Source organism: Budorcas taxicolor, chromosome X, assembly GCF_023091745.1.
Source record: "Budorcas taxicolor isolate Tak-1 chromosome X, Takin1.1, whole genome shotgun sequence".
NCBI classification, from domain to species: domain Eukaryota; kingdom Metazoa; phylum Chordata; class Mammalia; order Artiodactyla; family Bovidae; genus Budorcas; species Budorcas taxicolor.
This window is the reverse complement of record NC_068935.1, coordinates 109262711-109334799: the sequence shown is the minus strand read 5'-3', so window position 1 is coordinate 109334799 and position 72089 is coordinate 109262711. Positions and strand designations below refer to the sequence as shown.

The following is a 72089-nucleotide window of genomic DNA, read 5'->3' as shown; positions in this document are numbered from 1 at the left end:
TATATTCAACTTGTGCCTGAAAATATTTCATCTAGAAAAATGAAGCCTTTTTTCACATTAAATCCCTTAACCTGTGTCAGCTTCACTTATAATCTAGCCTGATGAAGACATATTACTTCCTTAAATACACCTCATGTTATCTACTCAAAGTTTACCCATTAAACATCATTTGATATAAGACTTGGGAAGTAAACACATAATAATGTGGTTAAGATGCACATTTCTATTTCTGAAACAGTAGTTTTTATAATGATGCAAAGAAAATAGTATCAAACAAAATATAAATCTTCAACAGAAGCCCCCCAGTTTCTAAGAATACACTCAAAATCAATAACTCTTTTTGAGAGGCACTAGATCAAGGATTTTAAGAATGTGAGTCAGACAGAAATGGGTAAAAAAAAATTGGTTCTACATTATATTTGCTGTATGACCTTTGATAAGTGTTTCCTCCATTTCACCATCTGTCTACATAACCTTATTTTTAAAATATTAAATGAGTTAATTTATATAAACTGCTTAGCAGTGCCTAGCATGCAGAATATATTTAATGAATAATAGCTAATATTGCTATCATCTTATTATTACTAATTACTAAATTCCTATAGCTCTTTACCTTTATTTTCATTTACCTTATTCTGAAATGCCTTTGATGACATTCACTTATAACACTTTTATCACAGACTATATGTGTGGGAATTTTTAATATTTCATCAGGCTGTGGTATTTTGCCTTTTTAAAAGGGTGTGTTGAGATATGTAGAAAAGACAAATGAGAACATTAAAAAGGTGCATTTTAAGTAGTTTGTTTCTTGACAATACATTCAAAGCACAGGAAAATCTATTCTTTCATATGCATTCTTTTGAAACTGCTTGCCCAGAGAGACTGCAGGATCATCCATCATTTCCTACTGTTTCTACATCCATCACATATTTTTCCTCTGCTTTCCATATGACCTCTTTAGCTTTTCTGATTGTAGCAGCAAGCAGAACTAATCATGAATAAATTCAGATTTGGGACAAAGGAGAAGCACAGTGGCCAGATTTGACCTTAGGTCTCTGCAGCTCATGGCCCTCAGGGTATTCTTATGTATCAAGAGAAAGAGCTTATTACATCCCAGCTGTGTACAGGCTAGGGTGAACATTAGAGAGAGCAAGTTAAATGGGCATGATCTGCTAGCTCTGACAGGCATCTTTAGGTATTGATTATGTAGCATTTATCAAATGTCTCCTTTGCTGTCTCTGTCAAAACAAACCAAGGGTTCTGCTTTGAAAAACCTTGTGTCTTAATAAGATCAAAAAGAAAATAGCCAGAGTAGATATATACAGGAGACACTGGGTGTATATATGTATATATATATATATATATATCCAGTATATATATCTATATACTGTTAGGAAAGTAAACAAATAGAACGTGATGCTCTTTCTCTGATGTAATACTATGGCACTGGTATCGCTGAGTTAAAATGTTGACAGTAGAGAGAAATTCATGATAATATGGTGGTAGAAACTATTGCAAAAACATCCCCATTTCACCTTTTATACAGAAGTCCCCTTTTTAGATTTCATTTTCTCTGCAAGTCAGAAAACGTGAATTAAACATATGTAATATTTCCAGAATTGTGCTCTTTGGGAGTGAGGTTCAAAATAAAGTAGAATTCCTCTTCAAAAATCTAGGAATTCTTCACCCTTAGGGACAGGAGACATATGTACTTAAAACAACCAGCAAACAGTCTTAATAAAATATTAAATTTTACATGTTATCAAACAGACAACAGGGGTAGAATGAGGCTGGAAAAGAAATTAGAGAAAACACAAATAGCTTTAAAATTATGGATTCAATTAAATTGTAACTGAAGTTTTAGTGTCAAATTTAAAACATTGTTTATATAGAGTTGTTATCTTTATTCTTAATTTTTTCTTTAAACTAAAGAATTATTAGATAATACTCAAGATTCGCAAATGTTATTTAAATCCAAAAAACAAAGTCCATTCCTTCATAAAGTAATGAAAAAGAAAAGAAAAAAGGGGGGATGGCTTTTGCATAGATTGATGCACTGTCTTATTCTAGGTGACAAAATTATAAAGGCAGTGATTTATTGGTGATCTCTGGAAAAACTCCAAATTTAAGGCTCAGACAGAGGAAGGGAATCCAGAAGACAAGCCAGAGACAGCGTGTTTGCAATGGTCAGAGGAGAGACAGGAATATCGAGGCCCAAGATACTAATTTTCTACTGCTTTTTTGGAAATGTTGTCATTGTTGTCGTTGTTGTAAGAGCACTTAACAGAAGATTTACCCTTTTGATAAAACTTTAAGCATTCAAATACTGTGTAACAAACTACAACAAATTCAGCAGCTTAAAACAACATCCATTTATCCCATCACAGTTATATTGGTCAGAAGTCCAGTCAGGGACAAGATCTCACAGCCAAAAATCAAAGTGTCAGCCAGCTTGATCTATTATCTGGAGACTCTGGGGAAGAATCTGTGTACAAGCCTATTCAAGTTGTTGGCAAAATTCAGTTCTCTATAACGGTAGGCCTGAGGTTCTCATCTTCTTGCTCACCATCATCCAGAGGCCAGCTTAAGGGTGACCACATTCTTTCACACATGCTCCCCAAATGTCCACAGATTAAGCTTTGGTGAGTTGATTCCTTCTCACACTTCGAATCTCTCTGACTTCCTTTTCTTCAACCAGATGGATAAAACTCTATTTTAAAGGGCCCACCTGAATAATTTACATATTTTAAGGTCAACTGATTGAGACTTTAATTATATATGTAAGATTCCTTCACAACAATTCCTAGATTGTTGTTTGATTGAAGAGTCAAAGGAGAGGAATCTAGGGGTGGAGACATCTTTAGAATTTTGCCTACCACATCAGTAAACAAAGAAAAAAGATTTTAAGCACAGATAGGGGTAGGGGATTAAGAGAAAAAAACTACTAGTTATAAAATAAGCTACAAGGATATATTGTACAACATGGGGAATATAGCCAATATTCATAAAAACTAGATGAATATAACATTGAAAAATTATGAATCACTATATTATACACCAGTAATTTATATAGTATTATACATTATACTTCAATTTTAAAAAAGAAAAAATAACAAATTGATAAACAAAGTATAAGTAGCTGTGGCAGGTTAAAGAAGGTCAAGTACTAAGAAAAAGACACTGCATTGTTAATCTGGTGGATCATGTTCACTTTTGAGTGAGCTAATCTGGCAGAGTGATGAGGTTGAATAGACTATCAGAAGAGTGATGAAATTATAAGGAAATGAAGATTGAATAGGTGGTTAAAAGCATAGACACTAAATATAGCATAGTAAAGAAGAAATACAAATTGATTCCTAGATACATTTAAAATAACATTGAAGAACCACAAAGATGAATAGAAAATTTTTTAAAGCACTTATAAAAGGCAGATTACCTGACAGAAATGAGAATTAAACTAACAAAAACAAAACAAATTAAAAACTCAATAGCAATAATGAAAGCTAGATAGAGGAATATTATTTTCAAATTGGTGAAGAAAAAAGCTATCAACCTTATAGTGTGTGCCTTGCAAAGTTGTCTTTCAACAAGGAAAACAAAAACATTTTAACATATATGAAAAGAGATTTTACCATAAATAAGCCTGCATTGAAGGAACTTCTAAAGGATCTGATGAAAATGCTTAACACTGAGGAAAATGAAAGATTAAAATGTAGGCATGTCTAACAAGTACTTTCCATATAAAATAAGAGTAATAACAAAATAGCAACAAAAAGTCTAATATGTGTAGCTCAAAAAAGGGCAGATACTTAACACAATAAGACATTGTCAAAACTGGGATGATAAAAGTTAAAGAGTTAAGGTTTTTGCATTGGTCAGTAGGTGTTTGAATCATTAACTTTAGACTGTGTTAAATATTCAGGACAAAATATCCACTATAATCAGTAAAAGAAAACTGCTGTAATATTCTTTCAAAACTAACAGAAGGAAAAACAGGTGAAAGAAACCAAACATAGCTCAATCAATCCCCACATAAACAAACCAAAAAAACAAGAAAGGAGAAAAAAAGCACCTCAGAGAAAATGAAACAAATACAAAAGGAAAAGTAAATTTATAGAAAGAAATCCAGGCAGTACCTGTATTTATTATCCTTGTTGTCATGTATAAATAAAATCTATACAGCTAAAAGCCCACGCACTGCACATGCTTGTAGTATTTATTGAGGAAACCCCATGGAAATAGAAGCAATAACACGTGTGCAAGTACTCTGTTGCCCACTGAATTCTTAGGCAATGAAGAATATTCACATTAGCCCACAGACTCTGGAAGAAGATCCTCAACATGTGAGCTATGCATTTTTAAAGCATCATTAATCCATGGGAAGCATTAGTCCCTCCCATGGTTAGATCAGCAACCAGGCTACAATAGCAATTTGACAAGGTAGAATCTTGACTTCAGCCCTGCCTTGCAATCTCAGCATTCATGGCAGGTGGGTAGCATTATCTGTCCCTTCTACTTCAAGCCGTGTGAGTACAGCCATGCAATATATCAATACAGCAGCAAGATTTGAAGTGTTCTCTTCATATGATCAGGAGATGAGTTTCAAACCTTATTATGTACCAGAAATGATCTTCTTAGTCAGCAGGCCGTAATTCTTCTCCACAGAGCTTTAAAGGAATATGTGAACTCAACTTTTGTTTCAGGGGAACAACCTGCAGGAGACCAGTCTGGGGAAAGCTAACCTTAACCTTTCAAGAACATATGAACTAAACTTATTAATTAAGATGTATATTTTCAGGTTAAACAAAAATATTAAATTTCAGCTATATTCTTTTTATAATATATGCACCTAAAACCCAAAGCTAAGTGAAGTCACTCAGTCGGGTCCAACTCTTTGTGACCCCATGGACTGTAGCCGTCCAGGCTCCTCCGTCCATGGGATTCTCCAGGCAAGAATACTGGAGTGGGTTGCCATTTCCTTCTCCAGGGGATCTTCCCGACCCAGGGATTGAACCCAGGTCTCCCACATTGCAGGCAGACGCTTTAACCTCTGAGCCACCAGGGAATACCTAAAGCTAAGTAAAGATTAAAATTAAAGTAGTTAATAAATATATATCAGTTAAACACTAATGAAATTACAGTTGAGACAGTTATACTAATATCAGAAAAAATAAACCTAAACAGTATGGATTTAGTGGTCCACTGGAGAAGGGAATGGCAAACCACTTCAGTATTCCTGCCTTGAGAACCCCATGAACAGTATGAAAAGGCAAAATGATACGATACTGAAAGAGGAACTCCTGGGTTGGTAGGTGCCCAATGTGCTACTGGAGATCAGTGGAGAATTAACTCCAGAAAGAATGAAGGGATGGAGTCAATGCAAAAACAATACCCAGTTATGGATGTCACTAGTGGCTAGACAAGGTCCGATGCTGTAAAGAGAAATATTGTATAGGACCCAAGAATGTCAGGTCCATGAATCAAGGCAAATTGGAAGTGGTCAATCAGGAGATGGCAAGAGTGAATGTCGACATTCTAGGAATCAGCGAACTAAAATGGACTGGAATGGGTGAATTTAACTCAGATGACCATTATATCTACTACTGCGGGCAGGAATCCCTTAGAAGAAATGGAGTAGCCATCATGGTCAACAAAGAGTCCGAAATGCAGTACTTGGATGCAATCTCAAAAATGACAGAATGATCTCTGTTCGTTTCCAAGGCAAACCATTCAATATCATGACAAACTAAACCTATGCCCTGACCAGTAATGCTGAAGAAGCTGAAGCTGAAGGGTTCTATGAAGACCTATAAGATCTTCTAGAATTAACACCCCAAAAAGATGTCCTTTTCACTACAGGGAACTGGAATGTAAAAGTAGGAAGTCAAGAAACACCTGGAATAACAGGCAGATTTAGCCTTGGGGAACAGAATGAAGCAGGGCGAAGGCTAATAGAGTTCTGCCAAGAGAATGCACTGGTCATAGCAAACACCGTCTTCCAACAACACAGGAGAAGACTCTACACATGGACATCACCAGATGGTCAACACCAAAATCAGATTGATTATACTCTTTGCAGCCACAGATGGAGGAGCTCTATACAATCAGCAAAAACAAGACCAGGAGCTGACCGTGGCTCAGATTATGAACTCCTTATTGCCAAATTCAGACTGAAATTAAAGAAAGTAGGGAATACCACTAGACCATTCAGGTATGACCAAAATCAAATCCCTAACAATTATACAGTGGAAGAGAGAAATAGATTTAAGGGACTAGATCTGATAGAGTGCCTGATGAACTATGGAGGGAGGTTCATGACATTGTACAGGAGACAGGGAGCAAGACCATCCCCATAAAGAAGAAATGCAAAAAAGCAAAATGGCTGTCTGAGGAGGCCTTACAAATAGCTGTGGAAAGAAGAGAAGCGAAAAGCAAAGGAGAAAAGGAAAGATATAAGCATCTGACTGCAGAGTTCCAACGAATAGCAAGAAGAGATAAGAAAGCCTTCCTCAGTGATCAGTGCAAACAAATAGAGGAAAACAACACAATGGAAAGGCTAGAGATCTCTTCAAGTAAATTAGAGATACCAAGGGAACATTTCATGCAAAGGTGGCACGATAAAGGACAGAAATGTTATGGACCTAACAGAAGCAGAAGATATTAAGAAGAGGTGGCAAGAATACACAGAAGAACTGTACAAAAAAGATCTTCACGACCAAGATAATCACGATGGTGTGATCACTCACCTAGAGCCAGACATGCTGGAATGTGAAGTGAAGTAGGCCTTAGAAAGCATCACACCGAACAAAGCTAGTGGAGGTGATGGAACTCCAGTGGAGCTATTTCAAATCCTGAAAGATGATGCTGTGAAGGTGCTACAGTCAATATGCCAGCAAATTTGGAAAACTCAGCAGTGGCCACAGGACTGGAAAAGGTCAGTTTTCATTCCAATCCCAAAGAAAGGCAATGCCAAAGAATGCTCAAACTACCACACAATTGCACTCATCTCACATGCTAGTAAAGTAATGCTCAAAATTCTCCAAACCAGGCTTCAGCAATATATGAACCATGAACATTCTGATGTTCAAGCTGGTTTTAGAAAAGGCAGAGGAACCAGAGATCAAATTGCCAACATCCGCTGGATCATGGAAAAAGCAAGAGAGTTCCAGAAAAACATCTATTTCTGCTTTATTGACTATGTCAAAGCCTTTGACTGTGTGGATCACAATAAACTGTGGCAAGAGATGGGACTACCACCAGACCACCTAACTGGCCTCTTGAGAAACCTATATGCAGATCAGGAAGCAACAGTTAGAACTGGACATGGAACAACAGACTGGTTCCAAATAGGAAAAGGAGTACGTCAAGGCTGTATATTGTTACCCTGCTTATTTAACTTATATGCAGAGTACACCAAGAGAAACGCTGGGCTGGAAGAAGCACAAGCTGGAATCAAGATTGCCAGGAGAAATATAAATAACCTCAGATATGCAGATGACACCACCCTTATGGCAGAAAGTGAAGAGGAACTAAAAAGCCTCTTGATGAAAGTGAAAGAGGAAAGTGAAAAAGTTGGCTTAAAGCTCAACATTCAGAAAACTAAGATCGTGGCTTCTGGTCCCATCACTTCATGGGAAATAGATGGGGAAACAGTGGAAACAGTGTCAGATTTTATTTTGGGGGGCTCCAAAATCACTGCAGATGGTGATTGCAACCATGAAATTAAAAGACGCTTACTCCTTGGAAGAAAAGTTATGACCAACCTAGATAGCATATTCAAAAGCAGAGACATTACTTTGTCCACAAAGGTCTGTCTAGTCAAGGTTATGGTTTTTCCAGTAGTCGTGTATGGATGTGAGAGTTGGACTATAAAGAAAGGTGAGCACCGAAGTATTGATGTTTTTGAACTATGGTGTTAGAGAAGACTCTTGAGAGTCCCTCGGACTGCAAGGAGATCCAACCAGTCCATCCTAAAGGAGATCAGCCCTGGGTGTTCACTGGAAGGACTGATGTTGAAGCTGAAACTCCAATATTTGGCTGCCTGATGTGAAGAGCTGACTCACTTGAAAAGACCCTGATGCTGGGAAAGATTGAGGGCAGGATGAGAAGGGGACGACAGAGGATGAGATGGCTGGATGGCATCACCGTCTCAATGGACATGGGTTTGGGTGGACTCCGGGAGTTGGTGATGGACAGGAAGGCCTGGCGTATTGCAGTTCATGGGGTCGCAAAGAATCGAACACGACTGAGCAACTGAACTGAACTGAAATACATATTTATATGAAGAAAAGCATCAGTTCTCTAAGAAGATGCTGGGCTCTGCTGTGCCTAGTCACTCAGTCATGTCCAACTATGTGTGACTCCATGGACTGTAGCCCACCAGGATCTTCTGTCCATGGGATTCTCCAGGCAAGAATACTGGAGTGGGTTGCCTTGCCCTCCTCCAGGGGAACATCCCACCCCAGGGGTCGATCTCAGGTCTCCCACATTGCAGGTGGATTCTTTACCAGTTGAGCTACCAGGGAAGCCCCCTCCAAGAAGATAGTTAAATGCTAATTCCTGTACATGGTAATACATTATTACAATATGTAAAGTAAAAGTGTCCAGAACTACAGGTTGAAGTGGACAAACTCAACAACATAGAAGATTTCAACATAACTCTGTTTCCGGCAAGTCAAACAGACAAAATAATAAGATACAGAAAATGTGAACTACAAAATGTGAACATACTTTACACAGTGGCCATAAGCAGAACTCTACGAGAAACAAATGGAGAATAACTTAGGCATATATTATACATTTAGAAAAATGGACACCTAATCCATAAAGCAAGGCCCAGAAAATACCAAAGAAGCAGTATGATCCAAACTACCTTAAGTAACTCATTGATCAAAGGAGAAATAGAAGAGTTTGTTTTTTTTTTTTAATTGGAACTAACCAATAATAAAGTTCTGTATATTAAACACACTGTAGACCATGAAAATTTTTTAAAATATCAGATATCTAAAGGCTAAAATAAAATTGTACAAGCATTAAAATATGATTGAATTCCTTTATTATCTATAAAATGATTTTTTAATGCCTTACTGTGATCCAAAATTTAGAAGCAATAAGGAAAATTCTTGATAAATGTTATGACATTAAAAATGTTGCTGTTGAGTTGTTAAGTCATCTCTGACTCTCTGTGACCCCATGAACTGTAGTCCAGCAGGCTCTTCTGTTCATGGGCTTCTCCAGGCAGAACACTGCAATGGATTGTCATTTCCTTCTCCTCCGAGGATTTTCCTTACCCAGGGATCGAACCCACGTCTCCTGCATTGCAGGCAAATTCTTTACCACTGAGCCTCCAGGGAAGCTCATTAAAAATGTGTATGGTATAAATAAAGAAGAAGGGGGAATTCCCTAGTAGTTCAGTGTTAGGACTCCATGTTTCCATTGCAAAGGGCATGGTGTCAATTCCTGGTGGAGGAACTAAGATCCTGAAAGTTGTGTGGCATGGCAAAAAAATAAAATACAAAGAAGGAAGAAAGGAAAGAAGGAAGTGACAGAGGGAGGGATAAGAACAAATGACAAAGCTGGCTGAAATATTTTCATCTTGTATCACATATAGAGGGCAAACATTGTTATTATATAAAGAATCTCTAAAAAAGAAAAAGTCCCAACACCTTAAAGAAGAAAAAAATAGGCAAGTGCTATGGGAAGCAGTCCACAGAAAAAGAACCAACAATAGCCCTTAATTATCTGAGGTGATCAGATGTATAATAGAAATACAACTTGTAACTGCACTGAGGTGTGATTTCTAACTTTGACAAAAACAGAAAACTTTGACAACATACTCCGTTGTTAAGGTTGTGAGAAACAATCACTTTTGTACATTGCTAGTGAAACTCCAGGAAAAAAAAGGGATGGAACCAAAGCAAAAACAATACCCAGCTGTGGATGTGACTGGTGATAGAAACGAAGTCCGATGCTGTAAAGAGCAATATTACATAGCAACCTGGAATGTCAGGTCCATGAATCAAGGCAAATTGGAAGTGGTCAAACAAGAGATGGCAAGAGTGAACATCGACGTTCTAGGAATCAGCGAACTAAAATGGACTGGAATGGGTGAATTTGACTCAGATGACCATTATATCTACTACTGTGGGCAGGAAGCCCTCAGAAGAAATGGAGTAGCCATCATGGTCAGCAAAAGAGTCTGAAATGCAGTACTTGGATGCAATCTCAAAAACGACAGAAGGATCTCTCTTCGTTTCCAAGGCAAACCATTCAATATCACTGTAATCCAATTCTATGCCCCAACCAGTAACGCTGAACAAGCTGAAGTTGAACGGTTCTATGAAGACCTATAAGACCTTGTAGAACTAACCCCCCAAAAAGATGTCCTTTTCATTACGGGGACTGGAATGCAAAAGTAGGAAGTCAAGAAACACCTGGAATAACAGGCAAATTTGGCCTTGGAATGCGGAATGAAGCAGGGCAAAGACTAATAGAGTTTTGCCAAGGAAATGCGCTGGTCATAGCAAACACCGTCTTCCAACAACACAAGAGAAGACTCTACACATGGACATCACCAGATGGTCAACACCAAAATCAGATTGATTATATTCTCTGCAGCCAAAGATGGAGAAGCTCTATACAGTCAGCAAAAACAAGACTGGGAGCTGACTGTGGCTCAGATCATGAACTCCTTATTGCCAAATTCAGACTTAAGTTGAAGAAAGTAGGGAAAACCGCTAGACCATTTAGGTATGCCCTAAATCAAATCCCTAACAATTATACAGTGGAAGAGAGAAATAGATTTAAGGGCCTAGATCTGATAGATAGAGTGCCTGATGAACTATGGAATGAGGTTCGTGACATTGTACAGGAGACAGGGATCAAGACCATCCCCATGGAAAAGAAATGCAAAAAACCAAAATGGCTGTCTGGGGAGGCCTTACAAATAGCTGTGAAAAGAAGAGAAGTGAAAAGCAAAGGAGAAAAGGAAAGATATAAGCATCTGAATGCAGAGTTCCAAAGAATAGCAAGAAGAGATAAGAAAGCCTTCTTCAGCAATCAATGCAAAGAAATAGAGGAAAAGAACGGAATGGGAAAGACTAGAGATCTCTTCAAGGAAATTAGAGATACCAAGGGAACATTTCATGCAAAGATGGGCTCGATAAAGGACAGAAATGATAGGGACCTAACAGAAGCAGAAGATATTAAGAAGAGGTGGCAAGAATACACAGAAGAACTGTACAAAAAAGATCTTCACAACCTGGATAATGACGATGTTGTGATCACTCATCTAGAGTCAGACATCCTGGAATGTGAAGTCAAGTGGGCCTTAGAAAGCATCACTCCGAACAAAGCTAGTGGAGGTGATGGAACTCCAGTGGAGCTATTTCAAATCCTGAAAGATGATGCTGTGAAGGTGCTACACTCAATATGCCAGCAAATTTGGAAAACTCAGCAGTGGCCACAGGGCTGGAAAAGGTCAGTTTTCATTCCAATCCCAAAGAAAAGCAATGCCAAAGAATGCTCAAACTACCACACAATTGCACTCATCTCACACGCTAGTAAAGTAATGCTCAAAATTCTCCAAGCCAGGCTTCAAGAATATGTGAACCGTGAACTTTCTGATGTTCAAGCTGGTTTTGGAAAAGGCAGAGGAACCAGAGATCAAATTGCCAATATCCACTGGATCATGGAAAATGCAAGAGAGTTCCAGAAAAACATCTACTTCTGCTTTATTGACTATGCCAAAGCCTTTGACTGTGTGGATCACAATAAACCGTGGAAAATTCTGAGAGAGATGGGAACACCAGACCACCTGACCTGCCTCTTTAGAAATCTGTATGCAGGTCAGGAAGCAACAGTTAGAACTGGACATGGAACAACAGACTGGTTCCAAATAGGAAAAGGAGTGTGTCAAGGCTGTATATTGTCACCCTGCTTATTTAACTTATATGAAGAGTACATCATGAGAAACATTGGACTGGAAGAAACACAAGCTGGAATCAAGATTGCCGGGAGAAATATCAATAACCTCAGATATGCAGATGACACCACCCTTATGGCAGAAAGTGAAGAGGAACTAAAAAGCCTCTTGATGAAAGTGAAAGAGGAGAGTGAAAAAGTTGGCTTAAAGCTCAACATTCAGCCAACGAAGATCATGGCATCCGGTCCCATCACTTCATGGGAAATAGATGGGGAAACAGTGGAAACAGTGGCAGACTTTTTTTGGGGGGGCTCCAAAATCACTGCAGATGCAGCCATGAAATTAAAAGACGCTTACTCCTTGGAAGAAAAGTTATGAGCAACCTAGATAGCATATTCAAAATCAGAGACATTACTTTGCCGACTAAGGTCTGTCTAGTCAAGGCTATGGTTTTTCTGATAGTCATGTATGGGTGTGAGAGTTGGACTGTGAAGAAAGCTGAGTGCTGAAGAACTGATGCTTTTGAACTGTGGTGTTGGAGAAGACTCTTGAGAGTCCCTTGGACTGCAAGGAGATCCAACCAGTCCATTCTGATGGAGATCAACCCTGGGATTTCTTTGGAAGGAATGATGCTAAAGCTGAAACTCTAGTACTTTGGCCACCTCATGCGAAGAGTTGACTCATTGAAAAAGACTCTGATGCTGGGAGGGATTGAGGGCAGGAGGAGAAGGGGACGACAGAGGATGAGATGGCTGGATGGCATCACTGATTCGATGGACGTGAATCTGAGTGAACTCCGGGAGTTGGTGATGGACAGGGAGCCCTGGCGTGCTGTGATTCATGGGGTCGCAAAGAGTCGGACACGACTGAGTGACAGAACTGAACTGAGTGAAAGTCGCTCAGTTCTGTCCAACTCTTTGCAACCCCATGAACCATACAGTACATGGAATTCTCCAGTCCAGAATACTAAAGTGAGTAGCTTTTCCTTCTCCAGAGGATCTTCCCAACCCAGGGATTGAACCCAGGTCTCCCACACTGCAGGTAGATTCTTTACCAACTGAGCTTCAGGGAAGCCCTCATACATTGCTAATGGAAAAGCAAAACCATACTGGCTCTAAGAATTTGAATTAGCAAAATTACACATGCATTTTCTCTGAGACCCAGAAATCCCACTTCTAGGATTCTGTTTCCAAGATACACTCAGAAACATGCATAAAGCTACTTCTCCACTTATTGCAAAAGCAAAACAGTTGCAAAAAAAAGAAAAAGAATGAAAGAAATATCTCACACTTTTTTGGGAACCTTTTGGGTAACAAGTGTGGGAATTTATATGCACACTCATACACATGAACATACATGGTTGCTAATATTTTCCAAAAGACAATAGAAGGATAAACCAAAATAGTAAATTTGGGAAAGAAGACAAAAGAGAGGTAGTGGGAAGAACAAAGATAAAAACTAGGTATTTTTCAATGTGATTTGTGTGATTCGACCTTAGCACAGTCTTCATCTTTTTATACATGTGAAAAATAACATTAAATAAAATAGATAAAAGTGAAGCAATCCCTAACATAAAAAATAAATTGAAACTCATTAATTTGCCAACAAAGGTCCGTCTAGTCAAAGCTATGGTTTTTCCAGTAGTCATGTATGGCTGTGAGAGTTGGACTATATAGAAAGCTGAGTGTTGAAGAACTGATACTTTGAACCGTGGTGTTGGAGAAGACTCTTGAGAGTCCCTTGAACAGCAAGGACATCCAACCAGTCCATCCTAAAGGAAATCAATCTTGAATATTTATTGGAAGGACTGAATGCTAAAGCTGAAACTCCAGTACTTTGGCCACCTGATGTGAAGAACTGACTCACTAGAAATGACCCTGATGCTGGGAGAGATTGAAGGTGGGAGGAGAAGGGGATGACAGAGGATGAGATGGCTGGATGGCATCACCAACTCGATGGACATGAGTTTGAGAAAGCTCTGGGAGTTGGTGATGGACAGGGAAGCCTGGCATGCCGCAGTCCATGGGGTCACAAAGAGTTGTACATGACTGAGCGACAGAACTGACTGACTGACTGATTATTACTTTATATCAAATTTGTGGCCTAATGGCAAAGATATTTACCTCAAACATTTAAAATAGAATGTTGACTTTATATACCTGCTGTTGCTAAGTCACTTCAGTCATGTCCGACTCTGTGTGATCCCATAGACGGCAGCCCACCAGGCTCCCCCGTCCCTGGGATTTATATACCTAAGTGTATAAAAATGAAAATCACAGAATCTTAGGTTGCGCTATTGGGATCATTCTAAAACTCTTGTAAAGATATATACAAACTCCACCATACACAGAGTAGAATAAACCATATATGCAATTACGCTTATATCACTAAGAACCAAGATCTTCAGCATAAAAGACAACATCAAGGTACAAATCAAACGTGAAACAGAATCCTATAATGTCCATTTTTTAAATATAAATTTACTGATTTTAATTGGAGGCTAATTACTTTACAGTATTGTATTGGTTTTGCCATACACCAAGATGAATCCACCACGGGTGTACATGTGTTCCCCTTCATGAACCCCCCTCCCACCTCCCTCCCCATACCATCCCTCTGGGTTATCCCAGTGCACCAGCCCTAAGCATCCTGTATCATGCATTGAACCTGGACTGGCGATTCATTTCATATATGATAGTATATGTGTTTCAATGCCATTTTCCCAAATCATCCCACCCTCTCCCTCTCCCAGAGTCCAAAAGACTGTTCTATACATCTGTGTCTCTTTTGCTGTCTTGCATACAGGGTTATCGTTACCATCATTCTAAATTCCATATATATGAGTTAAGATACTGTATTGGTGTTTTTCTTTCTGGCTTACTTCAGTCTGTATAACAGGCTCCAGTTTCATCACCTCATTAGGACTGATTCAAATGTATTCATTTTAATGGCTGAGTAATACTCCATCGTGTATATGTACCACAGCTTTCTTATCTATTCATCTGCTGATGGACATCTAGATTGCTGCCATGTCCTGGCTATTATAAACAGTGCTGCAATGAACATTGGGGTACACATGTCTCTTTCAATTCCGGTTTCCTCAGTGTGTATGCCCAGCAGTGGGATTGCTGGGTCATACGGCAGTTCTATTTCCAGTTTTTTAAGGAATCGCCACACTGTTCTCCATAGTGGCTGTACTAGTTTTCATTCCCACCAACAGTGTAAGAGGGTTCCCTTTTCTCCACACCTTCTCCAGCATTTATTGCTTATAGAATTTTGGATAGCAGACATTCTGACTGGCAAGGGGGGTGGTCCTCTACTATAATGTCCATTTAAATGTGGAGAATTAGTAATATGAAATTAGAATGTATAGATTTACTTACTTTTGTAGAAATGTTCTTTTCCATCAACTTTATATTTCCGTTTTCTGTTTAAGAGCTTGGGAGGGAGCAGCTTGAGACCAGTCAGTTATCATATTCAGCATGGAAATGCTGAATGGGCACAGAGGGCACTGCCTGCCCTCAGACTAATCTGCAACCTTGTCTTTAGTAGCAGTTAACTCTGGAACTCGATAGGTCCATTCACCCTGAAGTTCCTCCTCAGTCACACCCTTTCCAGCAGCAGCCCACTCTTTGTTTTCAATCTCGTTAGGATCTCTGTGGAAGTAGAGGTTAGGCGCAACCTCCTGTGAGTTCACGCGAGGAAACATGCTGTGCATGCGCAGAATCTCCGGGTCCAGCAGCATCTGCCCCAACTGAAGGTGCTCCCTTGTTGCTGAATGGGGCGGCAATGTCTATAGCCTAGAGGAGAATCTGTGTTACACAGAACAATAGTAGACAAGTTAACTCAAGACGCCTCTGGGAGAGGCAGGTGGTCAGTCCTCAGATCTGTAACCACGAGAAGTCGAGGCTCCTGGAATGCTGCCTGGATCTGGTTAGTGAAGTTTCCAGAACTGAAGTGGCCAGCAATAGAGGTGGCCTGAGTATTAGCTACAGATTTCAGTGCGTCCCACTGGCCAGTATTCCTGAAGGAGATGATGCCAATATCAGATGGATTTTCAGTGGCAACCATGGCGTGAGCTGCTGGCAGAAACTTCTCCCAGGGTCTCTTCATACTTACGATGTAGATGCCACCACTTTCCTTTTTGTAGATATAATGTTCCATTTGAAAGTCAAGGTTGGTGCCACCTGAGTAGGTTCCTGTGGCAAGGAATTTAGGTACAGTCTCATCCTTCTTATGCACTACCGCCAGGCAAGGACTTCAAACATTGTGAATGCTTGCCTTTCTGACAGAAACTGAAGATGATAACATTTGAGCTCCTCTTTGAATAGTGTGGAAAGGTAGAATTTATTTTTCTCCTTGTAAGATAAACAAAATACATGTGTTTTTAGCTCTTTACTGAAATGGCCTAAAAGCTGTGACAATCCAGTAGAAAATGCAAACCTACTACCCAGATATAGTTTCCAAATATTATTTTCCACTTACAAAAATTACCAGGGTTTCTTAAAATATATCTGTTATCAGAAAGACTTTTGGACTGTGTGGGAGAGGGAGAGGGTGGGATGATTTGGGAGAATGGCACTGAAACATGTATACTATCATGTAAGAAACAAATCGCCGGTCTAGGTTCAATACAGGATACAGGATGCTTGGGGCTGGTGCACTGGGATGACCCAGAGAGATGATATGGGGAGGGTTGGGGGGGCGGTTCAGGGTTGGGAACTCATGTACACCTGTGGTGGATCCATGTCAATGTATGGCAAAGCCAATATAGTATTGTAAAGTAAAAAAATAAAATTTAAATTAAAAAATCCCCCCCCCAAAAAAGAAATATTCAAGGTGAGCCTGATCATCTTGTCACTTCTGAAATCCTGTACCTAGACTTCCTCATAGACCATGAAAGGACACTTGAAGGGGCAACTTGAAGGGACTCTCATTAGCCAAACATAGGATCATTTGAGCTTCAAATAGAATGAATACTGAAATACAGCAAATCTAATGAGTTGGCCAAAAAATGTGTTCAGTCTTTTCCAAACGATGGTACGAGAAAACCCAAGTGAACTTTTTCGCCAACCCAACATTAAAATTGATAATTACACTTAATATCCTACTTATTCTTAATCCCTCGTCTGTTGAGATCCTACTTAGGCAACCAGCTCATTAGTCAAGGAAATTCATACATATGATAAAATAATCAATAGGAATTGCATAGCACTACTTATAAAATATTCACACTGAATCAATTGGACATCTAGATTAACTGTTATGTGAAATTTTGAAAAAGGGGTCATAAATGAAAATTTCAAAGTAAATATAAACAGAATAGTATATGAACAATAGGATAAACCAAATATAGAAGTTAGGAGATAATAAATGTAAGATCTGGAAATTTATGCAATTCAAAACAAATGCAAAATAAAGAGAATAAGCAAGACAAAAGTTGATTATTTTAACAAGATAACACAAAAATGTTGGCAAAATTAATCAAGAACAGCAGTACATATAAACAATATGAGGGAAGAAAAAGGAGAAAAGACATAAGTAGAGATAATACTCAGATTACCTAGAGAGAACAAGACAAACTTTATGATAAGAACCTTGAATATTTAAACAAAATGTTCAATTTCCTAGAAGCTGAGTTTTAATAATTGAGTCAAAAACATTGTCTTTTAACAAATACATTGAATCAGTATTTTAAAATGTAAAATAACAAATACCAGGCCTAAGGTTTTCAGGAAAATTCTGTCAATTACAAAGAGAAGATAAATATAATCTTGAAAGCACATTTCCAGAGAAGAGAAGGGAAAAAAATTAATTACTCCACAATTCACTTAATGATGCAAATATAACCTCAATAGTAAAATTTGACCATAGCAGGCTAACAAAAAGAAATTAGAGATGAAAGCACTTATTAACATAAAGATCTTAGATAAAATGTTAACAAATTTATCCCAGCAGTATGTAAGAAGCATAATCTCGGACTCTTTTGTTGACTATGATAGCTACTCCATTTCTTCTAAGGGATTCTTGCTCACAGTAGTAGATATAATGGTCATCTGAGTTAAATTCACCCATTTCAGTCCATTTTTTAGTTCGCTGATTCCTAAAATGTCGATGTTCACTCTTGCCGTCTCCTGTTAGACCACTTCCAATTTGCCCTGATTCATGGACCTAACATTCCAGTTTCCTATGCAATATTGCTCTTTACAGCATCGGACTTTACTTCCATCACCAGTCACATCCACAATTGGGTGTTATTTTTTCTTTGGCTCCATCTCTTCATTCTTTCTGGAATTACTTCTCCACTGATCTCCAGTAGCATATTGGGCACCTACCGACCTGGAGAGTTCATCTTTCAGTGTCCTATCTTTTTGCCTTTTCATACTGCTCATGGGATTCTCAAGACAAGAATACTGAAGTGGTTTGACATTCCTTTCTCCAGTGGACGACGTTTTGTCAAAACTCTCCACCATGTCCTGTCTGTCTTGGGTGGCCCTACACGGCATGGCTCATAGTTTCATTGAGTTAGACAAGGCTGTGGTCCAAGTGATCAGATTGGTTAGTTTTCTGTGATTATGGTTTTCATTCTGTCGTCCCTCTGATGGAGGAGGATAAAAGGCTTCCTGATGGGAGAGACTGACTGAAGGGGATATTGGGTCTTGTTCTGATGGGCAGGGCCATGCTCAGTAAATCTTCAATCCAATTTTCTGTTGATGGACTCATTTGAAAAGACCCTGATGCTGAGAAAGATTGAAGGAGGGAGGAGAAAGGGATGACAGAGGATGAGATTGTTGGCTAGAATCACTGACTCAAAGGACATGAGTTTGAGTAAACTCCGGGAGTTGGTGTTGGACAGCGAGGCCTGGCGTGCTACAGTCCATGGGGTCACAAACAGTCAGAAACAACTGAGCAACTGAACTGAACTAAATAAGCATAATACAATGTGACCAGTGGGCTGTTTAAAACTTTTCAAGATCGAGTTGTGTTTGCCTAACTGTACTCTTAACTGTCATGTTGAGAAGAGACTGACATGTGAGAAGAGGCAGAAGGTGGGAAATAGTTAGGAGCAGTGTTGCCAGATAAAATTTTGATTGACTAAATCTGGCAACTCTAGCTAAGAGGTTATTGAAGTAATTGAAATGAGATATGTTGTTGGCTTGTACCAGGATGGTGGCAAGGCAGATGGTGAGCAGTGATCAGATTCTGGAAAAATTTTAATGTCAAGTTCAATAGGCTTTGATAGTCTGGATATGGGTTATTTTCCATCTTTCTATCATCACTTGCCCAGCACTGTGCTAGGCCATTATCGTCCTTTACTGCTGTTCTGAAACAGCCTCCTAATTGCTCTGTTGCCCCAGTCCTGTCCTTCTACAGTTCCAATTTCAAATTTAAATACTATTTTGAAAAATAGAAATCTGATTATTCACTAAGTCCCTTCAATGACTAACTTTTGCCTTTTGGATAATGTCTGACTCCTAGAAATCAATAACTATCACTCCAAAAGGCTATCACTTCCACTATGCAACCTCTACCTTCTGTCTGGCTGAGTCCTATTCATTCTCCAGTTCTTAACCTAAATGCAGCATTCTCAAGAAGACCATCACTCAGACAGGTTTTATTCCATTGCCATTGGTTCCCATAGAATTCTGGTTTCTCCTACCTTCAGGATGAATGCTACCATTCATCAAACTACATTATAATCATTTATTTAACTGGATGTTTTATCAACTGTTTTGTAATTTGGAGAGGAGGGAATTATAAGTATTTTACTTATTATCATATCCCTAGAACTTGAAGAATGTTTGACACAGAGTACATAGTAAATAAATATTTCAAATGAATTGTTAATAAATTAGCTAATTAAGTATTTGCATTTCATATTTGCACAAGGATTATTAAGATCTCCAAGAAAATAAATGGTATGCTTCATAACAGCACACCAAATGGTGTTCACTACTATATTTTCTAAAAATAACTTCATATAATGAATTTTTCTTTAACTTAAAGCATAAATTTATATATATATATGTCTTGCTGTTGCTAAGTTGTGTTTGATTCCTTATGACCCCATATACCATAGTCCACCAAGTTCCTCTGTCCGTGGAATTTCCCAGGCAAGACCCATGTCTCCAGCATTGGCAGGCAGATTCTTTACCACTGAGCCACCAGAGAAGCCCAAATATATATATATACACACACACACATACATTTTATATATATACATATATATATATATACACACACATCAGTTCAGTTCAGTTCAGTCGCTCATTCATGTCCGACTCTTTGTGACCCCATGAATCACAGCACGCCAGGCCTCCCTGTCCATCACCAACTCCCGGAGTTCACTCAGACTCACGTCCATCGAGTCAGTGATGCCATCCAGCCATCTCATCCTCCATCGTCCCTTTCTCCTCCCGCCCCCAATCCCTCCCAGCATCAGAGTCTTTTCCAATGAGTCAACTCTTCTCATGAGGTGGCCAAAGTACTGGAGTTTCAGCTTTAGCATCTTTCCTTCCAAAGAACACCCAGGACTGATCTCCTTCAGAATGGACTGGTTGGATCTCCTTGCAGTCCAAGGGACTCTCAAGAGTCTTCTCCAACACCACAGTTCAAAAGCATCAATTCTTCAGCACTCAGCTTTCTTCACACTCCAACTCTCACATCCATACATGACCACTGGGAAAACCATAGCCTTGACTAGATGGGCCTTTGTTGGCAAAGTAATGTCTCTGCTTTTGAATATGCTATCTAGGTTGGTCATAACTTTTCTTCCAAAGAGTAAACGTCTTTTAATTTCATGGCTGCAGTCACCGTCTGCAGTGATTTTGGAGCCCAAGAAAATTAATTCTGTCACTGTTTCCATTGTTTCTCCATCTATTTGCCATGAAGTGATGGAACCGGATGCCATGATCTTAGTTTTCTGAATGTTGAGCTTTAAGCCAACTTTTTCACTCTCCTCTTTCACTTTCATCAAGAGGCTCTTTAGTTCATCTTCGCTTTCTGCCACAAGTGTGGTGTCATCTGCATATCTGAGGTTATTGATATTTCTCCCGGCAATCTTGATTCCAGCTTGTGTTTCTTCCAGTCCAGCGTTTCTCATGATGTAGTCTGCATATAAGTTAAATAAGCAGGGTGACAATAGACAGTCTTGACGTACTCCTTTCCTATTTGGAACCAGTCTGTTGTTCCATGTCCAGTTCTAACTGTTGCTTCCTGACCTGCATACAGATTTCTCAAGAGGCAGGTCAAGTGGTCTGGTATTCCCATCTCTTTCAGAATTTTCCTTAGTGTTTATTGTGATCCACACAGTCAAAGAATTTGGCATAGTCAATAAAGCAAAAGTAGATGTTTTTCTGGAACTCTCTTGCTTTTTCCATGATCCAGTGGATGTTGGCCATTTGATCTCTGGTTCCTCTGCCTTTTCTAAAACCAGCTTGAACATCTGGAAGTTCATGGTTCATGTACTGTTGAAGCTTGGCTTGGAGAATTTTGAGCATTACTTTGGTAGCGTTTGAGATGAGTACAATTGTGCAGTAATTTGAACATTCTTTGGCATTGCCTTTCTTTGGATTGGAATGAAAACTGACCTTTTCCAGCCCTGTGGCCACTGCTGAGTTTTCCAGATTTGCTGGCATAGTGAGTGCACCACTTTGACAGCATCCTCTTTTAGGAATTGATTGCTGATATCAATAAATTTTAGTTAATTGGTTAATTTTAATGATAAAGGAAAGTTATGTGTATAACATCCATTTTCTGTTAAGAAATTATCTTTCTATGAAGAATAAAGTTGTACCTTTTCAATATTTGTTATGTTTAGGAAAACTAAGACCCTACAGAAACAAATTAATTATAATTGATAATTTCCCACCCTATGTAGGAAGGAAGAAAGAAATTGCAAATGGTTTTTGCAAGATTAATGAGCTAAATATCATATTCTTCATTGACTAAATCCTGAACTCTCTGAATGATGAAACTAAATATAATTAGATGATAATGTCTTACTTATCTACAATTTTGATTACAAATCAGATCAGTATACAATATTTAGTAGGCAGAAAACTATAGAGCATTGGACAAGTGAGAATTTAAAAAACTGGTTACTTTGGGAAAGGTCAGCAGCATATAGGATATCAAAATTTAAGAAAAAAGTCTCAAGTTTAACATTACTTAATCCTTATTATTAAAATAAAGGGATTAGGAGCTACAACTTGAAGTACCTTAAAGGGCACAACTGTATCCCATACCCCATTCAAGAAGTAATTAGTTGATATACAGAACCTACAACTTTGATTGGTTTTCTTGACGTTTGGATTGTTTCCAATCTATGTACCAAGATGACCATAGCTGTGAACTTCTGAAGTCTGCTTGGTGAGACAGAATTACTCTGTGTCATTAGAACAACTTCCTTAAAGTAAAAAAGTGCCATCAAAAGTATATAAAGATTTTAAATATTTTAAACCAATACAGTATTGTAAAGTAAAAATAAAAATTTAATTAAAAAAGATTTTAAATATTTTAATATAATTTGCAAAATTTCATTCAGAAAGTCTGTAATAATATACACCTTAAAAAGTAGTGTATGAGAGTAATTTTCCCATGTATGTTTATATCCAAGACAACTGGTTGTCTCCCCAATGTCTATTTTCTCATTCTTTACTAACAGAAAGCACATTTTATTCTAGATTTCAATGTGCCAAGACCGAAACTAAATTTCCTAGTGCCCCTGTACCCAAAAGTGAACAACAAGGTGAAGCATAGATTAGGTAAGTCTTCTGGATATCCTCTATCCTTAACAAGACATGATGTTAGGGATATAGCAGCTATCTTGGAACCAGAAAACTTGATAACCAAAATCACTTGCTAAGGATGATGATAATCTTGAGAATGAATCCTGTTTTATTTCCTCTTTGGATCCTATCTCCCAGTTATGCATTCTAGAAATGCGTTAAGTTCAAGCACCATACAAAGTTTGGCCCACCTTTTTATCCTCAGTGCCTAGCATACTGTCTTTCTATAATAATGGTACTACAGAGAGCAATCACTAAATATTTGATGAATAAATTAATGAATATAATTCATATTTTTACTCGCTAGAATATATCTTCCAGTGTTTCTTGTGAAAGAACATGGTAGTTCACTTTCTCTACCCTACATACTATCTGGAATACAATTTTTTTTTTTAGTTCTTTTTTTCTCTCAAAATATTGTAGATTTTACTCTATTTTCTTCTTCATTTACTATTGCAAATGTTCCAAAGTCTATTTTTTTAATTTCCTGAAGTAAAATTTTCATTTTCTGCTTCCTTGATTATAGAATTATTAATTTTTCATGAAATGTCTCACAAATTCGCTAGAATGAGATATTTTTCTTGGTAAACACTTCATCTTATAAGTCAAACCTTTCTTCAGTTGTGTGATATTTTACTAAATTAAATCTTATATTGCTTTTCTTTCACTATCTTTTGGTTTTGATCTCCTCCTTAGGAAGATAAACTTTCTCATTCTATCTTCCCTATGTCTTATCCTATAGTTTTAATTGTCATACTCTCTTTTCTGTTTTTCTGCATTCAGAGAAAGTATCCTTGGTTTGCCTTCCATATGATGGATTCAGCTTCCCCACACCATCACAACAGTTCACTGTTTCTAAGACTGGATCTCAATCTGCAATATTAAACCCTTTGCATGTTTTCTTGTCTCACTGCACTCTATTCATTTCTTTCTGACTTTAATATCAACTCAAATTTTGATTATGGGTTCGTGTATTTTCATCATAGATAAGAGTGTATCAATGTCATAAAATTAACTTCACTTCATGTGGTACATTTTTATCCAAAAAAAAAAAAAAAAGAGTTTTCTTTATTTCATTCTTGTGGTTGTTGCTGCAACTTGTGATATGCATGAAATAGAAGATATAAAACTTTGGTGTTATGTCAGTATCAAGTCTAAATCAGTGAATTCTCCTTTCTCATAATAACCTTGCTATTGGAATTATTTTCTTAATTTGCAAAGCAAAGAGATAGCTAATTAGCCCATTCTATAGCTGGTACATAATATTTATTATTATTGTTGCTATTTTGTAATTATATCTGTTTTATGTAAGTTTTCTGGTCTAAAGGAAGGATATCTTGGTTTCACTACCTGGTTATATGCCCACTAGAAAGAGATTTTCTGGATATCATCAGAAACTCTTTTCTTTCACTAGCAGAGATGGTAAATAAAGAACTATTATGTATTCTCCAAAGGACACCATTCTCACAGCTCTCTCAGCTCAGACAAGGCTGATTATGGAACGAGAAACATGGATAAGGCAGATTGGGAGGACAGATGATACAATCCTCCCTTTTTTTTCCAGTGGGAAAGTGAAGGTATTCAATAAACACATGAGTGAAAATTTTGTGGTCCCTTCTTCCAGGCGTATCTCTGTTGTCCACACCAAAATCCTGCCTTATGACCTCACTTACACTTCAGTAAATAGAAATACTTCTTTACACTTTGCAGACTGAAGATTCCTAGTTTCCAATGCTGTTAAAAGTTTGAAACTTTTGGGAAGATTTTGATGTGTATTCCAATGGTCAAAACCAAATAGTAGTTATAGTATAACGTGCCATCATAGCCTGAATATCCCCTACATAATATCTACAATGTTCTTAAGGATAAAATTATTACAGGTTCCAAAGACTAACTGACCAAGACTCTTCTGGTACACAAATAAATGGAATGTTTAGATCATCTATCAGCATTCTAATTGTTTTGTAATTCCAATTAAATTTTAAGCTTCAATAATATATTATATTTATATTTATAGTCCAAAATATCCACTAGATGTTAACAAATATTACAGATTAAAAATATATATTCATAGGCAATGTCAGATATTTTTGTTTCCTTTATTCAACTGTACACTGAACAGTTTAGTTAGCATTTATGGGAAAATAAATGTTTGATCAATCTGAATAGTTGGTAGTAAAGTAATACTACCTAATAACTTATTTTCACACTGGTAATTTTTTATTTGAATTCACTACATAAAAGGCAAAACCTCCCAGAAGTTAGAATTTCGTTTTTGCAGGTATTTAATTATTCTTACAACCTTTGATTGTATCTTTCTCAATAGGAGAAAATGTTGTCATTCTCCTACCAAAGTAGTCACAGTACATGTCCTAAAATGAAACTCCTATTGCTAGAATAATTAACATAAGTGTATGTAACAAGTCTGTGGGAATTATTTAATTTCACAATTCATATTGTTTACTGATTTAAAGTAAAAAAAGTATTTCTCTTTCCAACATATTTTGTTTTCTGAAGGGTTTTGGTAGAATAGATACATGAATAATATTTTAACAACCTTTTCAGAGTTTTTAAAACTGAATTATTAAATATAGATTATATTTATTTTAATGTGCACTTTATATGATTAATAACAGAATTTAAGAGGACCTATAAAATATATAAGGAAAATACTAAAATGGAAAGAAAAATCTTTATAAATTATTGAATCTATAGGAAGTAATGCAATAGTGACCTGGGGTAACAGTTTCTGTCATTTACTAGACATTAAATTTTGCTAAAGCAAAATAAAAGGAAAAAATTATATGAATTTTATTATCCAATAGAAGAAAAATTCAAGTGAAAGTTGCTTTTACCTGTTTTAAAATATTCTTATATTATCATAGTGTTAAATGAACTTAGAGAAGGTCCATTTACTTATTCCCTTAATTTAATTCATTTAACATATATTTATTGAGCACCTACTATGCACCAGGCATATATAATAACTGGCAGGTAATAGCAGGAAAAAATTACGGACAAAAATCTCTGACTTCATGAAACTTATACTTCAGTAAGAGAAAGAGAAAATTAACAATAAAAGGTAAGATATATAACATGTTATATGTTGATAATTGCTAAGGAAAGTAAAAGGACTGTAGTTTGGGATGGGAGGAGTGTGATTATTCAAATTAAGATAGCAAATGACCTTATTCTCACCCAAAAAAATGACAAAATACCCTCTCACATCCATTTAATTTTGTCTGCAGACAAGGTCAGCATGTTTCTTATGAACAACTTTGAATTAGTTCATGAGCCTTAGCAAAAAAATGATGAGGACCTCAGAGTCCCATATTATAGAATATGGTATATATACTTTATACAGGAAATTTATAAGTACAAGTGTATTTAGTGATATACCCTGTCCAGAAGATAATTTCAGTATTGCTGTTGTAGGGGGAAAAAAAATTCTGATTATGTGCAGCACCATTTCCAAGCGGCCTTCCAGGTTTGAGTCAGCTGCTAAATGCACATTGAAATGACTAAACAAATTGCCACACTGGCATCATTAGTATTTGCCATATGACTTTCAAAAATATCTACCAACAACAATTTTGGTTTTGGCAGACTTACTATTATTCTGCCATTTCTGAAAGTAATTGGAACATAGGGTCAGTTATTTCTAGAGACAATTGCTGGTTCACGACATTAAAACCATTTATTATGTGTTGAGATTACTTGCATCCTCTTTCCCATCACGGAAGGATACATACCTAATTAATCTCAAGTCTGCACCAGAAAGCTTAAATATGTCAAACTAAAACGAGGATAAAATCTAGCCTTATTTTCTATTCTATGATGAAACTTTATATGATTCAGTTCAGTTCAGTTGCTCAGTCGTGTCCGACTCTTTGCGACCCCATGAGTCGCAGCACGCCAGGCCTCCCTGTCCATCACCAACTCCTGGAGTTCACTCAGACTCACGTCCATCGAGTCAGTGATGCCATTCAGCCATCTCATCCTCTGTCGTCCCTTTCTTCTCCTGCCCGCAATCCCTCCCAGCATCAGAGTCTTTTCCAATGAGTCAACTCTTCAGCTTTAGCATCATTTCTTCCAAAGAAATCCCAGGGCTGATCTCCTTCAGAATGGACTGGTTGGATCTCCTTGCAGTCCAAGGGACTCTCAAGAGCTTTCTCCAACACCACAGTTCAAAAACATCAATTCTTTGGCGCTCAGCCTTCTTCACAGTCCAACTCTCACATCCATACATGACTACTGGAAAAAACATAGCCTTGACTAGATGGACCTTAGTCGGCAAAGTAATGTCTCTCCTTTTGATTATGCTATCTAGGTTGGTCATAACTTTCCTTCCAAGGAGTAAGCGTCTTTTAATTTCATGGCTACAATCACCATCTGCAGTCATTTTGGAGCCCAGAAAAATAAAGTCTGACACCATTTCCACTGTTTCCCCATCTATTTCCCATGAAGTGATGGGACCAGATGCCATGATCTTCATTTTCTGAATGTTGAGCTTTAAGCCAACTTTTTCACTCTCCTCTTTCACTTTCATCAAGAGGCTTTTTAGTTCCTCTTCGCTTTCTGCCATAAGGGTGGTGTCATCTGCATATCTGAGGTTATTGATATTTCTCCTGGCAATCTTGATCCCAGCTTGTGTTTCCTCCAGCCCAGTGTTTCTCATGATGTACTCTTCATATAAGTTAAATAAGCAGGGTGACAATATACAGCCTTGACGTACTCCTTTTCCTATTTGGAACCAGTCTGTTGTTCCATGTGCAGTTCTAACTGTTGCTTCCTGATCTGCATTCAGATTTCTCAAGAGGCAGGTCAAGTGGTCTGGTATTCCCATCTCTTTCAGAATTTTCCACAGATTATTGTGATCCACACAGTCAAAGGCTTTGGCATAGTCAATAAAGCAGAAATAGATGTTTTTCTGGAACTCTCTTGCTTTTTCCATGATCCAGCGGATGTTGGCAATTTGATCTCTGGTTCCTCTGCCTTTTCTAAAACCAGCTTGAACATCAGGAAGTTCACGGTTTGACCACTTTCAATTTGCCTTGATTCATGGACCTGACATTCCAGGTTCCTATGCAATATTTCTCTTTACAGCATCGGACCTTGCTTCTATCACCAGTCACTTCCACAGCTGGGTATTGTTTTTACTTTGGCTCCATCCCTTCATTCTTTCTGGAGTTATTTCTCCACTGACCTCCAGTAGCATATTGGGCACCTACTGACCTGGGGAGTACCTCTTTCAGTATCCTACCATTTTGCCTTTTCATACTGTTCATGGGGTTCTCAAGGCAAGAATACTGAAGTGGTTTGCCATTCCCTTCTCCAGTGGACCACATTCTGTCAGCTCTCTCCACCATGACCCACCTTATATGATTACCGGTATGAATTCTTATATTAAAATGCAGGCTTTTGTAAACATGAATAACTTATATGGGTCAAATTATTAAATATGAAAAGTTTTAATTGACTTATACCATTCAGGTATGACCTAAATTAAATCCCTTATGACTATACACTGGAAGTGAGAAATAGATTTAAAGAACTAGATCTGATAGACAGAGTGCCTGATGAACTATGGATGGAGGTTCATGACATTGTATACAAGACAGGGAGGAAGACCATCCCCAAGAAAAAGAAATGCAAAAAAGCAAAATGGCTGTCTGAGGAGGCCTTACAAATAGCTGTGAAAAGAAGAAAAGTGAAAAGCAAAGGAGAAAAGGAAAGAGATAGCCATTTGAATGTAGAGTTCCAAAGAATAACAATGAGACATAAGAAAGCCTTCCTCAGCGATTAATGCAAAGAAATGGAGGAAAACAATATAATGGGAAAGACTAGAGATCTCTTCAAGAAAATTAGAGATACCAAGGGAACATTTCATGCAAAGATGGGCTCAATAAATGACAGAAATGGTATGGACCTAACAGAAGCAGAAGATATTAAGAAGAGGTGGCAAGAATACACAGAAGAACTGTACAAGAAAGATCTTCACAACCCAGATAATCACAAAGGTGTAATCACTCATACTCACCTAGAGCCAGACATCCTGGAATGTGAAGTCAGGTGGGCCTTAGGAAGCATCACTACAAACAAAGCTAGTGGAGGTGATGGAATTCCAATAGAGCTATTTCAAATCCTAAAAGATGATGCTGTGAAAGTGCTGCACTTCATATGTCAGCAAATTTGGAGAACTCAACAGTGGCCACAGGACTGGAAAAGGTCAGTTTTCATTCCAATCCCAAAGAAAGGTAATACCAAAGAATTCTCAAACTACTGCACAATTGCACTCATATCACACAGTAGTAAAGTAATGCTCAAAATTCTCCAAGCCAGGCTTCAGCAGTATGTGAACCATGAACTTCCAGATGTTCAAGCTGGTTTTAGAAAAGGCGGAGGAACCAGAGATCAAATTGCCAACATCCACTGGATCATGGAAAAAGCAAGAGAGTTTCAGAAAAACATCTATTTCTGCTTTATTGACTATGCCAAAGCCTTTGACTGTGTGGATCACAATAATCTGTGGAAAATTCTGAAAGAGATGGGAATACCAGACCACCTGACCTGCCTCTTGAGAAATCTGAATGCAGGCCAGGAAGCAACAGTTAGAACTGGACATGGAACAACAGACTGGTTCCAAATAGGAAAAGGAATACATCAAGGCTGTATATTGTCACCCTGCTTATTTAACTTCTATGTGGAGTACATCATGAGAAACGCTGGGCTGGAAGAAGCACAAGCTGGAATCAAGATTGTCAGGAGAAGTATCAATAACCTCAGATATGTAGATGACACCACCCTTATGGCAGAAAGTGAAGAGGAACTAAAAAGCCTCTTGATGAAAGTGAAAGAGGAGAGTGAAAAAGTTGGCTTAAAGCTCAACATTCAGAAAACTAAGATCATGGCATCCAGTCCCATCACTTCATGGGAAATAGATGGGGAAACAATGGAAAGAGCATCAGACTTTATTTTTCTGGGCTCCAAAATGACTGCAGATGGTGATTGCAGCCATGAAATTAAAAGACACTTACTCCTTGGAAGGAAAGTTATGACCAACCTAGACAGCATATTAAAAAAAACAGAGACATTACTTTGCCGACAAAGATCCATCTAGTCAAGGCTATGGTTTTTACAGTGGTCGTGTATGGATGTGAAAGTTGGACTATAAAGAAGCTGAGTGATGAAGAATTGATGCTTTTGAACAGTGATGTTGGAAAAGACTCTTGAGAGTTCCTTGGACTGCAAGGAGGTCCAACCAGTCCATTCTATGGAGATCAGTCCTGGGTGTTCATGGAGGGCCTAAAGTTGAAGCTGAACCTCCAATACATTGGCCACCTGATGTGAAGAACTGACTCGTTTGAAAAGACCTTGAATTGGGAAAGATTGAGGGCAGGAGGAGAAGGGGATGACAGGATGAAATGGTTAGATGGCATCACTGACACAATGGATATGGATTTAGGTGGATTCCGGGAGTTGGTGATGGACAGGGAGGCCTGGCATGCTGTGGTTCGTGGTGTCGCAAAGAGTCGGACACGACTGAGCGACTGAACTGAACTGAACTGAAATGACTTACAGAAACATAAAATAAATATATCTCAGAGATTTTATTCATTAATTGAAATGGAAACTACTAAGATGGTAAAATGGCTATAAAAGCATTTGATGAAACAGAGTTTTATGAAGTCTACCAAGAAAACCATCTAAAAAATTTTAGAGTAGGATTGTTAGATCAGATATAAAACTCATTGTTGTCCTATGAATCAATTAAGCCATAATCATCAGGGTTATCTTTTCTATCAAATAGAATTTAGATATTAGCAAGCAACTTTATATTGTCTGAGTTCTGATAAAGTAGTAAATAGCAAAGTCAAACATAGCTACATTCCCCTAGAGAATTATATAACCCTGGGGGAAGTTATTAAACAATGTCTCAACATAACATTGAAAAGACATGTTAACCACCTTTTCCTCCATTTTTCCAGTTTTAATAATTTTCTTAACAATTTCTTTGTCTTAGTTCAAGCTGGTGACTGGGTGGCTTAAACAACAAACATTTATTTCTCACAGTTTTGGAGGTTGTGGAGTCCAAGATCAGGGTGCCAAGCATAGTCACATTCTGGTGAGGACTTCATAGTTTGCAGATGGCCATCTTCTTGCTGTGTCCTCATATGGTAGAGAGAAAAAGATCATCTGTCTCATGGCTCTTCTTATAAAGGCAGTAATCCCATTCATTAAGGTTCTACCTTCATGACCTAATTATATTCCAAAGGCTTCATCTCCAAATAGCATCACTTTGGGGATTGGGAGTTCAACTTTTGAATTTGGGGGGAACCCAAATTTTAGTTCATAGCATTCTATGTTTTGGTCATAAATAAGCTTCAAATACTGATCAGCAAAAAAGGCTGGCTTCATTGTAGTCTAGACATAATTTTTACAAATGCATTAAGTGATATTAAATAACCATATAAGCTTCTTGATCATATAACATTTAACAGATACTGAGGCAAAACTATCAGCTTTTCTAAAATTGAAGTATAGTTGCTGTATAATACTATACAAGTTTCAAGTGTACAAAAGAGTGATTCATAATTTTTAAAGGTTATACTTAATTTATAGTTATTATAAAATATTGGTTATATCCCCTGTGCTACACAATATACCCTTGTAGCTTGTTCTATACCTAGTAATTTGTACCTCTTAATCTCCTACCCCTATATTGCCCTTCCTCTTCCCCTCTCCCCATTGTTAACCACTAGCTTGTTCTCTATATCTGTGAATCTGCTTAAAACAATTAGCTTTTGTTTGTGAATTTTATTAAAAAATCCAAGATTGGACGATTTAAAAGACTCTATAAAGTCTAGGCTAGGAAGTCAAGGTTAAGAAAATCTCTCCCCTGGATTTTACTGTAGTATCCAGAGAATTAGTAAATTCTTCTCTTTTCAAGGTCCCCCAAATATGCTGAGGTTCCTGACCTTCCAGAATGTGATTTTGTCACTTGTGAGGCTGGAGCCCTATAAACCAAGTACCCCAACAGTTTCCTATGATGGTTTTGTAGGCATTTGTACCTTTGTACAGTGGGCTTGCTGTATCCAACTAAAGTGATTCATTCTCAAATATAACACTGTAGTATGTCTAAACTAAAATGGAGACTGATTCTTATTAAAATAATGAAACTAACTATTGGCCTGAAATCAATAGATTGCCACATATTTCTCCAGTAAAGATGGGTTTGTTAGGTAGTTAGAATAGAGAAAAGGAGTCCAAAATGGCGGTGGCTAAAAGACAAGGAAGGGAAAAGCCTGCAAAAATAGAACAAAGGAAGGTCTGAGGACCGGAGTGCGGGCCTCAGGTAAAAGAAACAGCACTCCTGGCTGGTCCAATTTACATAGGACAGGCCCAGGGAGAGAAAAACGTATAAAAAGAGGAGCCAAAGCTCTCGCTTGCTCTCTCTCCCTCTCTCGCGTGCTGGGGCGCTCTTCTTTTCAGGTCTTTGTGTCAACATGCCCTCATGCCTCAAGGATGGATTTTCCTGTTATTATCTAAATAAAATAGAGCTCTAACACGGAGCTGTAACACTGATTTGTCTAAGAGCTATAACACGGTCCTTTCAAGACCTGAGCGCTATAACACAGTCTGTCCAAGACCAGAGAGCTGTGACACACCGAGGGCTTTAATATCCATCACTCCAAATCTTTGTTGTAACGAGACAGAACCGAGGAGTATAACTCACCTGACAGGTTTATTTAGGACCAGCAAAGAATTGCATTTTGGGTGTCTACAACCAAGTCCTCCCACATGGTAAGGGAAGGAGAATGCTTTTACAGAGATGAAAAGAAAGTTGGAAGATGTTACTCAGTAAATAAATAGTCCAGGGATTTTCATTGGCTGAGTCCTTGCCAGGAAAGAAGAGAACTCTTTTTTCTTGTTGTTGAACTCTGCTGTTCTTATAGGTTGTGAGAAATTCTCCTTCTGATCTCCCAACTCTATTCATTAAGGCTACTGTTTTAATTTTTTTTACATTTTCCTGTGTTGAACAAGATCTTTCTCTGAAAACATTGCTGATCAAGAGTCAGGTTTTCTAGTTTCCGTGGCTTTTTTCCCTCAATTCCAGGAAAAATCTTTCCTGGCTGTAGTGTCTCATATTGGAGGAAAAGTATATAGATTGGAAACCTATTAATGTTACATTTGAGTTACACAAAGTGAGTCGGAGAACTCTCGGGCACTTTTTATGTAAAATCCATGAGTTACCAAGATCATAAACATTGGAGATCATCTGAAGTGTTATGTCAGCATCAAAGGTTTGGTGACAAACTTCCAACAGGCCTGGTCCAGAGATCTTGAGAAAGCTGTTTCATCAGATGTCATCTACTTCAATTCTGGGAGACTGTTACTTTCAGTTCACCAGATGACATGCTGGTCCAGCCAGTCAGGGTCCAGAACTTTTGATGTGCCACATGAATACAAGAGTCTGTTCTTTGGAATTATGTGGCATACGGGTTTGTTACGCAGTACCTAGTAGAAGCCTTTCCATTGAGGTTAAAGGGAGTTCTTTTGGAACATTTCTCAGGCAGCCACTTTACCTCCTATGAAGTCCTTTTAACTACCCCTCCATAACTCTTTTATTTATGTTTTAATTAAATTTTTATGTTTACTTTATTTTACTTTACAATACTGTATTGGTTTTGCCATACATTGACATGAATCCACCATGGGTGTACATGAGTTCCCAAACATGAACCCCGCTCCCAGCTCCCACCCCATATCATCTCTCTGAATCATCCCCATGCACACACCAATGAAATCCCTTCCAATGCTTGATGCTGACAGACCACCTCCTGACTCCTCGTAATGATCTACAGAAAATTCTACTGGGTAATATTTACTTCCATGGGTCAGTGATGGTTCTTATTTAAAAGGTAACAATGGCAAATATTGTGCTACATATGCTATTGCAACTTCTTTTGGGATTGTTGAGGCAGCATCTTTACCTAAGTTGCTTTGGCCCAAGAAGCTGAATTATATGCTCTTATAGGCTCTTGTACTTTAGCTGAGGATGAAGCTACCAATATTTATACTCACAGTAAGATATGCTTTTGGAGCAGTTCATGATTTTGGAATATTGTGGAAATAATGTGGCTTCCTTACTTCCAGTGGAAATAAAATTAAAAATGATCCCTATGCTCAGGACTAGACTGAAGCTTCCCCTTGCAGATAGGCTACTGCCTTTCTACTGCTGAAGTTCTTTTGGGAAGGATTAACCCTATTGGAAGAACTCTTCTTGAAATTTAAGGAACCCATTTCATTGGCCATGTGCTTCAGCAAGTTTGTATTGGTGCTTAAGGTGTCTATCACCTGAGGGTGCACTGTGAAACAATTACTCTAACCAAAGCATGGTTATTTTTAATAGAAGCAGTTAAGCCATTGCAATATTGGAGTATCTTTCCTTCTATCAGTTGTGGGTCAAAAGTAGGAACCAAGTGTACTGGGTTTCCTGTGACTCTCTCTAAGGGTAAAAGTTTGAGTTCCAAAAGTGGTGGATCTGAGATTTAGAAAGACTAATGGCAATGCTTTTGACCAAGGTATCTGGGGACCTTCTGCAAATTTTGCCAACTGAGTCTTAATAATGCTGTTAATGCATTCCATTAACAAGAGGATTGAGAGTAGTAAGCACAGTGAAAGTTTTATAAAACTGGCCAAAACAAACTTGTTGAAGCACATGGCCAGTAAAATGGGTTCCTTAAATTTCAAGAAAAGTTCTTCCAATAGGGTTGAAAGTGAAAGTGAAAGAAAGTGAAGCCGCTCAGTCGTGTCCGACTCTTTGCGACCCCATGGACTGTAGCCCACCAGGCCCCTCCATCCATGGGATTCTCCAGGCAAGAATACTGGAGTGGGTTACCATTTCCTTCTCCAGGGGATCTTTGTGACCCAGGGATTGAACCCAGGTCTCCTGCATTGCAGGCAGACGCTTTAACCTCTGGGCCACCAGGGAAGCCCAATATCCAATAGGGTTAATCCTTCCCAAAAGGACGTCAGCAGTAGAAAGGCAGTAGCCTATCTGCAAGGGGAAGCTTCAGTCTAGTCCTGAGCATAGGGATCATTTTTAATTTTATTTCCACTGGAAGTAAGGAAGCCACATTATTTCCACAATATTCCAAAATCATGAACTGCTCCAAAAGCATATCTTACTGTGAGTATAAATTTGGCAGTTTCATCCTCAGCTAAAGTACAAGAGCCTATAAGAGCACATAATTCAGCCTCTTGGGCCAAAGCAACTTAGGCAAAGATGCTGCCTCAACAATCTCAAAAGAAGTTGCAATAGCATACGTAGCACAATATTTGCCATTGTTACCTTTTAAATAAGAACCATCACTGACCCATGAGAAGTAAATGTTACCCGGTAGAATTTTCTGTAGATCATTACGAGGAATCAGAAGGTGATCTGTCAGCATTAAGCAATTGTGAGGGATTTCATTGGTGATGTAATGTTTTTGCAACGCAAAAGAGTTATGAAGGGGTAGTTAAAAGGACTTCATAGGAGGTGAAGTGGCTGCCTGAGAAATGTTGAAAGTGATGAGAATTCAAAAGACTTTCAAATGTATGAGGTACAAAAATGATTAAAGGAGAGCCCACAACAATTTTCTCAGTGGCCCTAACCAAAGAAAAGTGGCAATAATGACTCTAAGGCAAGGGGCATACCCATGTGCCACAGGGTCCAATGACAGGCCATATTACCCTATTGGTCCCTGCGGTCTTTAGGGAGAACCCAAAAGAAAAGGGAATCTGATAATTGAGATGCCCAAGGACAAATGAGTTCATCAAACTCTCCTTTAAGGCCTTAAAGGCTAAGTTATCCAGTCTATCCCATAAAATTGGGTTTGGCTTGTTATTACTGACTAAAGAATACAGGGGTTTGGGCATAAAAGAAAAATTTAGAATCCAGTTTTGGCAATAACCAACTAGTCTGAGAAAACCTCACAGTTGGCATTTACTTTCAGGTTTTGGGAGACTTAGGACATAATGAAGTCTATTTGGATCTTGGTGTAGTCTTTGTTCTGATATTCAGTTCAGTTCGGTTCCTTTGAGTTGCTCAATCATGTCTGACTCTATGTGACCCCATGAATCGCAGCACGCCAGGTCTCCCTATCCATCACCAACTCCCAGAGTTCACTCAGACTCACGTTCATTGAGTCAGTGATGCCATCCAGCCATCTCATCCTCTGCCGTCCCCTTCTCCTCTTGCCCCCAATCCCTCCCAGCATCAGGGTCTTTTCCAATGACTCAGCTCTTCACATGAGGTGGCCAAAGTATTGGAGTTTCAGCCTCAGCATCAGTCCTTCCAAAGAACACCCAAGACTGTACTCCTTTAGGATGGACTGGTTGGATCTCCTTGCAGTCCAAGGGACTCATAAGAGTCTTCCCCCACACCACAGTTCAAAAGCATCAATTCTTCAGCACTCAGCTTTCTTCACAGTCCAACTCTCACATTCATACATGACCACTGGAAAAACCATAGCCTTGACTAGACAGATCTTTGTTGGCAAAGTAATATCTCTGCTTTTTAATATGCTGTCTAGATTGATCATAACTTTCCTTCCAAGGAGTAAGTGTCTTTTAATTTCATGGCTGCAATCAACATCTGCAGTCATTTTGGAGCCCCCCCATAAATAAAGTCTGACACTGTTTCCACTGTTTCCCCATCCATTCCCCATGAAGTGATAGGACCAGATGCCATGATCTTAGTTTTCTGAATGTTGAGCTTTAAGCCAACTTTTTCACTCTTCTCTTTCATTTTCATCAAGAGACTTTGTAGTTTCTCTTCACTTTCTGTCATAAGGGTGGTGTCATCTGCATATCTGAGGTTATTGATATTTCTCCCGACAATCTTGATTCCAGCTTGTGCTTCTTCCAGCCCAGCGTTTCTCATGATGTACTCCACATAGAAGTTAAATAAGCAGGGTGACAATATACAGCCTTGATGTATTCCTTTTCCTATTTGGAACCAGTCTGTTGTTCCGTGTCCAGTTCTAACTGTTGCTTCCTGGCCTGCATTCAGATTTCTCAAGAGGCAGGTCAGGTGGTCTGGTATTCCCATCTCTTTCAGAATTTTCCACAGATTATTGTGATCCACACAGTCAAAGGCTTTGACATAGTCAGTAAAGCAGAAATAGATGATTTTCTGGAACTCTCTTCCTTTTCCATGATCCAGTGGATGTTGGCAATTTGATCTCTGGTTCCTCTGCCTTTTCTAAAACCAGCTTGAACATCTGGAAGTTCATGGTTCACATATTGCTGAAGCCTGTCTTGGAGAATTTTGAGCATTACTTTACTAGCGTGTGAGATGAGTGCAATTGTGCAGTAGTTTGAGCATTCTTTGGCATTGCCTTTCTTTGGGATTGGAATGAAAACTGATCTTTTCTAGTCCTGTGGCCACTGCTGAGTTTTCCAAATTTGCTGGCATATTGAGTGCAGCACTTTCACAGCATCATCTTTCAGGATTTGAAAGCGCTCCACTGGAATTCCATCACCTCCACTAGCTTTGTTCGTAGTGATGCTTTCTAAGGCCCACTTGACTTCACATTCCAGGATGTCTGGCTCTACATGAATGATCACACCATCATGATTATCTGGGTTGTGAAGATCTTTTTTGTACAGTTCTTCTGTGTATTCTTGCCACCTCTTCTTAATATCTACTGCTTCTGTTGGGTCCATACCACTTCTGTCCTTTATCGAGCCCATCTTTGCATGAAATGTTCCCTTGGTATCTCTAATTTTCTTGAGGAGATCTCTAGTCTTTCCCATTCTGTTCTTTTCCTCTATTTCTTTGCATTGATCGCTGAAGAAGGCTTTCTTATCTCTTCTTGCTATTCTTTGGAACTCTGCATTCAGATGCTTATATCTTTCCTTTTCTCCTTTGCTTTTCACTTCTCTTCTTTTCACAGCTATTTGTAAGACCTCCTCAGACAGCCATTTTGGTTTTTTGCATTTCTTTTCCATGGGGATGGTCTTGATCCCTGTCTCCTGTACAATGTCACGAACCTCCATCCATAGTTCTTCAGGCACTCTATCAGATCTAGTCCCTTAAATCTATTTCCCACTTCCAATGTACAATCATAAGGGATTTGATTTAGGTCATACCTGAATGGTCTAGTGGTTTTCCCTACTTTCTTCAATTTAAGTCTGAATTTGTCAATATTAGATGCCCTAAATAACGAAGCAGATTTTGGGCAAACTGCATTTTTTCTTTGATGACCTTATGTCCCTTTAAGGCTAATATCCTTAGCAACTGGATCCTGTCTTCCTGTGGAGAGGCTTAAGAAGGTGAGCAAGAAAGCAAATCATCCATACATGGCAACAAAGTAGATATTCTAGGGAAATTTATGTTATCCAGATCAGCCTTCAGTATTTGCTAGAAATAAGGACTCTCAGTAAAACCCTGAGGCATTACTGTCAGGTGAATTGTTTTTCTTCTGACATGAAGGCAAAAAGGTATTGACTAGTTTCATCTACTGGGATAGTAAAGAATGCACTGCATAAATAGATTATAGTAAAGAATTTATTTCTGGTGGGAATGGATGGTAGTAAAAACAAAGTTAATAACAACAGGATTAGAAGCAATAGAATGTCAAGTGATAATAGTGTTTATTGCTTGGGGGCCCAGATTGAACCTACACCCTGTATGGACACTAATACTCTAAGTTCCCTTTGGTCGGGCCAGTCCATTTAGTTAGAAATGCACATGAAAAAGGGCCATGGTTTTTAAACATAAAAGCTAGAGTTGGGGAGAAAGTTTCAAGATATTTAGATAACTAGGGTTCCCTTCTCAGTTATTTTTCCTCTAGAGTAAAGATCAATCTTCAAATAGCTCAATTTACACAGCTTTCAAGCTGATCCCAGCCAGTCTTAAGGAGACAGCCTTGTTCTGGAGAACATGGCATTTTTTAGCCACTCTCCAGAGGACAGCCCGTCCAAAGATACAGGCCAAAGGGCTGAAAAACTGGCACAGTTTTATTCAAAGCAGCCCCTTCCCAAAGGAATTGGGGCAAAGGCATTTTCAGCCAGCTTCGATTGAAATGGTCTGATCTTAAGATAAGAGCAAATTATCAAACAAGTACTCGCATACAGAACAAAGCCTTAACCAGAAACGTTTAAACAGATCACAAATAAAGCCTAGAGAACATTAAACACAAAGAGAACATGAGCTATGACCCAGGAGAAAGACATACATTCAAACTACAGGGTCAGTGAGAAAATCAATGAGTGACATTGGACTCAGTTTTAGGTACTGCACCTTGTGCTCACCAGGCCCACAACCACTAGCTGTCTTCTCTGGTCCCCATATGGGCCATTAAAATGTTGACCTGAAATCAATAAGTTGCCAGATATTTCTCCAGCGAAGATGTATCTATTCAGTATCAGCAGAGAATTGCAATTTGGTGTCTACAACAATGATGAGCCATAGTAAAGTCACCCTGCAGGGTAAAGAAGAAGAACACTTTTACAGAGAGGAAAAGGAAGTTGGGAGAGGGCTGTAGTAAATGAAGGGTCCAGAGCTTTTCATTGGTTGAGTCCTTGCCAGGAAAAAGAGGACTCTCTTTTTCCTATTGGTCTCTGCTATCCATGCAGCATGTGAAAGCTCCCTCTCTGGTCACCCTACTCTATTCAACTGAGGTTTCTCTTTATTAATTTTTTTATATAACTAGTACTAAAAAAAATAAATAAGAAAACTCATTTAAAATATTTGGTTCTGAACTATGAGACTTCATTGGAAATTAGATTCCATTTTTAAATGTTTCATTTCCATTATAAAAGCATAATATTCTAAATTGAGGGTCAGAGATCTGAAAGAAAAAGTGAATTCTTAAATATTCATCAGTCAATAGAGCATTAAAACTACATAAGCAATATTCCAAACAAATAACTACTATTAAGATTTTCCCATCAGTTTGTTTAGTCCAATATAATTAATTTTGGTTCCCCTGGATCTCAAATCAGGAGTGGGTTTTCAAGAAGGCATCTCATTATGAAATAAAAATGTCCTGGAAAGCTTGAGTCAGTCCTCTAGTATAGATGGAAAGGATTCTAAGTGACATATGCTTAGTAATCTTCAGATATCTTTTCTGTCTTCTTTGAGGTACCAGTTAAGATAGCTGGTAGAGACATGAAAACTGACTTTGTTGAAAACATGAGTTCCAACCATTGAGTATTTAAGTAAGAACTAGGGGAAAGCAAAGTTCACCTGTCTATGAGAGTAAATGGCTGTTGTTAATTTATTACAGTAATCATTAATACCAAAATGGAAAAGAGCCATGGGAGTGAACAGCACATAACTATTTCATAAAATTTTCAACTTTCTTCCCTTGAGGGTAAGAATAAGATATTATGAATAACGAGCATATTGACAAATACTACATTTTAATATTAAAAGCATTTTACATCTGCAAAATTAACCTAGGTAAGAATGAGCTCCTCCCATTTTATCATTATTATTCTCATTTATCTCTTATAATAATATTGAGCTAATTAATAAATATGGAGAGGATCAAATAACCCTAAATATTTATTTTCTCTTAATAAGAAGAAATCTTTGTGATTTGCTTGGATGCACTGGGAAATCTCAAAGATACTTCCAGGTGCAAAGATATTTTAATTTTTTTTTTTAATTAAGAATCTGATCCTGAGAAGACAAAATCAAAATAATTATCAGAGGAGATCTGAGTACTTGATTAAGATGGAATGATGGGCACCTATGAAACAATATTTGCCTATCTATTTAATCAAAGTGACAATATTATATTTCAAAATAAGTATAGGAAAAGGTTATGTGGTTGTAAGAAATTTTAGCTCTTTCAAAAATGTACTGTTATTTTTTTTAACCTATCATAGACATTAGCAAACCATGACTGATCAATCTAGCCATGAATTCATGGGTATAGTTTATAAGCTGATAATAATTTTTATATATTTTAATGTTTAAAAAATTAAAATAGGAATAACGTTTTGTGACATGTGAAAGTTATATGACATTCCAGTGTTCATTAATGATGTTTTATTGAACATGGCCACACTTAATCATTTATATGCTTATTTATGGCTGCTTTCCCACTACAGTGATAGAGTAGTGTGACAAATCTTACAGTCCTTCTAATCTGCCAAGCCTAAAATATTTATCATTTGGCCCTTTACAGAAAAAAAAATTGGTTATTCCTGTTACAGAGATCAATAAGTTCAACACAGAGCAGTGAAATTTTTTTCTGGTTCAGATACTGAATCTATTGCTTTCTGAGTAGATTACATAAAGAGTAACCTTTTTACTACTCCTTGTTAAGACTAAAAACTTCAAGATCAATTTTCATTTTAACAAAGAGAAAACCAAATAAGATTCAGGAGCTCCTTTCTTAACAAATCATCTTGCTAGTAAGCCCATCAACATTTAGCAAAATTTGTCAAAATGTTAATACATTTCAATGCCTCTTTTCACTCTATTATCTGCAGTTATTATAAGTGAGGACTAGATTTTTTTCCCTGCAAAAATCTGCAACTTTCTATGTCTATCCAGGTTATGTCTTTTACTAATCATTCACTTTTTGAAACAGACACTTTATTTTACAAACTACTCTCATTTTTTAAATAAAACACCTCCCATTCATTACCTTGTACATGCAGTTGTGCTTTTCTGCTACTGTTAATTTAGTACAGCCTCAGTTACCCACAGTAACTATATCCTTTAATCAACATGACTAACTTCTTTTTTCACAAGGAAAACATCTATCATCAAACAAGTAGCAGATGAACAAAGCTCATGAGTCTATGTAAGAATCTTGGAAATCATGGTCAGATGTGTGTACTACTTTGTATATAATGACCTTGTGTGCATGCTCAGACACGAAGTCATGTCTGATTCTCTATAACCCCGTGGACTGCAGCCCATCAGGATCCTCAGTCCATGGAATTTTCCAGGCAAGAATACTGGAGTGGGTTGCCATTTCCTCCTCTAGGGGATCTTCCCGATCCAGGGATCAAACCCACATCTCCAATGCCTCCTGCATTGGCAGGTGGATTCTTTACCTCTGAGCCACCTGGGAATCCCAAATTATGAATACACAGTTTTCACTTTTTCACAATCCTATTCAGTGTATAGAACTAAATTTATTTATCTGATCAATAAGCCACTATAAAAAGTTTATGAAGCTCAGAATCACTATTCATGAAAAAACAAACCTAAATATAATAAAAATAAAATTCATTGATTGTGTTATATTTAACACATAAAAATTAGAAAAAAAGTCATATAAGTGTTCTGAAACTAGCCTAAGTTGTAAAAAAGATTCACCTTGAATATATGAACTTGAGTTTCTGTATAAATATGCTCAAAATTTCTGTAAGAAGTTTTCCTTTTTCTCTTAAAAGGCTAGCACATGATAAGTTTTATTTTCTTTTTTTTTCTTTGTAGATGTTTAGAACTGCTAGATATAGAGAAGCATTTATAAATCTCTATGAATTCATTAAAATAAAGGCCAATAATTTTTAAGACTATATAATTGAATCATTAATACACTCCAGAGATAGGAAAAGATGTCAAATCACAAAAAGCTTTTCTCAGTTATACACTCCAGCACTGTGAGAGCTTACAGTTTCATTTACCTCAACAATAAGCAAAAATAAACATAGAAACATTAAAAAGTACCTCTTTAGATATTAGAAGACTTTTTTGTGCTATGCTAAGTTGCCACATGGTGGCTTTTGTGATAGCAAGACTCAGAAAGCAATTATTGAAACTTCTTTTATAAATTCCTTGGAGTAGAACAAGCAGATGTAAAGAGGCCCCCATTCCTGGGTCTTGCAGGACTAGGGGCTGAAGAGCCAAAACACTGGTTTCATGCAGCTCAAAAAGAATCAGAGAACATCCTTTGAGAAACATCCTTACATTGGGCATTGAAGGCTGACTAAGAAGCAGCACCTATATATAATCTTTTATTCTGTAATTACTGTGGAATTCCCATTGGTTTTCATTTTCATTCCACTGATCCTTCCTTAGCTTCTCTGACAGGTTACTTATGCCTTGCTTCTGGTATACCAGTTATTAAAAACAAAAGTCATAGTAAGTATGGCTGAAATGGAGAAGCACAATGGACTTCTCTACCAGAAAAGACTGCAGACCTAAAAGAGAAGATAGTGCTCTTGCTTATACACATACTTGCTTATACACGCTAATGAGGATTGTGAAAAGGATGACTCTTGATCAATCCAAGACTAATCCAGAATCAAGACTTTTAATCAAATGCTGCCTTTCTTATGATATTCAAAGACAGGTGATGCCAGATTATTTCTCAAGAATGATTGCCTTCAAGAATAAGGGAAAAGGCAAAAGATGTGTGAAACATGTGTGAGGAATGTTATAAACAGTTACTGAAAGACCTAGGCAAATGGAGTTAATAGTCAAGAAGATTCAATGCCAAATATTCAATTGTCCAAAATGCAATCCAGATCAGTATCCCAAAAGTGTCTTTCATAGATCCCAAGATCTTGACCCTGGGGTAATTAAAAATAAAATGTATAGGAAATGGCAAAGGGAATAGCCTAGCCAGTCCTGTAAAAGAAACAAAAAAGTTGGATGAGGGCACATATTCTGCCATAAAACATGCAGTTCTAATCAATACTAATTTAAAAGTGCTGTACTAACATATATGATATTGTCCTATTTTACAAATTTTGGGAAGGGTAGTATCACTGTTGTTTATTACCATGTTTTATAATAATATATATGATGTTGCTGCTGCTGCTGCTGCTAAGTCGCTTCAGTTGTGTCTGACTCTGTGCGACCCCATAGACGGCAGCCCACCAGGCTCCCCCGTCCCTGGGATTCTCCAGGCAAGAGCACTGGAGTGGGTTGCCATTTCCTTCTCCAATGCATGAAACTGAAAAGGGAAAGTGAAGTCGCTCAGTCATGTCCGACCCTTAGTGACCCCATGGACTGCAGCCTACCAGGCTCCTCCATACATGGGATTTTCCAGGCAAGAGTACTGGAGTGGGGTGCTATTGCCTTCTCCAATATATATGATGTTACATATAATCTTTTCTATGGTGTAATATTTATCTACTGCTGTACATTATCCTAAACCTGGTTGGGCAGAAATTTAGGAGCAGCTTAGTACTATGGATCTGTCTTAGGGTCTCTCATGAATTTCAGTCAGATGTCAGCCAAGGCTTCCTTCATCTTCAGAATATACTGAATGGAGAATTCCCTGGTTATCCAGTGATTAGAACTTGGCACTTTCACTGCCATGACCTGGGTTCAATCCCTTGTCTGGAAACTAAGATCCTGCAAGTAAGCCGAACAGGCACCAAAAAAAAAAAAAATCACTGAATGATGCTAGAGAATCTGTTTTCACTTTCATGGCTAGTGCTGGCTATTGCCAAGAGAATTCAGTTCTTCTACAGTGTACCTATTCATGGACTGCCGGAGTTTTCTCATCATGTATTAGCTGGCTTCTCCCAGAAGTGATCCAAACAAAAGCAAGGTAGAAACTGCAATGCATTTTATGACCTAGCTTTGGAAGTTACATACCATCAGGTACCTATTAAATATGTGAGGAAACTGTTCAAGGGCATAAATATCCAAGATGTGGGTCACAGTTTATCTCATACATTACATTTTAAAAATTTATAGAGAAAAAATATCTTTCCTGAGAAATATAAGGAAGATCAACTAATGTTTCATATACATTATGTCCCCAATTATATTATGAACACCCTGAAAGAATGCAGCTTGTACAATTACTATAGAGCCATAACCTCAGTGGAGTGGGTTGCCATTTCCTCCACTAGGAGTCTTCCTGACCAGGGATCTCATCCACATCTCCTGCAGCTCCTGCATTGGCAGGCAGATTCTTTAACACTGAGCCAACTGGGAAGTCCAATATCATAATTCAAAAATGTGTTTAATATTCCTAGCCTACCAAACATCATAGCTTAGCCTAGCCTAACTTCAACATGCTCAGAATACTACTCAAAGGAGTATAACAAAAATCAATCAGTCAAAAATATCATAAATAAATTTAACAAAATGTCTCTTCTGTCTATAAGATTCAGTGAATCCAGAGAGGCTTTGAATTACAGTTCAAAACTAAGCCAGTATGTGAAAGTTGAGGTGATGTGGGTTGCAATAACTGCTGTTCAATGCATTCAAATGGGCCCTTAGTGGGTAAGAAATAGTTAATTCTATTTTGAAAATGAGTCAATAGTTAGTGGAGTATAGTTTACATGCAGTGAGACAATCTAGCTTTGCGAGTATAGCAGGTCTGAAGAATTCCAACTTACTGAAATAGCTATGTGAGGGGAAACTAATACCAATACCTTCCATGCTGAATTTTTAAAAGCAATTATTTTTATAGTATTCAGGTGAGGATTACTTTGTAAAGCTGTATTTTTTAAAGGTAAGATCTGGGAGAATCTCTAAGGAAGATGAAGTGTTAGGATATGTATCCATTCCTTCTATATATGATTAGCTCACTTCTGAAGTGATCTAATTTCTTGTAGGTAATATGCCTTTAAGCAACATTTCCAGTGCTTACTTTCCTGCTCATAGACTAAACTCAGCATCAGCCATTTGATTTTATAGAGATCCAATTTTGTTTTAATTGAAATATATTATGTAAAAAGTTAATAATCCATTGAAGTTGCAACTTACTAAATGGTACCCTGGTGACTTGACAAGTCAACATAGCTTCCCAAAGTATCTAATATACCACAAGGGAGTATTTTATTACCCTGATGAAATCAGTTGAGTAGGTATATACAATTCTAGATACTGTTTACTTATGTAGTCTAATCAGTTTCTTGTAAAACTTTCTTTAATAAAGAAGTGAATTAAAATTCATGACATTAAAGTAAAATGAGACATTTCTACCAATTTTTAAAATGGGAAATCAATATACATATATATGCAAATATATTATATATATATAATGTATTATAAAGAAGAAAAATATTTCGTCTTTGTCTCCATTTCCTGGCAGAGCTCCTACAACCCTTAGTTTTCTAACTGATAAGAGTGATAGGAATATATTTTGTTCTAGTCAGGTGATTCCTGGCAGTCCCCTAAATAGTTTTAGGGTGGAAATGGTCCCAGAAAGATCGAGCCCTGGTTAAAAACTTGGAATTTTCATTCTCACTCCCCAACTTCCAGAGAGTGGAGAAGGGCTAGATATTGAGCTAATCACTGATGCTTATGTAGTGAATCCTCCATAAATCCCCAAAATAACAGAGTTCTGAGAACTTAGGAAATGAAGAACACATCCACATGCTAGGAAATGGCACACTCCAACTCCATGGAGCAGAGGTTCCTGTACTCAGGACTCTTCCTGCCCTTGCCCTATGTACCTCTCATCTGACTGTTATTTATATCCTTTATAACAAACTATAATAGTAAGTATACTTTTTCTTGAGTTATATGAGACATTCTACCAAATTTTCAAACTTGAGGGGGCTGTAAAAAAAACCCCAGCTTAGGAGCCAAGTTGGACAGCGTGGATAACTTGGATACTTATGACTGGAATCAAGTAAGGGCATTCTTGTGGGACTGAGTCCTTACCTATGGAGTTTGATACTAACACCAGTTAGTGTCAGAATTGAATTCTCATCATCTGGTTGTTCTATATCTATATCGTTCTATATCTATATCAACCTATATCTATAAAAGCATTAAAAGATTTTAAACCATGTAGACCTATAACTTAAAACTCAAAAGTTTGGATTTGAGATTTAATATTCCTAAAATTGCGCTTCCCTTATGGCTCAGCTGGTAAAGAATCCATTCGCAATATGGGAGACCTGGGTTTGATCCCTGAGTTGAGAAGATCCCCTGGAAAAGGGAAAGACTACCCACTCCAGTATTCTGGCCTAGAGAATTCCATGGACTATATAGTCTATGGGGTTGCAAAGAGTCAGACACGACTGAGCAAATTTCATAGACAGGTTCCTAAAATTTATACTAAAATCATCAAATTGTTCTGTTCTCAAATAGCTAATCAAGATGCCTTGTCTTGGGATGAAACAGAATCAGAACATTAGCACTGGAAGGTTCCTAGAAGGGTGTACAAAGTAACATGACTGTTTCACAGATGACGTACTGAAATTGAAATGGTTAAGTAACTTGTTTAACTTCATATAGCTAGAATCATCAAAACTAGAATTAGAACTGAATTAATCTAAATCTAGAGTTATTTTTTTCACCATTCTATATTACTTTCTATTAAAATGTACAATGTATTTTAGGATAGTAGAGGTTTCTTTACTTAATAATCAGTTAAAATAAACAGAATATCCCAATTGATATGTAAAATTAACAAAACATCTTTCAGTCAAGATGATAGACCGAGTATACATTCTTTTCTCCTTTTCTTCCTAAAACCCAATAAAATGACAGCAAAGGAATGAAAAACTATTTTAAAAACCAAATCAACAGAGCAAATGGAATAAAAGGGACTTCTATGAGTTTCCTTCAAGATAGAATGCCTTCTATCTTGGACTAATGAAGCAAGGTAGAAAGAGCAAAAGTCTATAACATTGCATGGAAGATGGTGTAGCCAAAAAGAAATTTGATCTCCCAATCAAAACTTGAAATAATAAACTTCAAAAAGTGAAAGTTTTTTTTAACCTATGCATGATACAGTATCAACATTTGAAATGCCAGAAGTATCAATTAACAGAAAGATGAAAAAATTCACAGTCTTCTTTTACTGCTTTCGGCCTCTGATATGGAGTATAGAAAAATAAGTTAGGCAGATATACGCATACAAAAGCTCTTGAGTACCAAAAATAGTGAATTGAAATTGATATAGAGTATTGACTACCTCAGAAAAGGAGTAATTGCTCTCTCAGTCCATTCAGTTACATTCAAAAAGGCATAGAGTAGACATAGAAAGAATTAACTAAGAATAATACAACTGAGGAGAGTAATTTCTTTGCAGTGAGGTAGATGCAACAATCTCATTAAGATAATTTTTGTCATTAGGTGGTTCTGTAAAGATTTACTTACTCTTCATCTCATTTTTAATTAACTAAAACCAATATCAGTTCTTGCCCTTGTGTTAAACAATACTGAAACCAGGCATACTTTCTTGCCCTATGTAAAATTGTACTGATACCAAGGAAAAGTACCTTAGCTCTTGCACCAAGAAATATCCACTCCTCAAAGGTAAAACTATGACTCAACTAAAAACATTTTTTTTTAATCAAGACTAAGCTTACTTATCAAGAGAATTTTAAGCCCTTGCTTCACCGTACCTATTAATTGAAAGCTATTATATTGTAAATGCTGCCCACTCTGAGCCAGTTCTCCACATTACAAAGCCTACCTTAAAGTCATCCATCCCAAGCCATAAAACCATATAAGTTATATTTTCCTAATTTCCCCCATTTTGAGACATCACTAACCCTCTGACAAGATGTTCTCCTTCACTGCATTAAATGTAATAAATTTAGACTTGCTTGAACAACAGGTATTTCTGGTGGTTTTTTGAGTTGATCCTTGATGCTCAACCAAAATCTTCTGACTTGTTACCAGTCACTGAAGAAATATTTGTTGCTAGGGATGCTAGTGGGATTTGAAAATCTTGATCATACATATGATCTCTCAGTCTCATATGAGGTACATCCTAGAATCAATCATTTCCAAACATGGGAATCTTATTAATAAAGTGTTATTCTGCTTTTTTATTATTATTATTATGAACATGACTCTGACTTAGAGGTATAATTTAGAACTTAGAAATAACTGACCAGATATCAGAGGAAGTATGGGAAATTTGGTCAGCTTGAAGTTTATCAGTTTGTATTCAAAATCCATTTGCTTTTCTCCATATCAAAACATAATGATACTAATTTAGACCAGTAGGGCATATAATTTTTGTAGTCATGGAGATTTATTTCTGCTGATTCATCCAGTTCAGTCTGGCTTACCATGCTGAGATGATTAGCTAAATTTCGAATGTAGCCTGAGACCATAGAACAGAACATATTTCATTGTTCCATAACAGATAATTTAAACTCATTACTAATAAGTTTCAAACAACCAGTCAAATCTCTCTAGGGTAAGCTTACATTTGAAGCCTGAGTCCATGAATTTTCACTGTAGTTCCAGAAATAGTGTAGCCTCACAAGAATACTTCAAAACACAGATAATATGATCAGAGTGATTAAAAAAAAAAAAAGAGAAGATAACCTTCTCCCCTATACTGATAATAATTTGCCCCAACACTAGAAAGGATAACCAGACCTCAAATTTAGTTTTGAGATTCTTCCAGTGGCTTATCCTACACAGAATAAGTAAACTAAATAGCTGCTTTAAAAGTACAACTAAGTGTGGCTCTAACTGGTGTGATAGTATTCTAAAGAAATTAATGTTTGTTTTAAAGCACTGAAGCCCCTTGAGGCTGTTTTTGTCCGTCTCCTTGCCAAAAAATAGAGAAATATCTGGCTAAAGGGGAAGATGGTGTGATCACTCACCTAGAGCCAGACATCCTGGAATGTAAAGTCAAGTGGGCCTTAGAAAGCATCACTACGAACAAAGCTAGTGGAGGTGATGGAATTCCAGTGGAGCTATTTCAAATCCTGAAAGATGATGCTGTGAAAGTGCTGCACTCAATATGCCAGCAAATTTGGAAAACTCAGCAGTGGCCACAGGACTGGAAAAGGTCAGTTTTCATTTCATCCCAAAGAAAGGCTATGCCAAAGAATGCTCAAACTACCAAACAATTACACTCATCTCACACTCTAGTAAAGTAATGCTCAAAATTCTCCAAGCCAGGCTTTAGCAATACGTGAACCGTGAACATTCTGATGTTCAAGCTGGTTTTAGAAAAGGCAGAGGAACCAGAGATCAAATTGCCAACATTCGCTGGATCATGAAAGAAGCAAGAGAGTTCCAGAAAACTTCTATTTCTGCTTTGTTGACTATGCCAAAGCCTTTGACTGTGTGGATCACAATAAGCTGTGGGAAATTCTGAAAGAGATGGGAATACCAGACCAGCTGACCTGCCTCTTGAGAAACCTATATGCAGATCAGGAAGCAACAGTTAGAACTGGACATGGAACAACAGACTGGTTCCAAATAGGAAAAGGAGTGCGTCAAGGCTGTATATTGTCACCCTGCTCATTTAACTTGTATGCAGAATACATCATGAGAAACGCTGGTCTGGAAGAAGCACAAGCTGGAATCAAGATTGCCGGGAGAAATATCAATAACCTCAGATATGCAGATGACGCCACCCTTATGGCAGAAAGTGAAGAGGAACTAAAAAGCCTCTTGATGAAAGTGAAAGTGGAGAGTGAAAAGGTGGGCTTGAATCTCAACATTCAGAAAACGAAGATCATGGCATCCGGTCCCATCACTTCATGGGAAATAGATGGGGAAACAGTGGAAACAGTGTCAGACTTTATTTTTCTTGGCTCCAAAATGACTGCAGATGGTGATTGCAGCCATGAAATTAAAAGACGCTTACTCCTTGGAAGAAAAGTTATGACCAACCTAGATAGTATGTTCAAAAGCAGAGACATTACTTTGCCGACTAAGGTCTGTCTAGTCAAGGCTATGGTTTTTCCTGTGGTCATGTATGGATGTGAAAGTTGGCCTGTGAAGAAGGCTGAGTGCCGAAGAATTGATGCTTTTAAGCTGTGGTGTTGGAGAAAACTCTTGAGAGTCCCTTGGACTGCAAGGAGATCTAACCAGTCCATTCTGAAAGATATTAGTCCTGGGTATTCATTGGAAGGACTGATGCTAAAGGTGAAACTCCAATACTTTGGCCACCTCATGCGAAGAGTTGATTCACTGGAAAAGACTCTGATGCTGAGAAGGATTGGAGGCAGGAGGAGAAGGGGAGGACAGAGGATGGGATGGCTGGATGGCATCACCGACTCAATGGACATGAGTTTGGGTGAACTCTGGGAGTTGGTGATGGACAAGTAGGCCTGGCATTCTGCAATTCATGGGGTCACAAAGAGTCTGACATGACTGAGGGACTGAACTGAACTGAACTGAACTGAAAGGAGAAGAGGGCAGCCGAGGATGAGATGGTTGGGTAGCATCTCCAACTCAATGGCCGTGAACTGAGCAAACTCTGCAATATAGTGGAGGACAGGGAGCCTGGCTTATTGCAATCTATGGGGTTGCAAAGAGTTGGGCACAACTTAGCAGACTGAACAACAACAAAACATATGAGATAGGAGATGGAGTAGGAAGAGAGGTTACTTGAATAAATCTCCTTTGGAAACTCTCATATCATTCTCTGAAGAAGGCTATGTAAATATCCTGGATGAGTTCAATATTTGTGTAATTAAATTATAACTTGAGGTGTCTTACATCTTATAAATTGTATTTATATTCATAACTCATGATCTCAGTTCACTTCATTACAATTATAAAGTATTATTCTGATACTATAAATGAGAATGATTTAGAAAAGTTAATTCAGGTCAGTTCAGTCTCTCAGTCATGCCTGACTCTTTGTGATTCTGCAGCCAAGTCTCCCTGTCCATCACCAGCTCCCGGAGTTTACTCAAACGCATGTCCATTGAGTCGGTGATGCCATCCAACCATCTCATCCTCTGTTATCCCCTTCTCCTGCCACCTTCAATCTTTCACAGCATTGGGGTCTATTCCAGTGAGTCAGTTGTTTACATCAGGTGGCCAAAATACTGGAGTTTCAGCTTCAGGATCAGTCCTTCCAATGGATACTTAGGACTGATTTCCTTTATGATTGACTGGTTGGATCTTCGAGCAGTCCGAGGGACTCTCAAGAGTCTTCTCCAACATCACAGTTTAAAAGCATCAATTCTTCAGCGCTCAGCTTTCTTCACAGTCCAACTTTCACATCCATACATGACCACTGGAAAAACCATAGCCTTGACTAGACGGACCTTTGTTGGCAAAGTAATGTCTCTGCTTTTGAATATGCTGTCTATGTTGGTCATAACTTTCCTTCCAAGGAGTAAGCATCTTTTAATTTCATGGCTGCTGTCACCATCTACAGTGATTTTGGAGCCCCCCCAAAATTAAAATCTGTCACTATTTCCACTGTTTCCCCATCTATTTCCCATGAAGTGATGAACCAGATGCCATAATCTTAGTTTTCTGAATATTGAGCTTTAATCCAAACTTTCACTCTCCACTTTCACTTTCATCAAGAGGTTCTTTAGTTCTTCTTCACTTTCTGCCATAAGGGTGATTCATCTGCATATCTGAGGTAATTGTTATTTCTCCCGGCAATCTTGATTCCAGCTTGTGCTTCTTCCAGACCAGCGTTTCTCATGATGTACTCTGTATAAGTTAAATGAGCAGGGTGACAATATACAGCCTTGATGTACTCCTTTTCTTATTTGGAACCAGTCTGTTGTTCCATGTCAGTTCTAACTCTTGCTTCCTGACCTACATACAGATTTCTCAAGAGGCAGGTCAGGTGGTCTGGTATATGAAAAGGCAAAAAGATAGGACACTGAAAGATGAATTCCCCAGGTCAGTAAGTGCCCCAAAATCCTACTGGAGATCAGTGGGGAATTAACTCCAGAATGAATGAAGAAACGGAGCCAAAGCAAAAACAACACCCCGTTGTGGATGTGACTGGGGATAGAGGCAAAGTCCGATGCTGTAAAGAGCAATACTGCATAAGAACCTGGAATGTTAGGTCCATGAATCAAGGCAAATTGGAAGTGGTCAAACAGGAGATGGTAAGAGTGAACGTTGACATTTTAGGAATCAGTGAACTAAAATGGACTGGAATGGGTGAATTTAACTCAGATGACCATTATATCTACTGCTGTGGGCAAGAATCCCTTAGAAGAAATGGAGTAGCCATCATAGTCAACAAAAGAGTCCAAAATGCAGTACTTGGATGCAGTCTCAAAAACGACAGAATGATCTCTGTTCGTCTCCAAGGCAAACCATTTAATATCATTTAATATCACAATAATCCAAGTCTATGCCCCAAACAATAATGCTGAAGAAGCTGAAGTTGAACGGTTCAATGAAGACCTCCAAGACCTTCTAGAACTAACAGCCTAAAAAGATGTCCTTTCATTACAGGGGACTGGAATGGAAAAGTAGGAAGTCAAGAAACACCTGGAGGAACAGGCAAATTTGGCCTTGGGGTACAAAATGAAGCAGGTCAAAGGCTAACAGTTTTGCCAAGAGAACATGCTGGTCATAGCAAACATCCTCTTCCAGCAACACAGAAGACTCTACACATGGACATCACCAGATGGTCAATACCAAAATCAGATTGATTATATTCTTTGCAGCCAAAGATGGAGATGCTCTATACAGTCAGCAAAAAGAAAACCAGGAGTGGTCTGTGGCTCAGATCTTGAACTCCTTATTGCCAAATTTAGACTTAAATTGAAAAAAGTAGGGAAACCTACTAGACCATTCAGGTATGACCTAAGTCAAATCCCTTATGATTATACAGTGGAAGTGAGAAATAGATTCAAGGGATTAGATCTAATAGACAGAGTGCCTGATGAACTATGGATGGAGGTTCATGACACTGTACAGGAGACAGGGATCAAGACCATCCCCAAGAAAAAGAAATGAAAAAAAGCAAAATGGTTGTCTGAGGAGGCCTTACAAATAGCTGTGAAAAGAAGAGAAGTGAAAAACAAAGGAGAAAAGGAAAGATATACCCATTTGGATGCAGATTTCCAAAAAATAGCAAGGAGAGAGAAGAAAGCCTTCCTCAGTGATCAGTGCAAAGAAACAGAGGGAAACAATAGAATGGGAAAGACTAGAGATCTCCTCAAGAAAATCAGAGATACGAAGGGAAAATGTCATGCAAAGATGGGTTCAATAAAGGACAGAAATGGTATGGACCTAGCAGAAGAAGAAGATATTAAGCAGAGGTGGCAAGAATACACAGAATAACTATACAAAAAAGATCTTCATGACCCAGATAACCCCGATGGTGTGATCACTCACCTAGAGCCAGACATCCTGGAATGTGAAGTCAAGTGGGCCTTAGAAAGCATCACAACGAGCAAAGCTAAGGAGGTGGTGGAATTCCAGTGGAGCGATTTCAAATTCTAAAAGATGATGCTGTGAAAGTGGTGTACTCAATATGTCAGCAAATTTGGAAAACTCAGCAGTGGCCACAGGACCAGAAAAGGTCATTTTTCTTTCTAATCACAAAGAAAGGCAATGCCCAAGCATGCTCAAACTACTGAACAATTGCACTCATCTCACACGCTAGTAAAGTAATGCTCAAAATTCTCCAAGCCAGGCTTTAACAGTAAGTGAACCGTGAACTTCCAAATGTTCAAGCTGGATTTAGAAAAGGCAGAGGAACCAGAGATCAAATTGCCAACATCTTCTGGATTATGGAAGAAAAAAGAGAATTCCAGAAAAACATCTATTTCTGCTTTATTAACTATGCCAAAGCCTTTGACTGTGTGGATCACCACAAAAGAAATTAATTGTCTTAAATTTACATCACAGGACTGTTTTGAGATGCAGCCATTTCTGAAACAGATATTTTAACTCCAAATTTAGTGTTCTTTATTCATGTCTAAAAGTGGGAAATGATTTCTTGAGTAGATATTTAAAAATAATGTGGTGATGTCTAAGTGTCTAGAATTCAAATTAGAGGAAGTTGATTACAAAAGAGCTTTCATTTATTGACATATGTCTTACTACCATACTAGTGTAGAAGACTTCTGTAATGTTCATTTTCTGTAGGAAATTTCCAAATACCACCTAATTTAGCCTTCGTTGAAAATCTTTATATGTAGGTATGTCCATTACCTGTTTTTCATTGGCTTCAGTCCTGGATCCTTGTGCTCATCCTGCTTTTCTTCCTGGTACTCTCCTGCTTGTGGGCAAAACCAAAGGGTCATTGGTAGTAGCCTGAACCTTGAAAATGATGAAAAGGCAACAGAAAATTTAAAAAACTGAAAATTATTGATCATACTTGAGCAGAGATGAAAGTAGATTAACCACAAATTTAGGGTAACAAAGTAAACAATATATACTTGATGAACCCAAACTCTCCTCATATACAAAGAGAATTACCATGACTATTATTAAAGAAGATTTAATATCAAATAGATAGTATGATAGCCTTGTCAGTCAAGGATATAGAAGTCTTTGTTGCTGAACTCCAATATACTTCATTCCATCATTTAAAAATTAAAATATTTATGCCCATTATTTCAGTTTTTCCTTCAAGTACAGTAGCACATGCATGCGTGCTAAGTTGCTGCAGTTGTGTCTGACTCTTTGCAACCCTATGGACCCTGACCAGCCAGGCTCCTCTGTCCATGGGATTTCCCAGGCAAGAATACTGGAGTGGGTTGCCATGCTCTCCTCCAGGAAATGCAGTAGTGCTACCTTATAAAAGGCCAATTTTAGATTTTTTGTCATCACTGCAGATCACATAAGCATGCTCACATTTACTCTAAATACAAATATTTCATTTGCTCTCATATAATATCTAAAATACAAATATTTGAATGCCCTTTGGTTTCAGGATAGTATTTTCAGCCAAAGGATTACAATTATTGAAATAAATGGTGAACTAGAATGAGAAACTATCCTCATATATATTTTCCTTACAGATCCTGATCAACTATTTGTTCTAAACTTATAGACTTAATCTGCTCTTCAAATCTAGGAAACAAAAAAGACTGGCAGAGAAAAATGAAATATGTCCATCAAGTCAGAATGATGTTGCTATGAGTTGATCACATCAAGAAATGTTGAATCTGATCAATAAAACTTCTGAACTATATTATTTCAAAAACAGGCACAGAAGACATCAGTGGAAGCAGATGAGTAAAATATTTCTCTGTACAATAAATTTAGTTTTCACTATATCTGTCCTAATGTTTACCAGCCTTTTGCATAGAGAATATGTCCCCCAGAGAGGAAAATAGGTCTTATGTATGGATTAAGCTATAAAACCCTATGGTAATAATATTGCTAAAAATGTACTACATTTATAAAGAAAGAAATCCAGGGTTCTCAAACACATCTGTGTGTACCCATAGAGAGAGACAGAGTAAGAGAGAGAGAAGCCAGGAAAGAAGGAAAAGAGAAAGAAAAAATGAAGGGAAAAAAAGAGATATATTTTTAAAATATTTAAATTTTTAAAGTTAAAAATTAACTTAGAAAAGTTTAGAAAGTTTTTATAATTTGCCTAAGTCTCCCAACTTGTCAGTGGTAGAGTCAAAATCTGAATTCAGGTCTGATGCCAAAGTTAATAAACCATCCTGCCTCTAGAATTTTTTTTTTATATATAAATTTATTAATTTTAATTGGAGGTCAATTACGTTACAATATTGTATTGGTTTTGCCATACATCAACATGAATCTGCCACAGGTATACACGTGCTCTCCATCCTGAACCCCCCTCCCTCATCCCTCCCTGTACCATCCCTCTGGGTCATCTCAGTGTCTATCACCAGTATAATTTCCACAGCAAATTATTCCTTCTCTTGCACCCTCTCCCTCGAGTTACAATTTCCCTTAGGTTTCTGCAAGTCTATACTTCCTACAAAATTATTATTATCATCAAATACTTATCTACATGTTAGATTAGTAGACTCCATTTGTTTTACATGAGTTCCATGTCCTTAAATTTTGAATATCTTTTTCAAGAGATTCCTAAGATGTTATACTTCTGACATTTTTTTTGCTATTTACATTCTTTGGTATTAATGTGTCATATTCTATAAGACTTCCAATCACTCATTACACAGACTTAAAATCATTGACGATCTACTAAATGCTTATTGAAATCCAATTAGTAATTTAAATAATGGATTCATCACATTGCAGAGATTAATTATATCCATTATGGTGCTATAAAATGTGTTTTACATTGTAATTAGCATCAATAAAGTAAGGAGTGAGCTTTTTCAGCTATTATGAGCAATACAAAATGAATTTTAATATCAATGAAATACAGATATTAATATCTTAAGTTTATGGTATTTATTAAGTGTTCCCAACACTCAATTTTTTGTATATGTTCAATTTTGTTGATAATTCCCAGATGGACTTTACACGTAACACATTATTCACAAAATGATCATCTGTACTTAAGAGATATGTACATTCATGTATTCACTCATCCATTAATTGGTCACCTACTTAGTATACTTCTTTGTGCTAGGATCTCTTCTTGGATTTGTGGTGATTAATCAAACAGAATAAGATTGTGCCCTTTTGACAATGAACAAATAAATAAACAAATACTTACCTTTTGGTTAAGTGCCATAAAGAAAACACAAGAAATGCATGGGAATCTGGGTGTCATTCAATATCTTCAACTAACTGAAAAATCAGATTAGACAAATGGACAACTGATTTGGTTTTAAAGCAGCATCTCTGTTATGACCTGCTGGGCAGTTTCTTGATCGTGGGATGGTTTGAGTGTCCCACACATGAAGTTGAAGAGTCTGGGCAGCAGAGGTCCATTCAGGGAGCTTAAAACAGAGACTCTTTGCTAACCTAGTAGGATACCCTTAAAACTCCACTAGAGCATGCTATGCAATATCCAAGAATTTAATCACATAAAATGTGGTATCCCAGTATCCAAAATTAAAAAATATGTATGTTTTTCAAACAGCCGAAATTGTCAAAAGAACTAAAGTAAAGAGAAGAAAGTCATACTTAACATAACTGACTGTATGCTGAACTCAGAAATTCCCCCCAAAATCAGGTAACTATCACTTGTTAATCCTCTCACTCCCCCAGTTCCCAATACAAGAAGATTTAAGAACAGGCTATTAACAAAAGAGAGAGGTTGGAAGCAGCAATCATTAATCATGCTATATCTAAAACATATCATTGACTTTAATCTCTTTCAGTGTTTTAACTTCTGATATATACTTTAACAAATGACATATACTCATGTTGAAGCAAAGATTACCTTCTGTGACTTCTCTTTGTTCCTAACATTATTTTCAGGAGCAACACATTATAAAGACACTTATAATGTGGTTTTTTAGTCTTTGGTCCAAGTTAACTGCTCTCTGTTCTTTCAAAAATTTTTCTCTGTAACCTGAATTTTGTATCTCAGCCATCTGCTCTTCTAATATATTCTCCTTAGTATTAATGATGTCAAGTGTTTGTATAAAATTCCCTATCCAGATACTGTTCTAAGAAGTTTATGTATGTTAACTGATTTAATCTCACAAAAATCCTAGAAAGCAGATTATATTGTTAGATGAATAGCTTGATAGATGGAAAAACTGAGGCATAGGCTTGTTGTTGTTCAGTGGCTAAGTTCTGTCTGACTCTTTGAGACCCCATGGACTGCAACAGGTCAGACTTCCCTGTCCTTCAATATCTCCCAGAGTTTGCTCAGATTCAGGTCCATTGAGTTGGTGATGCTATCTAATCATCTCATCCTCTGTCACACTCTTCTCCTTTTGCCTTTCATCTTTCCCAGCATCAAGGGTTTTTTTTTTGTTTTTGTTTTTTTTTTTTTCCCAATGAGTTGGCTGTTTGCCACAGGTGGCTAAAGGTTTGAAGCTTCAGCTTCAGCATCAGTCCTTCCAATGAATATTCAGGTTTGATTTCCTTGACTGGCTTGCACAATGAGGTACAATCTCACACTGGTCAGAATGGCTGCTGTCAAAAAGTTTACAAGCAATAAATGCTGGAGAGGGTGTGGATAAAAGGGAAACCTCTTACACTGTTGGTGGGAATGCAAACTAGTACATCCACTGTGGAGGACAGTGTGGAGATTCCTTTAAAAAAACTGGAAATAGAACTGCCATTCAACCCAGCAATCCCACTGCTGGGCATACACACCAAAGAAACCAGAATTGAAAGAGACACGTGTACTCCAATGTTCATCGCAGCACTGTTTACAAGAGCCAAGACATGGAAGCAACCTAGATGTCCGTCGGCAGACAAATGGATAAGAAAGTTGTGGTACATATACACAATGGAAGATTCAGTTCAGTTCAGTTCAGTTCAGTTCAGTCACCCAGTCATGTCCGACTGTTTGTGACCCCCATGAATTGCAGCACACCAGGCCTCCCTGTCTATCACCAACTCCCGGAGTTCACCCAAACTCATGTCCATTGAGTCAGTGATGCCATCCAGCCATGTCATCCTTTGTCGTCCCCTTCTCCTCCTGCCCCCAATCTCTCCCATCATCAGAGTCTTTTCCAATGAGTCAACTCTTCGCATGAGGTGGCCAAAGTACTGGAGTTTCAGCTTTAGCATCAGTCCTTCCAATGAATACCCAGGACTGATCTCCTTTAGAATGGACTGGTTGGACCTCCTTGCAGTCCAGGGGACTCTCAAAAGTCTTCTCCAACACCACAGTTCAAAAGCATCAATTCTTCGGCACTCAGCCTTCTTCACAGTCCAACTCTCACATCCATACATGACCACTGGAAAAACCATAGCCTTGACTAGACGGACCTTTGTTGGCAAAGTAATGTCTCTGTTTTTGAATATGCTATCTAGGTTGGTCATAACTTTCCTTCCAAGGAGTAAGCGTCTTTTAACTTCATGGCTGCAATTACCATCTGCAGTGATTTTGGAGCCCCAAAAAATAAAGTCTGACACTTTCCACTGTTTCTCCATCTATTTCCCATGAAGAGATGGGACCAGATGCCACGATCTTAGTTTTCTGAATGTTGAGCTTTAAGCCAACTTTTTCACTCTCCACTTTCACTTTCATCAAGAAGCTCTTTAGTTCTTCTTCACTTTCTGCCATAAGGGTGGCGTCATCTGCATATTTGAGGTTATTGATATTTCTCCCAGCAATCTTGATTCCAGCTTGTGCTTCTTCCAGACCAGCATTTCTCATGATGTACTCTGCATATAAGTTAAATAAGCAGGGTGACAATATACAGCTTTGACATACTTCTTTTCCTATTTGGAACCAATCTGTTGTTCCATGTCCAGTTCTAACTGTTGCTTCCTGACCTGCATACAGATTTTTCAAGAGGCAGGTCAGGTGGTCTGGTATTCCCATCTCTTTCAGAATTTTCCACAGTTGATTGTGATCCACACAGTCAAAGGCTTTGGCATAGTCAATAAAGCAGAAATAGATGTTTTTCTGGAACTATCTTCCTTTTTCCATGATCCAGCAGATGTTTACTCAGCTATTAAAAAGAACACATTTGAGTCAGTTCTAATGAGGTGGATGAAACTGGAGCTTATTATACAGGGTGAAGTAAGTCAGAGAGAAAAATACAAATACAGTATATTAATGCATATAAATGGAATTTAACAAGACAGTAACAATGATCCAATCTGTGAGACAGCAAAAAAGACACAGATATAAAGACTGTGGGAGACTGTGGGAGAAGTCTTTTGGGCTCTGTGGGAGAAGGTGAGGGTGGGGTGATTTGAGAGAATAGCATTTAAACATGTATATTACCATATGTGAACTAGGTGACCAGTCCAAATTCAATGCATGAAACAGGGTACTCAAAGCTGGTATACTAGGACGACCCAGAGGGATGGGATGGGAAGGGAGGTGGAAGGGGGGGTTGGGATGGGGAGACACATGTATACTCATGGCTGATTCCATTTGCCATGTCAATGTATGGCAAAAACCACCACAATATTGTAAAGTAATTTGCCTCCAATTTAAATAAATAAATTTTTTTAAGTTAAAAAAAAAAGGATTGACTGGTTTGATCTCCTTGCCATCCAAGGGACTCTCAAGAGTCTTCTCCAACACCACAGTTCAAAAGCATCAATTCTTCTGCACTCAGCTTTTCTTTATGGTCCAACTCTCACATCCATACATGACTTACTGGAAAGACCATAACTTTGACTAGACAGACATTTGTCGGCAAAGTAATGTCTCTGCTTTTTAATATGCTGTCTAGGTTGGTCTTAGCTTTCCTTCCAGGGAACAAGCGTCTTGTAATTTCATGGCTGCAGTTACCATCTGCAGTGATTTTGGAACCCAAGAATATAAAGTCTGTCACTGTTTCCACTGTTTCCCCATCTATTTGTCATGAAGGCCTTTTGCCTGCCGAAATGGCCCACACTCTGTGGGGTATGTTTCTTCCGGGGCCTCTCTCACTTTCTGAGATGGCTCCATATTCTGGGGCAGTTCTCGCCTTTTGAGGAAGACCACATTTTGTCTATGGAATGTGTATCTCTCTGAATCAATCCACTTCTTATCTATTACTTTGCCTCTCACTGAATTCTTTCTGTGCTGAAACATAAAGAAGCTGAGCTTCATTAAGTCCTGGGACCCAAGTATGTGATTGGACTTGAACCCACAATCCTGGACTCAAGGTCCACTGGAAGTCTAATCTTCCACATGTTGTACCTAGTTGGTTCTGATCAATGATATCAATAATGATATCATTCTTTTAAAGGTTGTGCTCTGCCCCCATTCCCTCCTGTTTCACTATGTCTGTCATGAATCAAGTGGCCATGCACATGAGTTATTTTGGGGTTTTGTATTCTATTCTTTTTGTCTGTTATTCTATCATTGTGTCCAAAAAGCTTAATAACCATATAGTAACAATACTTAACTATATTTCAAAAACTACTTATCTATATGTGTTCCTTTTTATTCCAAAACCAGTGGAGAAACAGCTTATCAAATTTCATAAAAATCTATAGTGCTTTTGACTGGAATTACTTTGAATCTATAATTAAATTGAGGAATAATTGGTATCTCTACATTACTGAATATTCCAATTCATAAACAGTATATGCCTCCATTTCTGTATATTCCTTTAAGGAGTTTTTAAATTGTATAGTTTTACATGTAGACTTATGAGATATATTTTGTTTAGATTTATTCTTATACAAATGCAAGTTTTATATTTAAATGAAAATTTTACTATATTTTTTTCAAATTTTTTGGCATTACTTGCCACCCCAAAATGTGTCTCTTTGGCTTGCAGTTCATTTTAGTTTGTTTATTTTGAAGAAACATAAAATTCAGGAAGTTTTTCTTTTTCAGTTCAGTTCAATCGTGTCCGACTCTTTGCGGCCCCATGGACTGCAGGATGCCAGGCCTCCCTGTCCATCACCAACTCCCAGAACTTGCTCAAACTCGTGTCATTTTCTTTTTACCTCCTCCTTAATTGTTTAAAATAATTTGGATATGGATTCTGCACCAAAAAGAGAGCTATCACCAAAGGTAACTTTGCCTTATATAAGAAAGATTCCCCCAAAGGCATGGCAAATCTTTGTTTACCAAATATTTGCATTTGTGTCTCCATGTGAATTGCCTTCCTCCCCTTTGAAGAACTGGACCTTGCTCCTTCTCCTTATTAGTTTCAGTGAATTTTTTCGGTTATATTAGTTATTCCAAAGACTCAACTTTTGGCTTTTCAAGATCGCTGTTGTTGTTATTCAGTCACAATATCCATCTCCTTGTGACCCCATGGACTGCAGCATGCTTGATATGGAAAATGTGCCAAAGTTTGTGCTAAAATTCTATTGGCTTTGTATTAGCTAAAACTTCATACACTGTTAATTCAAAAGAAAGAAAAACCACTAAAATCCACAGCTTGTTATACATATACTCTTTAGAAGAGTTAGAGGAGGAGCAGGAAGAGGACAGGAAAAAAGGAGGAGAAAGAAATTAACAACCTAAAACCAAACCAAAAAAATGAAATAAAACCCTAAAGAACATTTGGTATAAATTTCTTCCCTTTTTCCACCTTGCAGATAAATAAACAACTTAATAATATTCCTCATGATATAACAGATAGTAGAAGAGCACAGGCACAACTAAAATCAGAAGAGGAAAGAATTTATGTCTTTACCTATCTATAGCTCACTGAATTAGCAAGTATTGACATGTTAGCTGAAACATGCTAAATAATAGATAAGCAAAGCATTTCTGAGAATATAACACGTCTGCATGTTCTTTGCTTTTCTGAAGCTGTAGATGTGCATTTTCAGAACTCTCTTCTAAGCATTTTTGTTTTTTAGAACAGTCAAATCTTGCTATGAAGCACTTTATTAAAGTATCAGTTTACCTATTTGGAGACTTAAAGCCTGTACCCCACATCCTTGGTAATATATAGTGAACTCTCACTATAACTGACAAAGTATTTGCCCTTATTTTCCAATATCTGAATTAGGTCAAAGTTTTTAGAACAGTGCTTGTTTAGTGAGTGCTATTATCTCTAAGTAGGTAACTTCAGTTCAGTTAAGTCGCTCAGTTGTGTCCAACTCTTTTCGACCCCATGGACTGCAACATGCCAGACCTCCCTGTCCATCACCAACTCCTGAAGCCTACTCAAACTCATGTCCATCACATCGGTGAAGCCATCCAACCATCTCATCCTCTGTCATCCCCTTCTCCCGCCTTCAATCTTTCCCAGCATCAGGGTCTTTTCCAATGAGTTAGTTCTTCACATCAGGTGGCCAAAGTATTGGAGTTTCATCTTCAGCATCAGTCCTTCCAATGAATATTCAGGACTGATCTCCTTTAGGATGGACTGATTGGATCTCCTTGCTGTCCAAGGGACTCTCAAGAGTCTTCTCTAACACCACAGTTCAAAAGCATCAATTCTTTGGCGCTCAGCTTTCTTTATGGTCCAACTCTTACATCCATACACGATTACTGGAAAAACCATAGTTTTGACTAGAGAGATCTTTTTGTTGGCAAAGTAATGTTTCTGCTTATGCTGTCTAGGTTGGTCATAGCTTTTCTTCCAAGGAGCAAGTATCTTTTAATTTAATGGCTGCAATCACCATCTGCAGTGATTTTGGAGCTCCCCAAAATAAAGTCTGTCACTGCTTCCCCTGTTTCCCCATCTATTTGCCATGAAGTGATGGGACTGAATGCCATGATCTTAGTTTTTTGAATGCTGAGTTTTAAGCCAACTTATTCACTCTCCTCTTTCTCTTTCATCAAGAGGCTCTTTAGTTCTTCATTTTCTGCCATAAGGCTGGTGTCATCTGCATATATGAGTTTATTGATATTTCTCCTGACAATCTTGATTCCAGCTTGTGCTTCATCCAGCCTGGCATTTTGCATGATGTACTCTGCATATAAGTTAAATAAGCAGGGTGACAATATACAGCCTTGACGTACTCCTTTCCCGATATAGGTAACTTAGTAGGTAATATTAACCATGTCATTGTTTTGCCCCTATTTTAAAATGAACATTTGTTGCTTACAACTGAGTATGACCTAAATAAGAATCAGTTATTAATAGACTGCATATATAAAACAGCTTGTAGTAATAGAAAATTTTAGAATTATGAATGTTTATTAACATTTCAAATATTAAAGCTTGTAATAATAGAAAATTGTAGAGTTCTTCTAGTCAAAGGATGAGTGTACCATTCAAAAAGAAGGAAAAAGAAAGAAAAGTTATAAAGTGAGGTGTTACTAAAATATTAAAAATAAAAATTCAATCCAATAGTTACTTTTCTCAACATTGGTAATAAAATAGTAAAATTTTGAACACAAACATTTTTGTGAATAGTTGGAAAAAGTCCTGCATTATGACTTTATAAAAGGAAAAATGATCACTATCTATAGTGTGTGCCAATATTTTTAAACTGATTTTAATATGACATGTATTTATCCTGATTATCTCTTGCTTTCCCTTATTCATCTTACCAATGAATTTAAAAATAAAGTTTTCAGTGTAAATGTGCACCATTTTCAAGCTTGATATTGGTCATGGTTTCACATTAAATTCTAACCTAAAAATGTGAATCAATTTATGAAAATATAATTAGTTAAATATCTCTAGAAAAATTCAAGTAAGTCTTTGTACACAAGTCCAAATGAAACATGACTTTAATTTTCTAAGTACAAATATTTATTTGAGACCTACAGTTTATTCAAAATAAAATGAAAACGATCCCTACACCATCTACTCTGGAGACATGTCAGAATGAAAATATGCATTGCTATAACTGGAATGTGAAGTAGATTTTTCTGTCTCCCATCATGATTGTGTATGGGCTGAGAGAATGGAGTGGGGGTAAAAAAGAAGTTACTTTAAGGGAAAATAGGTTATGTTTCATATCACCAAAACATCCAACAGCCTGAATGTCTTATAATATACTGACATTTTCCATCTGAGAACACTGCATATGTACCCTCTATAGTAACACTTTACCTGATGTAATTTGCTAGGGCTACATGCTTAGATGAGGCAATAAAAAAAAAAAAAAACTTTAATTTTAAATTCTTTGGAGATAGCTACCTGAAATTAAACATAAAAATTGTCAGGAACAAAAACATAGCTGTACAAACCATTCAAAAGAGAGACAGAGGGAAAGAAAGAGAGCAAGAGATTCACTTGTGAAGAAGCATCTGGATGAAAGTTATTATAGGAAATTTCATAGCTTTTAAAAATTCATTTAACCACTACCTATGCTAAATGCTCAGTAATCCTCTCTGTTTTCTATGTATTATTATTAAAGTCTAGGCCAATGTATAAAAGTCACTTTGAATCAATAGTAGAATACAGTCAATCGATTACTTACATATTGTTTTACAACTAACCATTGATTTGAGCAATTTAATTCATGCTTGATTTTCCAACAGTTGTTTATGAGTAGACACAGCCAAAAAAGAACTTAAAAGTGTTATGTTCTGATGTCAGAATTTATTTTGATTGCATTCTGTTCGATTTTAATAGCCTGCAGCTGTGTGAATTTAAGAGCTGCCTTCTCCTTTCCCAAAACACAAACTCTACATGGTAGAAGATAGTTTCCTTTAGTCTCACTCAGAACCACCAAGTAAGAATATAAAATCATAGCATTTAGCCCCAATGCTTCCCCTCCACTCTCAGTTCTATAGGAACAATAAATTCACCAGAGGAACGGTATGAAAAAAAAAAAAAATCATGTGATCCTCAAAAAGCAGATTACTAAGGTTACTGTGGCAACGAGTGTATTTTAAAGCATTGCAATACAATTTAACCTAAAAGAAGATACTGGAGGTGCTAAAGCCTATTGATTGCTTTCTGGGCTATTTCTTATGATTGTGAAGACACATCTAAGAAACGAGCAGCAACCTTGGAGGGACAGTTAGGCTAAACATCCAGCAGTTTAATAGTATATGTGTTGTGAGGAAAAAAGAATAGAAATGAAATTTAAGTTTTAAAATTGACTTAACTTTGATATAACTTATATTAACTAGTTCTTTTTGGCTCACTATTACCAACTTCTCTTGGCTATTAGAAAAATATTTTTTGATGCTAAGCATCTCTTCCTGCTTTACTTTCCTTGTCAGGTTAGGAAAATCACTTCTCTAATAATTAACTTCCAAGATAATAAATTAATGAGTAGGCTGGCTAAAAATGACCCTTGACTAAGGGTCTATTTTGTTTTTTTCTTTTGCATTGTTAACAGTATTATCTTTGGTAAAAGATTTAATCTCTCTTCTTTATTTTCCTATTTACTGATGGGAGCAGTTCAGGGAACAAGTTTGAAAACAGAACATACTTTAAGACTTCTGCTTGAATATAATAAAGTAGAATTTTTGATACATATCCTCTCTCAAATCTCTCCATACAGTAAATGTAAAGAATAAAATGGACAATAAGCAATACAACAAATAATTTTCTCAGCCCCATGTGACCAGGAATGAGAACTCCAAACTGAAACAGTGCTGCCAGTGCCACCTGTTAAAATTAAGGACCAAAATTCTGAGAGGTATGATCAAATAATCCTTAGAACACATTGAGATCTAGGGTCGAGTCACAGGAAAGGTTAAGGAAGTCCTTGCAGAAGCCATGGTATAAGACTATAGAACCACAGGGGAGCAAAGTTAACAGATCAGAAGGCATTTCTCTTTGAGTGAGAGTAGAATTTGCCACCCTAAAATATATCTCTGGCATAAGGATTTTCTTGAGCTAGTACATTTTAAGAAACAGCAGACACAGAAAAAGCTCAAAACACCAAGTAGACATAACTCTTTATAAGGGACATTGACGTTTATAAGAGAAATCTCCAATTGTAAGGGTGTATCAATACAGGAAGAGAAGGATGACTCTAAATGTCTAGGAACTCTTATCAGTGGAAAGAATAATGATGTAAATCTGCAGGACAACCTTACTCTCATTTAGTATTACTTATACTAGGCCAAGAAATACCTAAATTTAGAGCTTAACAGTGCCACACACACACACAAATATATATATATATATATATATATATACACACACACACATATATGTTATTGATTTTGTTCAAGCTATATAAATCCAGTATAAATAAGATTTTAAAACTATATGTAACAGTAGTATAATTAAATTCATAAAAGCCTTATATATTGTTCACTAAATATTTGTTCCTTTCCTTTTCGTACAGATGGTACTATTAGGTCAAGCTGACAGCTATCTCTTTCTGTACCACAATCATATCCAGTTGACTGGGCAGAGCCTCCAACAGGCCATTCCATGGTGAAGTAGTTTTACACTATTCATCAAGGAGTTTCCTTAAAAGAGCCCTTAATCTGCAGCAGTAACTAATCAAGATTTTCTTGCTAATCAAAAATATTTCCTCACTTCACAAAATGAGCTATTACAAAATTAGCCAACACCAAATATCTGGTTTATACAATCACTTCCCCCTCTTTCCATTTTCCCTCAAAGATAAAGGAAGAGAAACATCAATAACTACCAGGCATAACTGATATTTATGCCTTCAATGAGAATTTAAAATAGGAGTGCAACAAATAAAGCTTAGAGAACATTGACTAAATTGAAATATTGACAAGTCCCACACACTATACTCTAGTGTTTAGAAAAATGTGGTTCCAGATTAGGAGAATCAACATGACCTGGAAATTTGTTAGGCATAAAAATGGGGGCCCAATCTCAGACATCAGAAATTTTCATGTATAAAGTTTAATAGTGAGCCTTCTAGGTGATTCTGATGACTCTTTAACTTTGAGTATCCCTGCTCTAGTCTTTAACCAACTCTGTTCCCAAAACCTTTTCTTATCTTTTTCTTTCTCCTCATATGTCTTATTCTCACCATTGGATCCAGAGGGAGTATTAATTTTCCTCATGATAGTACTTATCACAAAGGCTTTATTTTTAACACTATGGTTATGAGGTATACTACTTTGTAATTTTACACATCTAGGAAAAAAGAAACCAAGAGATTTCATCAAGATAATAACATTTATTTACGTTGAAGTCCAGACCTCTAAATGTTCACAGTGTGTTTTGGCCTCTAAAAGAACACAATTGTGGAGATGACACTTCATTTTCACATTTTTATTCACTGCTCTCCTTTCATCTAAAAAGGGGTCCAGAGAGTGTGGGGGTAAGGAGAGAGGATATTTTTAAAAATCAAAGAAAAATTGATAGTTCTCTCAGATGAACATACCTCTGTTTGTAAACTTGGAATTTTCTTCTATGCTTTATGTGTTTCTTAGTAATGAAAAAACCTATTTGAAAACTATTTGAATTTTAAAAGATATTTGAAATCCTTTCAATTTGACCACCACCATCACTGGATTAAAGTTGTTTTCCTCACACTGTTTCTAATGAAACAGGAATGGTTGTGCTCTCTTTGCAGCCACATATATTTGTTGGCTCATTATTATAATATTTTTTTGCTTTCACTTTATGTTTTCATATGCATTTTCCCCTCAAACTGTTTTTGAAAAAGGATATATCTTGGCTTCTCTGTGAAAAATCAGTTTATAAATTATCATGTAAAAATTTATTCCAAAATTTACCAGCTAAAAACAGCACATTATAATCTTACAATTTCTGTGGGCCAGGGAACGTGGAAGGAGTTGAGCTTGTTGCCTCCAGCTGAAGGTCTCTTGTGAGACTACAGTTAAGCTTTTGTCCCTGTGGCTGGGGCTGCCCATCCCCAGTGTTAAATGATGTGAGGATGTAGATCTACACTCTCGTGGATGTTGGTAGGCCTCAGTCCCTTTGCAGATAGGTTTCTCCATAGGACTTCCTCACAACGTTGTAGCTTAGCTTCCTCCAAGATAAGCAATGCAAGAGAAAGTAAGATAAAGCACCCAAATCAGAAGCCATTATCTTTGTATAACTTAACCTTAGAGTCATATCTCATCACTTCTTCCATACTCTCTTTATCAGGAGCCAATACATCCAGCATAGTCTCAAGGGGAGATGATTACACAGAGTATACTTACCAGGAGGCAGGGATTATTGAGTACCAATTTAGAGACTGCTCACCACACTAGCATGCAAGCAAAATTATGCCATGCTTTCCTCCCTAGATTGACAAAATTTCCTAATGAACTAGGGATAGTAAATTCTTCTTCATAAACTCTAAATTTGAATTTGCTTTGTTGGGAAATTGCTATGCACATAATTTGATATAATTGAGCTGTAACTAAGAAAAAGGTGCTACAAAATACCATGTACTTGTTTAAAGTATGAAGACTGGAAATTTAGGAAGAGATAGAGATAAAGACAGTAGAGGTAGAGATGGTGAAAGACAGAGGTAGAGATATATAGTTACCAACATAGATATATAGTTATCAAGATAGATAATATATTATGCATCATAAGTGTATATCAGGAAACAGATTATACACTCAAAAGTGTTTAACTGGAAAATAGCTTTTAAAAGGGTCTGTTTTCAGAGATGTGAACAGAGTTAAGGGATCTAACTAGGGACTAGTGACAGTAGAAAGCCATTATGGCCCTTGGGACAGAAGAATCAAGAGGAAGAAAAGGTGTTAACTTGGTGAAAGCTGGAGCTTTGGAAGAGGGAGTGCCTATTAAAGGTAACATGCATATGAGACACCTAAAGATCCTATTTAAATGCAGATTCTGATTCTGAAAACCTGGAGTGAGCCAGAAATTCTGTTTCTAACAAGTTCCCAAGTGATGCCTATGCTTCTGGTTCAGGGATCACACTTGGAATGACAATCGTCCCAGAATCTCAAGGAGGCAGGGAAGAAATGGAAAGAATGAACATATCTGTCTCTCCTCTCTGCCCACCTTCCAAAAGTGGCTCATTGTCTAAATGTAACCAAAAGACAAAGACAAAGAAGACTAGGTGATTTAGCCTTAGAGGATGTCAACAACAAATTGGTGCTTGCCCAGGGCATTTGCCATCTGTCTCTTTGGTGACTGAATCCTGTGCAGCTGCAGCTGTTGACCTTTGACACATTCTGAAGGAAGTTCAGGATGCATAACAAGAATGAGGCACTTGGTCCTCCAAGAAAACTGGTGGAACAGGTGTTAAGTTAGTTAGATATTTTCAGGAACTGACCTTCTGAACCCCATCCTTGCATCTTTTCATATCTAGAAAAGCATTAAACCCCTTCATGGTGACATCGGCTTCCTGTGACTAGCAGAAAACATTTTTGTAAGATTAGTGCTTGATTGCATGAACTCCACCTTCACCAAAATCACATGTATATTGACTTCCCCCTCCCCACCCCTTTTTGGAGCTGTTTCTCAGAGCCATCTGAAGTGCTGTCTCCCAGGCTGCAGATCTCATTTTGCCCCAAATAAAACTTAACTTACAACTCTCACATTGTACTTTTCTTCTTCTTCTTTTTTTTTTTTTAAGTCAACAAGAAGAACCTTCCAGGGGCTCAGAGCAGACAAAGAGAGCCACAGAACATGTAGGGCCTTGTATGGTTTCCTCATGTTTGCACATTAGTACTCAGATAAATACTTAAAAGAAAGTCCTTCTGTGGAACTTGAGACTTTTCTCTCTGTCTTTCTCTAGTCTCACATAATCTGTCCTATGAACTCTAGTTGCTTTGGTTTCCCCAAATTCATTTGTGTCCTCAATTCAGAAATTCTGCTGGGCTCCACCTAGGTTCCTTTCCCTACTCTGTTTCTGTTATTTCCAGTTTTTCTATTATTTCCAAGATTTTCTATTATTGGATTTTTCCAACATAGTTGTTATTTCCAACAGATTACCTGATATTTCATTATTTCAGGTAAGCCCAGTCTGTTACTCTGGAAGTTGAAGTCCCTCACATGAGATATTGTTACTGATTTATTGTCTAATCAGAGGCACTATTAAGTCCCAGAGTCATATTTTTGATGTACATATTGAATCTAATGGTACATCTCTTTTTAGGAGAATGAAGGCAGAATGTTGGATAAAATGTCTTTTAAAATTTTAAAGGCAAGATTATATTAATATTTCAGTTTTATTATTTAAATTCAGAAGTGTATCAGTAATTGTATGCTTCCTGGGTGGCTCAGCTAGTAAAGAATCCACCTGCAATATGGGAGACCTGGGTTCGATCCCTGAGTTGGGAAGATCCCCTGGAGAAGGGAACAGCTATCCTCTCCAGTATACTTGCCTGGAGAATTCCACGGACTGCATAGTCCATGAGGTCACAAAGAGTTGGACACGACTGAGCGACTTTCACTTCACTTCACTTCACTTCACTTCACTTCCTACATTCCCATTCAAGTCTCACTTCCTTAGTAATTTTGGAAATTATTCAACACTTGTACAAGAATATTTTATGGCCTATCTTGGTCCAAGTTAAGAATACAAGATGTCCTATACACATAAATAAAATAAATCAAGAACATTCAGTTTAGAGGTAGGTAAAGAAAAATAAAGTCAAAACATAAACAAGAATAATTCATATAGTATGACAAGTCGATACAAAATTTCACAGTATATAGTGGTCAGAGTAGTAATCTTTTGTTGGGTACTGATAGGAAAAGTATGTGGAAACAACATTCTGGGGTGCTGCAAACAGTCTCTGTTTTGAACTGGGTAGTGAATTTGTGGGCATAAAAGCTAACATAATATAAAAATTCATCCATCTGTACACAAAATTTCCATACTTTCTTGTATGGAAATTATATATCACTAAAAAGTAATTAAAAGTTATTTGATTCCTGCGTATTTACCACAGATGAAACTGAGATATACCTTTGAGCTTCCCAGCAGTCAATAAATTTTAAATAGACATTTATTTAATTTCACAAATCATCATTTAGAAAAGATAGAAGGAAACATATTAAATCATAATTAACTGCAATCTATTTCTTCAAAATATTCAGAATTCGGTGAACAGTTGCACAGAAATATCTGCTTTGGGTATCTGCGTTCTGGGGGAGAGAGGAAGGAAGGAGGTTATTCAGTATAGATTGAGTTGTATAAATAATGCATAAAGTTAATTAAGCAAACTTGCTTAATATTATTTCTTATACCTTTCTTAAGCACACTCTAAAACCGTGTCCTAATAATATTTCAGGAAATAAAGGGTCATAGCTGTCCTGGGAGCCAACAGGAAATGATTCATTCAGCTATTGTGGAATGAGCATTCCACAGAAATTCTTTTCTCCTTTCTGAGAGCAATACTTTGAATCATAGGGCTCATGAACAGCTGTTTAAGGCTTCCTTCAATTTCCTGTAAGATTATATACCACGTTACACATTCATGAAAACTCTCTTCATTTGTAACCTAATAAGGTTA

General features: G+C 37.4%; 1 pseudogene; it reads right to left on the bottom strand.

The window, feature by feature from the left end:
• Positions 1 to 15387: 15387 nt before the first annotated feature.
• Positions 15388 to 54597, bottom strand: LOC128069615 (40S ribosomal protein SA-like; annotated as a pseudogene).
• Positions 54598 to 72089: the final 17492 nt, after the last annotated feature.